General features: G+C 38.5%; 1 long non-coding RNA gene across 1 annotated transcript; it reads left to right on the forward strand.

Annotated features, from left to right (window-relative positions):
- Positions 1-33,771: 33,771 nt before the first annotated feature.
- LOC149179238 (uncharacterized) lies at positions 33,772-34,783 on the forward strand. Its single transcript, XR_016258251.1, has 2 exons — positions 33,772-34,341; positions 34,599-34,783. It is a non-coding gene; the product is annotated as an uncharacterized LOC149179238 (long non-coding RNA).
- Positions 34,784-72,089: the final 37,306 nt, after the last annotated feature.

The raw sequence follows: 72,089 nt of genomic DNA on the forward strand, positions 1-72,089 counted from the left end.
ATCGGCTTGAACAATCAACTACTGCAGCAACAAGAAGAATTGGGGCGTAAAATATCACAGTGGAGGCACTTCTGTGAGCTAAGCGACAAAATCACCAGTCAGGTGGTGGAGTTGCGGAGCGAATATGATCAGAACGACAAGAGAGTGACAGAGTATCTGACTTGGCAAGACGATGAGAAGGGAAAAAGAGTAGGAGCACCTAAAATTAATGAAAATCATAAAGAAATGCTTTTTAATAAATGGGACGAGCAGATCACGCAGGCGGAGCAAGCAGCAGAGGCAGCAACGACACAGGCAAGTATTCTTATCGACTGTGTAAATGAAAATTTACACAGGGCCAATTTGATTTCAGAAACCACCCCGGGCTACCTACCAAACAAGTTGCAACTGGAGACAGAATGGAGGCAAAAGGCACAGGCAAAAGGGAAAGCTATCCAAGCACTGGCTGGACTGAATTGGGAAAGTTACTGGATGTACCTGGTTAAACCACATAGCCAATGGATGACGGTAAAGTGTATCATGAACGCAGCCGAGAAGGTAGCGCCAGCTCTTATAGATGTCGTTTTCGCAGCCCAGCTCAGAACGGAAATTAGCCAGCCGACTCTTCTCAAGCCTATGTTAGAAACATGCAACTTCAAAGACCAAGTCCACAAGTAGTTTTATTTAGAATGTTGTTTCTTTTTGTTTTAGTTATATTAGAAAAAGGACGGTCGTTTGAAAACCGAATCCTTAATTTTGTAATAATACTATTATTAGGATTAGGACATAGTATTTTAACCCTTCTCATTGCATTGGAGAAGGGTCCAGAAATTTGTCAAAAAACTTGTCCTCAGAACATGCACTTCTGCACCTCAGAGGGGGTTTTGATGAATGGAAGGATCGGATTTATTGATATTTGCATTTTAATGTCTGCTACTGATGTTGCATTTCTGTACTCTTAGTAGGTGTTAGAAGTAAGTAGAAGTAAATCATTATTGCTTGAAGTTTGTGAGTAAAAATCAGTCATAAATGGTACTTCTATCTCTTGATGAATTTCTACTTATTTGCTTAGAGTGATATACAGCTGATGTTATTTATATGTTAATGTATAAATGTGTGGTTACCATTTGGCACTTTTGTACAATGGAGTCATTTGTTCATGCTTGACATATGAATGATTTATCATGCGATATGCAGTCCACAACTGTCCTGTTTAACTACTTATGCAGAATGGTTTATCTTAAATGGTTTATATTCTTATAGTAGCTGAATAATCTTCATTACCAGTTATTATATGAAATCTTTTTAGATCGCGTGATGGAAAAGACATACCCCGGGTTAGCGTAGATTGCATATGTTGTTTTTATTAGATTTCAGCAGCTTATAGTCAAATCATGAGTTAGATTTAAATTATTTCTCAAAAGTTCTCAAAGAAACAGCATAATCAAACCCTACACACACACACACACCCCTTAGATCGGGAAGCTGGTCCCGTTATCCCCAGTCGGACCCGCTACACCAAACGGGTAAGGAGCCGCCAACCAGGTTCCCGACCGGGTGGGTATCCCCCTTGTTGTTGACCCGATTTCAGGGCCCTCAACATATTTGGCGCTAGAAGGAGGGCCTGAGCATAATACCTGTTGGAATGTTTTGTTTTTGAATTATAAATCTTGAAACAGGATGACTACTCATGAAGTTCCTATTTGGAGTTGCATCTATGTTCATACCTCTTCCAACATTCCACCGAACGTGGTAAGGCTATTGTCTCAGGTAAAGTTCAATGGTAAGAAAAACTCTTCTGCATTCAATCACGCCCTTCAGTTCATACAAAAAGTTTCAACTTCTGATACTCAAAAGATTGATGAAGGCATTTTGTGCAGGATTTTTACTCTTACCTTCACAGCAGAAGCTACAAAATGGTGTAGAACCCTCCCAGTTGCATCAATTCACAGCTGGGACCAATTCGTTAAGATGTTCATCTTGGAATTTGATTGTTATGATTATGATCATGTATATGATGAAATTGATTATCTTAGAGAACAAGATGAACCCGTAAGAGATTTCAATATGCGGTTTCATCTTAAATGCCTACAATATAATCTCGAGAATGAGCTCACAGACAAAGAATCTTCAGATCATGATGAGTATTTCCTACCTCCTGTGTCTGACCAATCAGAAATTAATTCTACCTTTGTTAGCTTTTCTTCTAATATGAATGATCTTTCCAAGTTAAATACACAAAGCATCCATAATGAAGAAAACCTACAAAGCCTGGGAGTCATGCATGCTCTACTACCAGTAAAGAGGGATGAAGATGCTAAAAGCAAAATTACCTTGGAAACAGAAGATGACTCTGACAATATCATTGCAAGCCAACAAATGCAGATGCCAAGGTTAGATCAATCAAATGTTTCTCTTTCAAAAAGTATCAGTGCAAAAAGGTATGATCTAAAGCCCGACATTTGTGATAGATCTGATGAACAAAGTTTCTTTTATGATGTTTTTAAATGTATTGTTCCAGATTTACATTTTTCTCTTTATCCTGATGTTTTTAGTGATGACAACCTTTCCCCTCTTAATATTCAAGATATCTCAAAAACTACAGAGGGTTATTTAAATGACTCATCATTAGGTTTTCAAGTTAAAGAGATTGCATTAACACAGCTTTCGATCAAGGATAAAAAGGGATTGCCTGAACTCCCTTGTCAGAAAACATACAATGAAAAGGAGGAACCTAGGGAAATCTGTAGAGTCTTTTATGATAATTACTTTGACGATGATAATGTTGTTGAGTTTTCTCAGATAACTCAATTAGGGTCAGAGGACAGGGCACATCTTAAAACAGAAATCATGTCAGTCCACCCTCATCTCGAAGTAGAAGATCACTTAAATGATTTTACTATCCCAGGTAATACCCCGATCTATGATTCATATCATGAGGAAAGCTCCATCCCTGTTTGTAATCATGACCTAGTTCCCTATTCACAAAGCCTGGCCAGTTTTTGTGAAAAACAAGATGTTACAAGTAAAACCCAGTCGTGCTGTAACACTATTTGTATAAACTCCCAATCATCCCTTTCTCACTCAAACTCATTATGTACAAAATCGGATTTCTTTTCAAATCTTCAAACTTTGGATAGATTATGTTTTAGCGACTCACATATGAGAATTTTCTTCTCAAACAAAAACACAAAAAATTCGAAACTAACAGATAAAAGGTTACAAGTCATCAAAATCAAAAAATCTTGTCCACAATTTGACTTGCGATCTTTCCTATTGCGACATCATCAATTCACAACTGAGATTCATTCTGATTTTTATGATCCAATAGGTACCCAGTTGGAAACATCTTTGCATAAGAAAAGAAAATCAGCCAGAATTCCAATTGAAGTTCTGTGTTTTTATTTCTTAGCCAACAAGTACGATCCAAGAAAAATTCGATTCTTTTTACTAATGCTTGGAAGATTCATTCGGCTAGGGATAAAAATGAATAGATGGTTCCATTGGAAATATCATTTCACATAGTTATTTCCTGTATATGGTTAGAGTAGGAGTAGGAGTAGTTTAGTTAGGTTTTTGTTTTTAATAACTGATAGGCAAAGCTATACATATTTTTCATAACCTCAGAAAATAATTGCCTATCATTCCTTTTAAATTCCTCCATAATAAATGTTTGTTCTGGTTTAATGACATTTGACATTTACTGAAGATACCTTGTCTCTGTTTAAAATTTGGAACTTCTGCTACTATCAACAGCGAATCTTTTAAGAAAATTTGATCTTTATTATCATTAGAACTTCAACCCATATATGATGATAGTTTCAAACTCCAAAATTTTAAAGAAAGCTATCCCAGTGTAGGATTTGTTTTGGGTCAGCACAATGAAAGGTATCAATCTTAAGATAAGTATTCTCTGTCAAAACAGCCTTTATCGCCCTATCATTGTCGTCCAAAACTTTCTTAAGGAAAAACAATGACTTCCTCCCTGCTAAAAGGAAATTACAGCATTCAGAGAAACAACCCAAGAAAAACACTATATCTCAAAGAATAAGAGGTCTCATCACGAGCCGGCTTATCATGATCACAGATATTATAACTTGCTGACTTTGCCAATACTGTCTATCAAAACAGGGCAACGACTTAAGATTGTTGCAATCAAAAGACAAGAGGTCTCATCACGAGCCGGCTTGTTCAGCAAAAGTGTAAATCAAGTGAATGACTGTGTCATAAATTGGCCACCAAACCAAGACATTGTTCTTTAGAGAATTAAAAAAGGAAAAGTGTGTAAAAAGGATTTTTCTCTGGAATGTTGCGAGTAACCTCAAGCAGGATAAAGGATCATTGCTGGTTAAAAGGTAACCCTGTCGAGGCTATGGACGCCTGCTGGCAGCAGAGGCTCTACCTGCGACTAAGGAGCAGACTAAAGGACTGATAAACAGAGAAGACTTTATTTTATCTTTTACAAAGACCAAGTAACAGCTGATTTAGATGCAAAGACGAACTGGGTGTACAAGTAATTGAAACGGAAAGAGTTTGAAACGAAACATCATAGGCAGTTTGAAGTCTCATTTGTCTTATCTTTTTATAATAAAGTTCAAAATTTTTAAATTTTTCAGAAGTTTTTAAAAGCGTCAATAGAAATAACAGAGATAACTGGTTCTCCCAAGTGAATCGCCAATTGTTGTGGCCAGCAACAACCCCCCCCCTTTTTTCATTTAGTATCAGATCACGATACCAAATGAATGGGGACCCTTAGATAAATTTTTTAAGAAAAGCTAGACTTTCTTTGTTCGGAGTTACAAATCATAATCTAGAAAAGGCATCTTAGATATTTTTCTGTGGAAAACGATAGGTCTTTTAAAGTCACATATACAAAAAGATGGGAAACATCTCCGTTACTCTTCTAAAAATCAAAATACGCGCCACCCTCATGATCAATAACTACATCGCATCGCACCATACTGATGTCCATAACAAAAAGCCAAGAACTTCGTCGACCTGCGATATTGCGATCGCTAGATCGCATATCGCATAAACAAGCCAGACGAGATTTGGCAAGCACTAGGTTTTGCGATCTGCGATATTGCGACCGTGCGACATGCGAAGGTACGTCAGCAAATCATAAAATCACCTTAGTACGAATCCTCCGGGCGCGCCTTTCAAAGGAAAAGCCACTTACCATTACCTGACCTGAAATCATGCGCTTTTAATGTTAGTAAATAGATTGGTTGTCAGTCATTAAGAGGATTAAAGACGCGTGTCTTGTTGGATATTTGCTTCACGTAAGGTGGCGTAATTGATTTATCTCTTGCATTTAAAACTCTCCCATCACCTTTCTGATCGGACATTCCATTTCACTTGTAATCTGCAGGAACAAAGTGCAAAGACGACTCAGAAAGAAACACAAAGTAAAAATGGGAAAGAAGAACAAGGCTTAGAGCTCCGAAGCAAGAGAGAAGACCAAGGAGATGCCGCCCCTATACACAGATACAGCCTGCAACCGAGACGCAGGAATCTCCACATGGGAAGGCATGTACAGGCTATTAGAAGAGGAGAAACTGAGAATAATGAAAGTGACTGCCGTTGCAGGCACACCACGCTCCTCTGAAGCAACTCTAGAAGACCTAGCATGTTCATCCCTTCACAGAATAGTGGCAAGGCCTAAGATTCTACCATACACAGATATGGTCAAGTGGATTCTGGATGATGCAGAATTAAGTAACAGACAATTCAAGATTCAGGGACATGGGATCGTGGGATCTTTCGCCGCCCAAGATCTGAAGCTAATGTACCATCTGCCCGAACCGCAAGTGACCTATAATGCAGAATTTCTTAGGAAGTTCGCAATGGAGAACCCAGATCTATCAGACACCACTAAAGAATGGTCTAGAAGAGACGAGCCGTTAAAGAAAGATAAGAAAGGTATGTACAGCACTGGTTCCCTTACTTCTCCATATTGTTTTGCTGCAGCCATGCTGTGTAGATTGTTTGGTATGCCCGATATCAACAAGTTTTCATCTGAGTGGCTGCCATTAATCGACGCTGCAACAAATGCCGATTTAGTAGATTGGGCTAAAATTCTTTCCAATACTCTATATACGGCCGTGGTTAGTTACAGGTCCAAAAGATCCTTTTCTCAAAGGGTCTATCCTCCTTTCTATTTGGCTGCCTATGTTATGGATTCTGTTTGCCTTGTATCTAATTTCCCCATCATGGGATGGAAGTGGACTACCCAAGACCCGTTGCCTATTCACGTCTATCACAAAGTCTTGTGGGATTCCCAGTTTGCCCCTCATTTTTACCAGATTTGCCATGGGCTTATATTGCCCATGTATAGAATGATATATGGTAAAGACCCCCCAAGGTGCTCTCCCGAAGCCGTGACCGACATCATCTCCATCGCAAGATGGTTTGGGGAAGAATGGTTTACTTACATTCGAGTTTATGGAAGCACTGTTCCTCCACATGTCCTGCCCTTGTATGTCCCAGACAAGCTTTTGGCTCGAGAAATCGCTTATCAAACCTGTTCTGAAGGCGGCTTAACCAAGGAATTAAAAGATAAGAAAAAGGCCATTTGGCCTCAATTTCCCGTCAATTGTGGGGCCTTCTCTTTATTCGATGCAGGACACGCTTTTGATGAGGTGGAAAACGTGACGTGCCTTCAATTATATAAGTTCCCAATGAGGCCATTCGACCCAAATAAAGTTGCCCAAGAGTTTACTACGAACGTCAAGATAAGAGTGTTCGTCGGACACAAAGATTTGTTTGACGATCTCTTTCAAGGTAAGAACTCACTCAAAGAGATTTTGCGAGAAGCTCAGTCAAGGTTGTCTCCAGGTGAGCTCCAGAAATTCACAACATATAGAGATAGAAGGTTGGCCAGCATTCCACTAGAAAGGCTACGAATACCTACTAGAGAGTCAACTCCGAGCATCAGCCTCAGCGAGAACTCCAGCACTTTCAAATCCAAGTCCAACGCCACGCGAGAAGGTTCCAAGCATCTTGAAGAGTCTGTGCATGACAAAAGAATTAACGAAGAAGCAGTCAAAGATACAGCTCGGTCCAGTGTAATGTTTCAGCAACAAGTTATCACCTCGCCACCAAGAGATGTTCCCCCTCCGGTTATCGAAGCTCCTCTTGTCACAGTAGAGCTAGATAAAGAGTGGGAGTCCTTCAATGAATTAATCAACCTCGAAGGGCAAGTCCCAAAGACACCCGCAAACGACACACAAGAGGTGCAAGAGGTTGCTCCGACCGTAGTCAGCGTTACCACAGAAGCAGAAGATCTCTCCATCACTCCATCCTCGGAACTTCTACTTAACGTAGAAGAAATTCCCCCGCTAGATGTGTTCTATAGTCCCCAGCACAAGGCAGTCGTGAGAAGACAAAGAAAGAAAAGGAAGCTCGAAAATGCACTGTCTCAAGACGCTGAACATTTAGACGTCTTGTGGAAAGACCCAAGTAATAATCCTACAGAAAACCTTACGAAGCTGTCTCAAATTGCAGGAGCGTATGCTTCTGCAACTATTGACAAGGCCTCTGAAGTTCAGCAGCTCTTAAAGGAACGAGAAAATCACATACAGCTGCTACAACAACAGTTACAACAAGCCAACGCAAACAATGAAGCCTCCAGACAGCTCGAAAAACTCCAAGAAGACTTCCAACAGATGCAAATAGGCTACCAAAAGAGTCTTGAAGAAAAAGAAAAACAACTGCAAGCGGAGCAAGAAATGCACAGAGATGAACCTAAGCTTGCAGAGTTTATTTCAGAGTCCATCGGCTTGAACGATCAACTACTGCAGCAACAAGAAGAATTGGGGCGTAAAATATCACAGTGGAGGCACTTCTGTGAGCTAAGCGACAAAATCCCCAGTCAGGTGGCGGAGTTGCGGAGCGAATATGATCATAACGACAAGAGAGTGACAGAGTATCTGACTTGGCAAGACGATGAGAAGGGAAAAAGAGTAGGAGCACCTAGAATTAATGAAAATCATAAAGAAATGCTTTTTAATAAATGGGACGAGCAGATCACGCAGGCGGAGCAAGCAGCAGAGGCAGCAGCGACACAGGCAAGTATTCTTATCGACTGTGTAAATGAAAATTTACACAGGGCCAATTTGATTTCAGAAACCACCCCGGGCTACCTACCAAACAAGTTGCAACTGGAGACAGAATGGAGGCAAAAGGCACAGGCAAAAGGGAAAGCTATCCAAGCACTGGCTGGACTGAACTGGGAAAGTTACTGGATGTACCTGGTTAAACCACATAGCCAATGGATGACGGTAAAGTGTATCATGAACGCAGCCGAGAAGGTAGCGCCAGCTCTTATAGATGTCGTTTTCGCAGCCCAGCTCAGAACGGAAATTAGCCAGCCGACTCTTCTCAAGCCTATGTTAGAAACATGCAACTTCAAAGACCAAGTCCACAAGTAGTTTTATTTAGAATGTTGTTTCTTTTTGTTTTAGTTATATTAGAAAAAGGACGGTCGTTTGAAAACCGAATCCTTAATTTTGTAATAATACTATTATTAGGATTAGGACATAGTATTTTAACCCTTCTCATTGCATTGGAGAAGGGTCCAGAAATTTGTCAAAAAACTTGTCCTCAGAACATGCACTTCTGCACCTCAGAGGGGGTTTTGATGAATGGAAGGATCGGATTTATTGATATTTGCATTTTAATGTCTGCTACTGATGTTGCATTTCTGTACTCTTAGTAGGTGTTAGAAGTAAGTAGAAGTAAATCATTATTGCTTGAAGTTTGTGAGTAAAAATCAGTCATAAATGGTACTTCTATCTCTTGATGAATTTCTACTTATTTGCTTAGAGTGATATACAGTTGATGTTATTTATATGTTAATGTATAAATGTGTGGTTACCATTTGGCACTTTTGTACAATGGAGTCATTTGTTCATGCTTGACATATGAATGATTTATCATGCGATATGCAGTCCACAACTGTCCTGTTTAACTACTTATGCAAAATGGTTTATCTTAAATGGTTTATATTCTTATAGTAGCTGAATAATCTTCATTACCAGTTATTATATGAAATCTTTTTAGATCGCGTGATGGAAAAGACATACCCCGGGTTAGCGTAGATTGTATATGTTGTTTTCATTAGATTTCAGCAGCTTATAGTCAAATCATGAGTTAGATTTAAATTAGTTCTCAAAAGTTCTCAAAGAAACAGCATAATCAAACCCTACACACACACACACCCCTTAGATCGGGAAGCTGGTCCCGTTATCCCCAGTCGGACCCGCTACACCAAACGGGTAAGGAGTCGCCAACCAGGTTCCCGACCGGGTGGGTATACCCCTTGTTGTTGACCCGATTTCAGGGCCCTCAACATATTTGGCGCTAGAAGGAGGGCCCGAGCCTAATACCTATTGGAATGTTTTGTTTTTGAATTATAAATCTTGAAACAGGATGACTACTCATGAAGTTCCTATTTGGAGTTGCATCTATGTTCATACCTCTTCCAACATTCCACCGAACGTGGTAAGGCTATTGTCTCACGTAAAGTTCAATGGTAAGAAAAACTCTTCTGCATTCAATCACGCTCTTCAGTTCATACAAAAAGTTTCAACTTCTGATACTCAAAAGATTGATGAAGGCGTTTTGTGCAGGATTTTTACTCTTACCTTCACAGCAGAAGCTACAAAATGGTGCAGAACCCTCCCAGTTGCATCAATTCACAGCTGGGACCAATTCGTTAAGATGTTCATCTTGGAATTTGATTGTTATGATTACGATCAGGTATATGATGAAATTGATTATCTTAGAGAACAAGATGAACCCGTAAGAGATTTCAATATGCGGTTTCATCTTAAATGCCTACAATATAATCTCGAGAATGAGCTCACAGACGAAGAATCTTCAGATCATGATGAGTATTTCCTACCTCCTGTGTCTGACCAATCAGAAATTAATTCTACCTTTGTTAGCTTTTCTTCTAATATGAATGATCATTCCAAGTTAAATACACAAAGCATCCATAATGAAGAAAACCTACAAAGCCTGGGAGTCATGCATGCTCTACTACCAGTAAAGAGAGATGAAGATGCTAAAAGCAAAATTACCTTGGAAACAGAAGATGACTCTGACAATATCATTGCAAGCCAACAAATGCAGATGCCAAGGTTAGATCAATCAAATGTTTCTCTTTCAAAAAGTATCAGCGCAAAAAGGTATGATCTAAAGCCCGACATTTGTGATAGATCTGATGAACAAAGTTTCTTTTATGATGTTTTTAAATGTATTGTTCCAGATTTACATTTTTCTCTTTATCCTGATGTTTTTAGTGATGACAACCTTTCCCCTCTTAATATTCAAGATATCTCAAAAACTACAGAGGGTTATTTAAATGACTCATCATTAGGTTTTCAAGTTAAAGAGATTGCATTAACACAGCTTTCGATCAAGGATAAAAAGGGATTGCCTGAACTCCCTTGTCAGAAAACATACAATGAAAAGGAGGAACCTAGGGAAATCTGTAGAGTCTTTTATGATAATTACTTTGACGATGATAATGTTGTTGAGTTTTCTCAGATAACTCAATTAGGGTCAGAGGACAGGGCACATCTTAAAACAGAAATCATGTCAGTCCACCCTCATCTCGAAGTAGAAGATCACTTAAATGATTTTACTATCCCAGGTAATACCCCGATCTATGATTCATATCATGAGGAAAGATCCATCCCTGTTTGTAATCATGACCTAGTTCCCTATTCACAAAGCCTGGCCAGTTTTTGTGAAAAACAAGATGTTACAAGTAAAACCCAGTCGTGTTGTAACACTATTTGTATAAACTCCCAATCATCCCTTTCTCACTCAAACTCATTATGTACAAAATCGGATTTCTTTTCAAATCTTCAAACTTTGGATAGATTATGTTTTAGCGACTCACATATGAGAATTTTCTTCTCAAACAAAAACACAAAAAATTCGAAACTAACAGATAAAAGGTTACAAGTCATCAAAATCAAAAAATCTTGTCCACAATTTGACTTGCGATCTTTCCTATTGCGACATCATCAATTCACAACTGAGATTCATTCTGATTTTTATGATCCAATAGGTACCCAGTTGGAAACATCTTTGCATAAGAAAAGAAAATCAGCCAGAATTCCAATTGAAGTTCTGTGTTTTTATTTCTTAGCCAACAAGTACGATCCAAGAAAAATTCGATTCTTTTTACTAATGCTTGGAAGATTCATTCGGCTAGGGATAAAAATGAATAGATGGTTCCATTGGAAATATCATTTCACATAGTTATTTCCTGTATATGGTTAGAGTAGGAGTAGGAGTAGTTTAGTTAGGTTTTTGTTTTTAATAACTGATAGGAAAAGCTATACATATTTTTCATAACCTCAGAAAATAATTGCCTATCATTCCTTTTAAATTCCTCCATAATAAATGTTTGTTCTGGTTTAATGACATTTGACATTTACTGAAGATACCTTGTCTCTGTTTAAAATTTGGAACTTCTGCTACTATCAACAGCGAATCTTTTAAGAAAATTTGATCTTTATTATCATTAGAACTTCAACCCATATATGATGATAGTTTCAAACTCCAAAATTTTAAAGAAAGCTATCCCAGTGTAGGATTTGTTTTGGGTCAGCACAATGAAAGGTATCAATCTTAAGATAAGTATTCTCTGTCAAAACAGCCTTTATCGCCCTATCATTGTCGTCCAAAACTTTCTTAAGGAAAAACAATGACTTCCTCCCTGCTAAAAGGAAATTACAGCATTCGGAGAAACAACCCAAGAAAAACACTATATCTCAAAGAATAAGAGGTCTCATCACGAGCCGGCTTATCATGATCACAGATATTATAACTTGCTGACTTTGCCAATACTGTCTATCAAAACAGGGCAACGACTTAAGATTGTTGCAATCAAAAGACAAGAGGTCTCATCACGAGCCGGCTTGTTCAGCAAAAGTGTAAATCAAGTGAATGATTGTGTCATAAATTGGCCACCAAACCAAGACATTGTTCTTTAGAGAATTAAAAAAGGAAAAGTGTGTAAAAAGGATTTTTCTCTGGAATGTTGCGAGTAACCTCAAGCAGGATAAAGGATCATTGCTGGTTAAAAGGTAACCCTGTCGAGGCTATGGACACCTGCTGGCAGGAGAGGCTCTACCTGCGACTAAGGAGCAGACTAAAGGACTGATAAACAGAGAAGACATTATTTTATCTTTTACAAAGACCAAGTAACAGCTGATTTAGATGCAAAGACGAACTGGGTGTACAAGTAATTGAAACGGAAAGAGTTTGAAACGAAACATCATAGGTAGTTTGAAGTCTCATTTGTCTTATCTTTTTATAATAAAGTTCAAAATTTTTAAAATTTTCAGAAGTTTTTAAAAGCGTCAATAGAAATAACAGAGATAACTGGTTCTCCCATGTGAATCGCCAATTGTTGTGGCCAGCAACAACCCCCCCCCTTTTTTCATTTAGTATCAGATCACGATACCAAATGAATGGGGACCCTTAGATAAATTTTTTAAGAAAAGCTAGACTTTCTTTGTTCGGAGTTACAAATCATAATCTAGAAAAGGCATCTTAGATATTTTTCTGTGGAAAACGATAGGTCTTTTAAAGTCACATATACAAAAAGATGGGAAACATCTCCGTTACTCTTCTAAAAATCAAAATACGCGCCACCCTCATGATCAATAACTACATCGCATCGCACCATACTGATGTCCATAACGAAAAGCCAAGAACTTCGCCGACCTGCGATATTGCAATCGCTAGATCGCATATCGCATAAACAAGCCAGACGAGATTTGGCAAGCACTAGGTTTTGCGATCTGCGATATTGCGACCGTGCGACATGCGAAGGTACGTCAGCAAATCATAAAATCACCTTAGTACGAATCCTCTGGGCGCGCCTTTCAAAGGAAAAGCCACTTACCATTACCTGACCTGAAATCATGCGCTTTTAATGTTAGTAAATAGATTGGTTGTCAGTCATTAAGAGGATTAAAGACGCGTGCCTTGTTGGATATTTGCTTCACGTAAGGTGGCGTAATTGATTTATCTCTTGCATTTAAAACTCTCCCATCACCTTTCTGATCGGACATTCCATTTCACTTGTAATCTGCAGGAACAAAGTGCAAAGACGACTCAGAAAGAAACACAAAGTAAAAATGGGAAAGAAGAACAAGGCTCAGAGCTCCGAAGCAAGAGAGAAGACCAAGGAGATGTCGCCCCTATACACAGATACAACCTGCAACCGAGATGCAGGAATCTCCACATGGGAAGGCATGTACAGGCTATTAGAAGAGGAGAAACCGAGAATAATGAAAGTGACTGTCGTTGCAGGCACACCACGCTCCTCTGAAGCAACTCTAGAAGACCTAGCATGTTCATACCTTCACAGAATAGCGGCAAGGCCTAAGATTCTACCATACACAGATATGGTCAAGTGAATTCTGGATGATGCAGAATTAAGTAACAGACAATTCAAGATTCAGGGACATGGGATCGTGGGATCTTTCGCCGCCCAAGATCTGAAGCTAATGTACCATCTGCCCGAACCGCAAGTGACCTATAATGCAGAATTTCTTAGGAAGTTCGCAATGGAGAACCCAGATCTATCAGACACCACTAAAGAATGGTCTAGAAGAGACGAGCCGTTAAAGAAAGATAAGAAAGGTATGTACAGCACTGGTTCCCTTACTTCTCCATATTGTTTTGCTGCAGCCATGCTGTGTAGATTGTTTGGTATGCCTGATATCAACAAGTTTTCATCTGAGTGGCTGCCATTAATCGACGCTGCCACAAATGCCGATTTAGTAGATTGGGCTAAAATTATTTCTGATACTCTATATACGGCCGTGGTTAGTTACAGGTCCAAAAGATCCTTTTCTCAAAGGGTCTATCCTCCTTTCTATTTGGCTGCCTATGTTATGGATTCTGTTTGCCTTGTATCTAATTTCCCCATCATGGGATGGAAGTGGACTACCCAAGACCCGTTGCCTATTCACGTCTATCACAAAGTCTTGTTGGATTCCCAGTTTGCCCCTCATTTTTACCAGATTTGCCATGGGCTTATATTGCCCATGTATAGAATGATATATGGTAAAGACCCCCCAAGGTGCTCTCCCGAAGCCGTGACCGACATCATCTCCATCGCAATATGGTTTGGGGAAGAATGGTTTACTTACATTCGAGTTTATGGAAGCACTGTTCCTCCACATGTCCTGCCCTTGTATGTCCCAGACAAGCTTTTGGCTCGAGAAATCACTTATCAAACCTGTTCTGAAGGCGGCTTAACCAAGGAATTAAAAGATAAGAAAAAGGCCATTTGGCCTCAATTTCCCGTCAATTGTGGGGCCTTCTCTTTATTCGATGCAGGACACGCTTTTGATGAGGTGGAAAACGTGACGTGCCTTCAATTATATAAGTTCCCAATGAGGCCATTCGACCCAAATAAATTTACCCAAGAGTTTACTACGAACGTCAAGATAAGAGTGTTCGTCGGACACAAAGATTTGTTTGACGATCTCTTTCAAGGTAAGAACTCACTCAAAGAGATTTTGTGAGAAGCTCAGTCAAGGTTGTCTCCAGGTGAGCTCCAGAAATTCACAACATATAGAGATAGAAGGCTGGCCAGCATTCCACTAGAAAGGCTACGAATACCTACTAGAGAGCCAACTCCGAGCATCAGCCTCAGCGAGAACTCCAGCACTTCCAAATCCAAGTCCAATGCCGCGCGAGAAGGTTCCGAGCATCCTGAAGAGTCTGTGCATGACAAAAGAATTAACGAAGAAGCAGTCAAAGATACAGCTCGGTCCAGTGTAATGTTTCAGCAACAAGTTATCACCTCGCCACCAAGAGATGTTCCCCCTCCGGTTATCGAAGCTCCTCTTATCACAGTAGAGCTAGATAAAGAGTGGGAGTCCTTCAATGAATTAATCAACCTCGAAGGGCAAGTCCCAAAGACGCCCGCAAACGACACACAAGAGGTGCAAGAGGTTGCTCCGACCGTAGTCAGCGTTACCACAGAAGCAGAAGATCTCTCCATCACTCCATCCTCGGAACTTCTAGTTAACGTGGAAGAAATTCCCCCGCTAGATGTGTTCTACAGTCCCCAGCACAAGGCGGTTGTGAGAAGACAAAGAAAGAAAAGGAAGCTCGAAAATGCACTGTCTCAAGACGCTGAACATTTAGACGTCTTGTGGAAAGACCCAAGTAATAATCCTACAGAAAACCTTACGAAGTTGTCTCAAATTGCAGGAGCGTATGCTTCTGCAACTATTGACAAGGCCTCTGAAGTTCAGCAGCTCTTAAAGGAACGAGAAAATCACATACAACTGCTACAACAACAGTTACAGCAAGCCAACGCAAACAATGAAGCCTCCAGACAGCTCGAAAAACTCCAAGAAGACTTCCAACAGATGCAAATAGGCTACCAAAAGAGTCTTGAAGAAAAAGAAAAACAACTGCAAGCGGAGCAAGAAATGCACAGAGATGAACCTAAGCTTGCAGAGTTTATTTCAGAGTCCATCGGCTTGAATGATCAACTACTGCAGCAACAAGAAGAATTGGTGCGTAAAATATCACAATGGAGGCACTTCTGTGAGCTAAGCGACAAAATCACCAGTCAGGTGGTGGAGTTGCGGAGCGAATATGATCAGAACGACAAGAGAGTGACAGAGTATCTGACTTGGAAAGACGATGAGAAGGGAAAAAGAGTAGGAGCACCTAGAATTAATGAAAATAATAAAGAAATTCTTTTTAATAAATGGGACGAGCAGATCACGTAGGCGGAGCAAGCAGCAAAGGCAGCAGCGACACAGACAAGTATTCTTATCGACTCATTTACACAGGGCCAATTTGATTTCAGAAACCACCCCGGGCTACCTACCAAACAAGTTGCAACTGGAGACAGAATGGAGGCAAAAGGCACAGGCAAAAGGGAAAGCTATCCAAGCACTGGCTGGACTGAATTGGGAAAGTTACTGGATGTACCTGGTTAAACCACATAGCCAATGGATGACGGTAAAGTGTATCATGAACGCAGCCGAGAAGGTAGCGCCAGCTTTTATAGATGTCGTTTTCGCAGCCCAGCTCAGAACGGAAATTAGCTAGCCGACTCTTCTCAAGCCTGTGTTAGAAACATGCAACTTCAAAGACCAAGTCCACAAGTAGTTTTATTTAGAATGTTGTTTCTTTTTGTTTTAGTTATATTAGAAAAAGGACGGTCGTTTGAAAACCGAATTCTTAATTTTGTAATAATACTATTATTAGGATTAGGACATAGTATTTTAACCCTTCTCATTGCATTGGAGAAGGGTCCAGAAATTTGTCAAAAAACTTGTCCTCAGAACATGCACTTCTGCACATCAGAGGGGGTTTTGATGAATGGAAGGATCGGATTTATTGATATTTGCATTTTAATGTCTGCTACTGATGTTGCATTTCTGTACTCTTAGTAGGTGTTAGAAGTAAGTAGAAGTAAATCATTATTGCTTGAAGTTTGTGAGTAAAAATCAGTCATAAATGGTACTTCTATCTCTTGATGAATTTCTACTTATTTGCTTAGAGTGATATACAGCTGATGTTATTTATATGTTAATGTATAAATGTGTGGTTACCATTTGGCACTTTTGTACAATGGATTCATTTGTTCATGCTTGACATATGAATGATTTATCATGCGATATGCAGTCCACAACTGTCCTGTTTAACTACTTATGTAGAATGGTTTATCTTAAATGGTTTATATTCTTATAGTAGCTGAATAATCTTCATTACCAGTTATTATATGAAATCTTTTTAGATCGCGTGATGGAAAAGACATACCCCGGGTTAGCGTAGATTGCATATGTTGTTTTCATTAGATTTCAGCAGCTTATAGTCAAATCATGAGTTAGATTTAAATTAGTTCTCAAAAGTTCTCAAAGAAACAGCATAATCAAACCCTACACACACACACACCCCTTAGATCGGGAAGCTGGTCCCGTTATCCCCAGTCGGACCCGCTACACCAAATGGGTAAGGAGCCGCCAACCAGGTTCCCGACCGGGTGGGTATCCCCCTTGTTGTTGACCCGATTTCAGGGCCCTCAACACCTCCTTGAATTTGATGATGATATAAATAATAGAAAACTTCTCCTCCTTGATGAAGATAGTTCTCTTCAAGAATGATATTTGATTCCACAAAGAAGGAGATCAATTTAGATCCTTTGATGGTGATGTCCTATTGATAATGGTGACTTCTTGATGATGTCTTGATGCTTCTTGGATGATCTTCTTCAATGGTAAGTTCCTTTCTTCAACGAGAGGAAATTTCCTTAGAACTTCTGAAGATGATGACAGCTTCCCTGATCTTGCTTCTCTAGTGAGAAACTTGATTTATAAGTCCCTTTATCTTGAGTAGGGTCTTTGTGGTCCTTTTGATGACTTGAGGATCCCAAGACTTCTGTTGGTGTATACTTCTTCTTTAATCTAGGGTTTTGATACTTCTTTGTATATCTTGACTCTGAGATGATCTTCTTAGATTTTCTTTGATGTCTTTATCCTTGAGTGTCCCTTGATAAGATGGCATCAAGATTAGATGATTTCCCTTGTGGTGATAAATTATTGTCAATACTTTTTACTTCTTTAGATTTGGATCTTCTCTTTACTTAGATTATTATTGCGTTCTTCTTCATCAAACAACTACCAATGCATAAAAAATAAAGAGACAAGAGACACAAAATGTAGGTGATCAGCCAGGGCCAAAACCTCTCCAACTTGAGAGGAAAACCCAAACAAATTCTTCTTCTTTTAGAGACTTCAATTTACGAATACCAAAACCAAGACCCTTGACCTATTTGACCTCTCGAACACCAAGTCACCAAGCTTCTTATTTTGACTTCTTCTTCTTACTTCAGCCAACGATGGTCAACTGCTTACTTCTTCCTTCTTCCTAGGAAACCCTTCAAATCTCAGCTTCCTTTTCTTGCCTTCCTGAATCAAACCTTCCTCAACTTTTCGACCCTACTTTAAAAGCCCTAAATTCAGTCCTTGAGAAACTTTTATCTTCAACCTCCTTCGCTTGAGAGGGAGACTAACCTTCCTTAACTCGACTTGAGGATTTACTTCTCTTTCTCCTTGATTCGGCTTCTAGGATAGCAGTGATACCTTTGACCCTTTTTCTACAGCAGATGATCCTCCTTTCCTTTGCACGTGTGGAGATATTTTTCCCTAAACATACCCAAAGATGACTCATATTTCTTTCCTCCTTTATTTGTTAGATGAGATGGCTCTTCTCGTGATCTTCACACCTTTTTCTGCTTTAGATTGCTTGACCAAAAATATTGTCTTCTAAATGGAGGTGTTTGGATGGGGTCCCCAGGGGCAGAATGGAATTAATTAGTTATTTTGTGTAACAAATTTTGTAAAATGTAAAGTCAACGCAAAATGTGGATGCGGAGCGCATAGTTGGATAGAGTCAAAGGGGCCTTAGCCCCTTTTTATGGTCAGATTTTGGATTCTCCCATAGTCCGTGGACCATGGTATTGTATAAAGAAATAGTACAAATAGATGAGTCATAGCGAGTCTAAGAGAGAGAAAAGTAAGAAAAGATAGAGAATTGGGTTCATTAAGGAGTCTTGGGCAGGAGCTAAGGCGGGAAGGCTCTGCTTCCCGCACATAGGTAGAGAAGGGAAGGATCCACAGCTGAGTGTGTGGAGTCCTGGGTAGAGTCCGCCACTAAGTGCATGGACCCCTGTAGCTATGTGCACATGGAAGTTTGAGTCTGTAATCAATGAATGGAAGATCAACAAAGACAATTTTCTGAAGAATTACTGAGTATTTTTGTTTATGTTTGTTTATGTTATATGTTATTGATGAATGATATGTTTATGAAATAATGATTGAATGGTACACGAATTTATTGAATCTGTCTTAATGATGTATGAAATGAAGGCCTAGCCACTTCCATGAAGTTTTAGGTCATTTCCCTTATGTTTTCTGACGAATTAAGTAGATCTACATGAAGTCCAATATAGGGTTACTTTTTGTTTCACAAAATAGGTAAATCAACTGTTAAGGGTCCACAAGGACTGATTGTGGACCTTCATGAAGGTCTGAAGACCGCTTTAACAAAGTTGCAATGACAGGCCTTAGGAGTTTATCGATCTTCGCTAAGGCAAATTCAGGGCACGGGAAGACATCACACTAGTCTTTGGATGCAGAAACTTGGTTCTTGCATTCCCCCCATATTGTTTCGGGTGAGACTATAGCCTGCGCTACGCAAGTTGTTGTCGAAAGCGCCAGTAGTGTAGGATTTTGTTGATTGGCACGACTAACTCCGAACCTGGGTCAGGACCCCCTAAGCCAACAAATGGTTCCATTGTCGGGACCAGAATTTGCTTAAAGAGATGTGTGATGTCACATCATTGGAACCCGACTAAGAAAGAAATTGAAAAGTGGTTGGATCAGAAGATTCACGAGTTCGCGGCGCAAGAAAATAGGAATCCGTATCTATCAAAGGAAGACTGGTTAAATGGATATCTGTATACGGAGATACACGAAATTGACATACAATCAAGGAAGGTGGACGCTCGATAGTCCCATAGTGTGGACTCCAGAATTAGTGCAACGACTAGAAGCCTCTGAAAACAAGATCACCTGGGCTTTCGATCATTGGCTCAATCAAATTCTGGGAGGATTTGTTATAGAATTTGTAGTTGATGCCTCAGTCAACTATAGTCAAGCAGAGAGAAGATTCTTCAAAGGACCGCGAGGTAAGTATTCAAGATCATTGAATACTTGGATTAAAATGCTATTATGTGAAAAATGGGTGATGCCACTACCTTGATGTTGTAGAAAATTTTGAATAATATGACACATATTCAATGGAGATTATCCTGATCATGTACTATTGCAGAATACATACACAATACATAAACTCCTCTACGTTGATCATCAATTTACAGAAGCGGAAACATTCACAGGCGTACATAGAAGCATCAATCACACATATCAACACAGTATTTTCCCGGGGAAAGCATCTCGCTAAAAACCCCAACTATCTGTATATTATATTGATTGAATCATGTAACAATACATAGTACAATACTCATCCCAAGTACTCAGTACTATCTCCTCATGCTACACACAATACAGCTCAGATTTGATCTCCAAATCTCCCCCGCTGCTTGCCTGCCTCTCCAGCTCAATACCTGCTCAAGAACTGATGAGAATGACTTCCCAAACTCGTATTTCACCTCAAAATAATCACTCACACTTTGTTGGACGTGAGCAAAGGCTACAATACTGGGCAAATACGTGAGCAAACTCATTGGCATACTCAATCCCTTGATTGTGCAAGATCTGGTGCACAACTATAGTCACAACTGATAGCAATCTGATTCTCTACCACCTGTCCCTGCTGAACTGAACATGCACTGACATGCAATTGAGTTAACTGATGTATTCTATAGTTGTATTATGAGTTAATAACTTGTGAATTAATTAATAACTAATTCACCCAACTCATCTCTAGTCTATTGATCAGTTAGACTAAATACAACCAGTTTAACAAAGCTAAACTGAACACAACTCCATCAACTGCACCTCCAGTCCACTAAACTCAACTCACTTGAGTTCTAACTGAAGTCCTGCATGCAAATATTAGTCATCCCATAGGTAACCACGTATTTCCCTTTGGGATCTGCATGTACCACATCCGTAGCTCATCCTAAAGTGCTCCAAGAGAATAAGATCAAGTTTATAGTCCAAATATTATTATGAGATAATAATATTTGACTTTTCTATTTTTGACAGCCAGTCTAAAAATAGACTTTGATCACTCACACTTTGATCAAAAGTAGAAGTCCATCTATTTTTCCCAACTTGACCAATCATCCATAAACAGCAACCTGCAATCCATAGACATGATCCATATGTCTAAAAATAGACTTGCGCCAAAAATAGCCTGCGAGCCCACTTAGTGAAGGCGACTCTTTTCACTAAGCTCCATCATCTTGTTGCACTCTCAACAAGCATTTCTTGTTGCACACTTTTCAACACTCCCTCTCAACAAGAAAGGATTCCTCTCAAACCCGATCCTGTAACTCTGGAATGTTCTCCATGCAACACATCTGGCCGGTCCACTTGCTCTATCATCAAAGTCTCTGACTGCTATTGCCTCTGTCGACTAAAACTCTGCATCTCTGTGCTCTTCAGTATCTGACTGCTCTAGCCTCTGTCACTTTGATCTCTGACTGCATCCGTGCTGCTGCTGGTTCTATCTCCCAGCATTGCATCCGCACTGCACCTCCCAACTGACCTCCCTGTTGGGATAGAAACACCCTCTGATGCTGAAGCTCTACCTGCTGCTGACAAGTGCTCCCTCTCTGACATCTGCGCTACTGCAACATCTCCATGCATCTCGCACCATTGCACACCTCTCTGTGCCACCTAGCACTGTGCAAAACACTTGTGACTCTCGCATTGCTACAGCCTGCTAGCTATGCACTGTCCTGGGATTCCCTGCACTGTTGCTCTCTCTGCCGCTCCATCCACATCTGTCTCTACCCAATCAGTCAGTTCCTGCTACTACACATCGGGGCTCCCGTAGCAAGGTCTCATCCAAGAGGTTGAGTACCTCAAGGATCCTGCCTCTCCTCCTTAGGATGATCAATCCACATCACCCCACCTCCTACCTGGAGGTATGGCTGCATGCGATCCCTCAGCCCATCTGGCTCGAAGTTTCCCCCTACTGGAGGTCTCTGGATGAGTAGATGTCTCTACTCTATCTCCTCTCAGCTTCCCCTGTTGTGGCTCCTCCACAACCTCCTGAAGCTGCTGCACCAATCGTGGCTCCTCCACAATCATCTGAGACTTCTTCTGGCTCTACATGTTGAGAGGTAATATACGCTCCCTCTCAACCACCAAGTCTCCATCAGTTGCCTCGCTGCTCAAGGCTTTGCATGCATCTTGAACCTCAAGAGCATACAGGTTCTTGACCCGTGAACCAATCTGCTTCACCTGTCTAGTGATGATGTGTCTAAGGAAAACCTTTCCCTTACTAAAGACCACATCATAGCCTCTGTCTTCCAACATCGCGATCGACACCAAGTTTCTCTTCAGTCCTGATACATACTTGACATCGGTCAAGGTAAGGCGAGCTCCATGCTCCCTCTGAAAAATAACCGTGCCTACACCTGAGACACTATACTTCTCATCATTACCCATCCCTATGAGTATCTGGAGATCTTTCTCCTCCAAAGTACTGAACAAACTTTTGTCACCGGTCATGTGGAAAGAAGCTCCACTGTCAAGAAACCAACCACTTCCCACCATGGATGAAACCATGCATGCGAAGAGTGTGAAGTCCAACTCAAACTGTGAAGCAAGTGAGGCTGCCTCACCTTCAGATCCTTCCCCGGATCCCTTCTTGGACTTCTTCTTTGGGCAATTAGTAGCATAATGACCCAACTCATGACAATGAAAGCATCTCACCTTCGCCTTGTCAACCTTCTTCCCATCATTGGAAGAACAAGATTCGGAAAGAGAACCCTTCTCCTTCCCCTTCTTCACCTTACTCGCTAAGGCACAGTTCTCCTCATCCTGCATGGATGAAGAACTGTCTTTGGTGCTCCGTCTAATCTCCTCCTGCACAAGATCCGACCAAAGTCTCTCCCATCCTGGCAGTTTCTCCCTTCCATTCACCGAGTCCTGGTAGCTATGCCAACTCTTAGGAAGGTCAAGGAGTGCTAGACTCACCATCCTCATCCGACAGTTACCCCCACACTTCCCAGCTCATCCCGACATTGGGTGAACTTTGTGAGATACTGGGGCATACTGTCTCCATTTTCACACTGAATGTTTCTGAGTTTATCTCTTGCTTTGGAATAAACGAATTCCACCTGCTCAAAACTCAACCGCTTCCGATCTAGAATTCGTGAGAACAAAGTATTTCTTGTACAGAGATCGACTGTATGGGCATTCACCAGATATCTCACCTTCCAAAAGAAGGATGAATCCAGAGGCTACCTGGCCCGATTACAGACTCTGCCTAAAGAAATAAAATGTAAACACTTCCTGAATAATAGATCTGATGATCAATCCTCGCTTGATATCCTGTAAAAATCTCTTCTACAAATCAAGTAGCTCTGATACCATGTAGAAACTTTTTCTACAATTATCTAGCTCTGATACCATGTAGAAAAGTTTGAATAATATGACACATATTCAATGGGGATTATCCTGATCATGTACTATTGCGGAATACATACACAATACATAAACTCCTCTACGTTGATCATCAATTTACAGAAGCAGAAACATTCACAGGTGTACATAGAAGCATCAATCACACATATCAACACAGTATTTTCCCGGGGAAAGCATCTCGCTAAAAACCCCAACTATCTGTATATTATATTGATTGAATCATGTAACAATACATAGTACAATACTCATCCCAAGTACTCAGTACTATATCCTCATGCTACACACAATACAACTCAGATTTGATCTCCAAATCTCCCCCGCTGCTTGCCTGCCTCTCCAGCTCAATACCTGCTCAAGAACTGATGAGAATGACTTCCCAAACTCGTATTTCACCTCAAAATAATCACTCACACTTTGTTGGACGTGAGCAAATGCTACAATACTGGGCAAATACGTGAGCAAACTCATTGGCATACTCAATCCCTTGATTGTGCAAGATCTGGTGCACAACTATAGTCACAACTGATAGCAATCTGATTCTCTACCACCTGTCCCTGCTGAACTGCACATGCACTGACATGCAACTGAGTTAACTGATGTATTCTCTAGTTGTATTATGAGTTAATAACTTGTGAATTAATTAATAACTAATTCACCCAGCTCATCTCTAGTCTATTGATCAGTTAGACTAAATACAACCAGTTTAACAAAGCTAAACTGAACACAACTCCATCATCTGCACCTCCAGTCCACTAAACTCAACTCACTTGAGTTCTAACTGAAGTCCTTCATGCAAATATTAGTCATCCCATAGGTAACCACATATTTCCCTCTGGGATCTGCATGTACCACATCCGTAGCTCATCCTGAAGTGCTCCAAGAGAATAAGATCAAGTTTATAGTCCAAATATTATTATGAGATAATAATATTTGACTTTTCTATTTTTGACAGCTAGTCTAAAAATAGACTTTGATCACTCACACTGTGATCACTCACATTTTGATCAAAAATAGAAGTCCATCTATTTTTCCCAACTTGACCAATCATCCATAAATAGTAACCTGCAATCCATAGACATGATCCATATGTCTAAAAATAGACTTGCGCCAAAAATAGCCTGCGAGCCCACTTAGTGAAGGCGACTCTTTTCACTAAGCTCCATCATCTTGTTGCACTCTCAACAAGCATTTCTTGTTGCACACTTTTCAATAGATGTTCGGAGCTACGCAAAGTGGAAGATTCTTTAGAAATCATGAAGGATCAAGACCAGAGTATAGTCTATTGATTGGACCTCCTTCAAGTGACGACGAAGGGCTGGGCAGACTACACCGCAAAGCGTTGTTCAACTAATCACTCGAGGGATTCCTAGAACAAATCACCCATCCACTCCACCTTCACCCACACCTCCACCTCCACCACCACCATTCAACATGGCGAACGCAATGAAGATGTCGATTTTCAAAGGAATAGGAAGCGAAGACCCAGAGAAATTCTGGTTTGTTGCGAACGTTGTATGGATAGTGCAACAAATCATCGATGATAATATAAAGAAGGCACAGTTGGTTACTACTTTACAGGATCGTTCACTAACCTAGTACATTAAGTATTGTGTTGATAATCCTCTTGCAACGCTAGCAAAGACTAAGATGACTTTGAACAAAGAGTTTAGTAAGCCTAAATTTGATTCATAGTTAGTGATTGAGTTTAAAGAGATCATGATGAAGGTCAAGGGGACACCTTGGGAATTTGATCAGAGGTTGAAGTGCCAGATTAGACAGCCTAACATGCAGATCACGAATAGCCAGCATGGCGACTGGTTTATTACGTTGCTTTTTCCCCATTTGAGAATCACTCTATCACAACAAAATATAGCAACACAGGCAAAAGACCTGCAAATCGTGATGAGGTTGCACACATCTCCTATTTAGGATACGAACCTAGGAGTACAACAAATCCACCCATAGTTAGCAAGACTTCACCTAGAATTACAGAGTTTGAAAAAAGACAAGGAGATTAAGCCAAAGATGCGCACAGAAGTATGGTGTTTGAAGTGCAAGGGCCATGGGCACGATAAAGATCATTGTCCTGTGTACGCGAATTATATTACAGGAGGGCAGCCAATTCCCCTCAAGCTAGAAGCCCCAGCATGGCCAAGCATGGGGGTTGTGCTATGGTGTGCCATTTGTCAGGTTACCGGACAACATGCAATGGATAACTGCCATTTACTTCAGAAGTTCGTTCAGACAGCCCAGCAGTTGTTATGTAATTTCTGTAAATCGGTGGGCCACAATGAGTGCCATTGCCGACGCTATGAGCTAATGATGGAAAGAACCCTTACTTATCGTATGCAAGCATAAGATTGGCCTCCAGATCAAGGCACAGGAGGAGCGTGCAGAGGTTTTCAGGGCTGAGGACGGGGCCAAGGGGGAGGACCTGGTAGAGGTTGCGATTATATTATCTGCTATAACTGAGGACAATCGGGGTAATATGTGCGAGAGTGCTAGAATCCTACACACCCGTCATGTCAATACTGCAGACAGTTTGACCATACCATAGAAGAATGCCCAGTGTTAATAGCTAAGATGCAAGAGAAGAAAACACAGCCTCAGCAGCCTACAAAAAATTTACAAATGATGAGGGCTGAGCCCTGCGAGGAAGATCAAAGCGTTAATATTGTGTTGAGAAGTGGAATGATGATTGACACTAATAAAGGTAAATAGCCTGAAGAAGATGGATGGGTTCACAAAGCTCCGAAGAAAGACGTTGCCTTTGACCTTGATCCCGTGAAGGAAACATTCATGGAAGCTAAAAAAAGCTTCGTTGAGGCCTCCACCCTAGGAAGCCAGGATAAGGCACAGGAAATCAGTGCGACTCAAGAAGTTGATCCTTCTGTACTTACTACATTTTTGGAGACCTGCATAAAACTACTGCACGAACGGAAGGTTGTGGAAGGATTGCATGACTTAATAGACAAGTGCACCAATAACGAAAAGAATCCCTCTGAGCAGTGCATAGTTAGGAAGATTGGTAAGCATAAGGCATGAACAGGGTGTGAAATGTGGCTAACAGTGGAGATAGGCTATTATGAAATGGACCAGGTCATCTTGGTTTTGGGGTTTGATGTGAATGTTCTACCGAAACAGACATGGGGAAGGATGAGGAGACCTGCGCTGCAGTGGTCTCCAATTCAGCTCAGGATGGCGAATCAACAAAAAATCATCCTAATGGGACGGTTATATGGAGTAACAATTGATATTGAAGGTGTGAGTGCAGTAGCAGACTTTGAAGTTATAGAAACTGTTGATGACAGTAATCCTTACCACGTGCTCCTGGGAATAAATTTGGCTATTGATATGAATGGGGACATTAATTTGAAGAAGAGGACAATGTTGTTTGAAATAAAATCACTTCGAGCTATAGCGCTGATGGATCCTGTAGAAGGAGCATGTTATACTGAACAAGTCTACGACTATGAAGATAGTGACAAAATTCCATCAACAAGTATAGAAGGAACGCGAAAAAGCATGGCAGGATCGCCATATCAAGCTTCACACATTCAAGGTAAACGATCTTGTACTATTATATGATAGTAAGTTCACTAAATTTCCGAGTAAATTCCAGATGCATTAGTTAGGGCCATATATTATCAAGGATATTACAGATGGTGGCGCATTTAAGCTCGCAAAGCTGAATGGGGAACCCTTCTCGGGAAAAGTGAATGGGAGCAGGTTGAAATTGTATATGGGGGATCCTGCATAATGACTATATGGCAGCAAGATAGTCCTAGTGCTCCAGGAAGTTGCAAAGGAGCGCGTGACTATAAACTACACTTCCTGGTTTGAAGGACAAAGCAGGGAGCTGATTGTGGGAAAGCTCACGAGGATGCAACAAATGAAGCTGTGCTCAGGATACTACACGAGAGGGAAAGGTACCACGCAGCCCAGCCAGAAAATGACCGTTGGAGTTACTATTCATGATTTGACGGCCAGAAAGCAGTTAAGTGGAGCAAGGTGGCGAAAATTAAGGTGAAAATATTTGAATATCTGCCAACCAAACATCATTTATTATCAGAAATAGGGGGGAATGGTCAGATTTGAATTCAAATCCCCCTATAAATTGTGCATACCTGTCCAACTGAGAACACTTTCCGCTCTTAGACTTGCTAGTGCGTTTTGCTGTTTGTCGCATATGAGCCGAGTGTTCTGGGAAGAATTTTTGTCGCTAGCAAACTGTTCTCCCGTAACTCGAGAGTTATTTATGGAAAGAATGATTGCCACTAACCTTGCCGAAGCCATGAGTTTGGAAGCAGTTGTGTCTAACGCGCCAGGACAGAAAGTGTCTAGTATGGAGGCTACCCCTGTTGTGCCCATGACGCCTAGGTTGCCTAGGCCGAAACAGACTGTGGCTAAAGAAAAGCAACCAGCCGCAAAGGAAAAACAAAAGAAGCTAGTGCCAGTGCACACGTCACCGAGGAAGCATACCGAGACACAAGCGAAGTAGAAAAAGGATAAGCATCCAACAAAAGTAGTGGACCCAGAGGAGAAGGAATTCTAGGGTATCGAGGATATTGATGTCGAAGGGGTGGAGCCTATGACGAGGTTGCTTGAGTATATCCCTCCGTGGAAGGGAAAGGCTAAAGTCGCAAAGGATCTTGATTCAGGGAAATTATTAGTTTCGACATTTTTGCTACCTGAGCAAGTGGTGTTCGAGGGTCCTAGGCTGGCGCGCATTCTGTTGCTTAAAATGGAATATTGGGACCTCACGGACCATACAAAGTTTCTGCACTTGGTGACTCACAAGTATATGTAGAAAACCTACTATGATGACACAGGCGTTACAATTTTGGAGCCCATGAAGTGGGTCCGCGGTGTTGAGCAGTCAAGGTTGCTCAATCTGCTATTGGTGTCGCATTATCATCATTCCCCCATTAATATATTCTGTGTGCGCTTGCTTATCGCATTGGTGTATGATGGGTGCCTATGGCTAGGTGATCCTATCCCCATCACCGACATGTTGATCCACAGGATCACAAGGCTACCTTACAAAGGGGCGAACCTTGCCAAAGAATTTGGAGGAAAAACCGGAGAGAAAGAGTTGGCAGATAAGATGAAGAAGGAGTTTGGTCTGATAAAAAAGTCACGAGGGTACTCTATCACATCCATATCAGACCCGACAGTATAGTTGGCTGCCCAGATTCTAGCAGGAAAAGTAATGAGAAAATGCTGCGCGGATGAAGTTTCGGCACCAGTCATATCGCTCGCATCTCAGTGCGCGAAGGGGGTTCAGTACAACTAGGCCAAGTATCTATGTCAGGAGTTCCTCGCGAACTACCGAGAGGCCCAGGAGGAGAGCAAGCCATTTCACTATGCCTAGATGTTATTGTCGATTGTTTTGGTTGCTTGGAGGTTACCAGAGGATAGCTAGTTTCCTCTGCACAAAGAAGAATTGCCCGAGGCAGTGTGATTTGCCTCGTTATGGGCCTCAAAAGATCCAAAGCATGTTAAGGAGACAAATATCTTTTGGGTTTTGATGGATATGGACATGCACATGGTGGTTAACCAGTGGCCAAGGTTGTGTTACACCTTGTACGCACAACTATCGGCCTATGCAGAATTTAAAGCCGATTTTCATAGGGTCTCGATTAAAGCGCGCAAAGACCCTAAGCAGAAATGGCACCCATTGCCTTATATGGTGACGGATATAGATATCTAGGAAGTTGTGGGGCTTTGGCCACAGGAATGGTGCACTCATATGGAGTTAGATGCAAGAACAAGCACTGATGTAGAGAGATCTGTTGCGCAGAAGCAGAAGGAAACCACTCAGAAAGTTGCACGCACCTTGACAAAACAAAAGAAGAAGGAAGCTGCTAAGGCAACTATAGAGAAGGCCCATATAGAGGAGAAGTGTGTTGCCAAAGCACATGCAGAGCGAGAACAAAAGGGTGCAGAGGAAAGCGACAATTCTACTTTCCACCACATTGATGAGCAAGAGTTGTCAGAGCAAGGAGGAGGTGGCAGTGAGGAGAAAACCACTCCTTTCATCTTGAAGAAGCGCGCGTAGGAGAAGCAATGTGGGTAGTGGAAGAAACATGAGTCTAATAAGCAAACGCATGTTGATCCCATGGTGCTAACAGAGGGCGATCTTGATGAGATTGACGACAAAATTTGGGACACAACGATAGAGGTGTTGCAACAATTCAAGCAACAATACATGTAAATGCTCGGGAGTGTCCAGAAGGATCTGTGCGAGCTGCAGATCTAAGCGAACAGAATTCAGGCAAATGTCAGGAAGGTGAGCGGCATGCAAGCAAGCCTAACACAAGGAAGGAGTGTAGTATCAAAGAATGACTGGCCTCAGGACATTAGAGTCTTTCCTTTACTTGAAGGGTCAGTCTGCATGAAGTTGGGTGAGCACCACGCGATGCTTCATGCAGTATAATACAAGGGGCTGAACCTTGTCACACTACCCCTTGAGTCCCTTCATGTGCTACATTAGGGGGTCGTTGATGAGCTAAAGATCCGGGAACAACGTGCACTCACTGCCGTTACTGAGTTCAAAGTCAACAACCAGGAGATTTTCGTCGAAAAGACTCAGACCCTAAAGGAGTAAGAGGAGTTGCGCACACAATGTCAGAGCCTAGTCACAACGATCGAACATGCGTTCAAATCCATACTTGATTTGGGTATACCTGATGATGCAGAGGCCTCAGGTAAGGTAAGGAAATTGGCTGCTGCAGTGTGTGCTTTAAAGGAAAAGGTCGACAAACTAACTTTCGACCTAAGGATACAGATAGCTAAGCTGCAGTTGAAGTTGCAACCGACCACACCACCAGAGGTCTGGGAACAAAGGGGCACAACAATTAAAGAATCCATGGCTCAGCTAGATGTCGCCGTTCAAGGGTGTGACAAGCTCTTCACTCAAGCACTGGGCCTCTGGGATACACTGCAGGAGGATCCTACGCTGCAACAGTTGAGCACATAACTCAAGGAAGTGAAATAACAATACGATGAGATCAACACGAAAGCATGGACGCTAGCACCATTCCAACGTTTCGCCCGCTTACAGGAAGGAAAAGCAAAATTGTTGCAAATACAAGAATTGTAGAAGAAGAAGTCTGTGCTCAGCGCATGACTTGAGCCTTGGATAGAGGAAGCCAACCAGTTTTCACAGACCATTCTTGAGAAGCTGAAGGCCATGCAACAGACACATAGGACTACACAACTGGCAGTAGAGGGGCCAACTACAGAGAAACTGGTCCAGGAGGTGCAGCAAGTAGTAGAGCAGAGTACCATGGAGCTACAAGCATTAACCAAGGTATTCAACGAACTCCGCTAGAAAGTAGAACAACCAGCTGAGTGACTCGAGGGCAAGTCACGATATTTGTGTTGGGGGCCTATTGGGATGGGGTCCCCAGGGGCAGAATGGAATTAATTAGTTATTTTTTGTAACAAATTTTGTAAAAGATGTAAAGTCTCCACAAAATGTGGATATGGAGCGTGAAATTGGATAGAGTCAAAGGGGCCTTATCCCCTTATTTTTGGTCGGCTTTTGGATTCTCCCATGGTCTGCGAACCATGGTATTGTATAAAGAAATAGTATAAATATATAAGTCATAACGAGTCTAAGAGAGAGAAAAGTAAGAAAAGATAGAGAATTGGGTTCATTAAGGAGTCTTGGGCAGGAGGTAAGGCAGGAAGGCTCTGCTTCCTGCGCTTAGGTAGAGAAGGGAAGGCTCCGCAACTGAGTGCGTAGAGGCTTGGGTAGAGTCTGCAGCTGAGTGCACGGACCCCTACAGCTGTGTGCACAGGGAATTTTGAGTCTGTAATCAGTGAATTGAAGATTAATAAAGACAAATTTCCACAGAATTACTGAGTATTTATGTTTATGTTATATGATGCTGATGAATGATATGTTTATAAAATAATGATTGAATGCTACGCGAATTTATTGAATCTGTCGTAGTGATGTATGAAATGAAGGCCTAGCCATTTCCGCGAAGTTTCAAATCATTTCCCTTATGTTTTCTGACGAATTAAGTAGATCTATGTGAACTCCAATGTAGGGTTACTTTTTGTTGCGTGAAGTAGGTAAATCAACTGTTAAGGGTCCACAAGGACAAATCATGGACCTTTACAAAGGTCTGAAGGCCACTTTAACTAAGTTGCAGTGACAAGCCTTAGGAGTTTATCGATCTGCGCGGAGGCAGATCCAGGGCATGGGAAGACATCACACTAGTCTCTGAATGCAGAAACTTGGTTCTTACATCCCCCCATATTGCATCAGGTGAGACTGTAGCGTGCGCTATGCAGGTTGTTACCGAAAGGGCCAGTAGTGTAGGGTTTTTTTGGTTGGAACGACTAAATCCAAACCTGGGACAGAACCTCCTAAACCAACATGAGGCCAAGCTACCTATTTATATTGGTTTTCCCATGAGAAATAAGCTGACTTGACTGAGTTATAGGCTGACATGTCCTTTCTAGAATCCTCCTTAGGCCAACTTGAAGATGAGCTTGTGACAAGTTCTTGGAGGGTAATTTACATAATCAAGATAACTTTTTACAATGTGTAACATGTCTTCAATACATGACAATGACTCCCTAGACTCTATGACTTGATGACCAACCCTAAAGGCTCACAATGGGAGCCTTAACTAAAATAAAATTCCTTTCTCATGAAACCCATGAGACAAGCATTACATAAATAATTTTATTTTTCTTCTTTGCATCAATTACATAAAATCACAATTACATATGTCATTATGAAGACCGAACCTAGTTACACTTTTCAACACTTCTTTCCGACTGGAAAAAATATGTAACTGATTCTTTATACTTTTCAACTCCTGATCATTTTCTAATTTCTTTTTTTGGCCCATTCCTCCAACTTTTGTTTTATGAGCTTTAGGTCGGCTTCAAATTGATCGCTTACAGAGGGACCTTCTAGGGGATTAAAAAATTTCCAATGGGATTCGACAAGGTTCATGAATTCTTTTTCTTTTAACCAATTAGAGTTCATTTTGAAGGGGTTGACTGCCTTTAGAAAAGATCCATTTAACAAAGAAAAAAAATCATATAAAGTGGGTTATGATTTTTTGGACATATGGTATTGGTAAGTCATAACATTGTGATAGGCAATGTTGGCTGATAAAAATCAAAGGGGAGTGGGGCGACTGGAACCCTAGCAACCCTGGCTCCCTGGTTCATGACTCATTTTCCATGAAGTTGGTGGCTTTCTTCCTATTCCTTGATGGGCGTAGCTGTTTATTGTAGATTCTCTCTGTGCGGTGATTTTGTGAGGTGTTTTGAGCTTGTGTGGGGTTGGGGTTCTGAACGCCTTTGTTTCTCTCGCGTCATTGTCTGGCCTAGTTTGCCGCTGGGTTTCATTGGGGTTGAGGGTTGTTGCCGACTTCTCACCAGGCCTCGTGGCCTATTCTCTGTCTGGGGATTCACTAGTAGCAGCCATGTTCATGGTTCTGGTTATTGGTGCCTTTGTTGGTCTTGTTCGAGCTTTGTGGTTTGTTTTTCAAGCTGTTGTCTTTCAACTTGCAGTTGTGGCATTTGGATCAACCTCTGGCCTGTCTTGAGGTTTTATCTTTGGATCGTTCGAAACCCTTGATGGGTTTTGCATGCAAGCTTTGCACCTTTCATTTTCAAGTTGTATGCTAGGGTTGTAAGACCCATATTGTAATGTGTTGTGACCCATTATACTGGGCTTATTCTTTGCTCCCTTTGGGATTCATTGGCAAGCTTGCTTTCCCTGTTAGAGAGTTATCATGCTCCCCGTTTTTGGTCTATTTTTTTTGGGGGGTTTCGGCCCTAGTGGACTTATTTTTGTGCGTATGCGTGTGATGGGCTTGTCGGAGCATCTCCAGGTGTGTCCAAGCCAGTTAAAGCATCTTTTGGCTATATTTTTTTGACGCTTTTGCGTGTGTGCGTGTGATGAGGTCTTTCGAAGCATCTCCAGGTGCGTCGAAGCCAGTAAGAGAATCTTTCGATTGTTTTCTAGTTTGCAAGTTTTGGGACCTTTTTTCTTCAGTTTTATGCTGGGGTCTGGTAACCCACATTGTAATGAATGACTACCTATTTGTTGGACCATATCTCGTGCTCCCTACGAAGATTACTCTATTGACCTGCATGCCTTGCTATCTTATTTCTCATATTCAATAATTTAGACTACATGCTATATGGAATATATCTTGACAACTATACATATATAAAAACTTTTATATTAATAAAAATTTGTTGCTTTCTTATTTCTCCTACTCAATAATTTAGACTACATGATATATATTTGAACAACTATACATATATAAACCACTTTTATATTAATAGACCACTTTTATATTAATAAAAATTTGTTAGTTTTTTAGTCACAACATTACAACAAAAAAAACTTATGCGTTTAATTTATTTTTATGATGGATTCACTATTGGCCAACCATCTAATTTTTATAACTATAGTAATTTACACCCTATTATATTTTCCATTTACTCAATATTTCAAACTCTAATCAATACCTTCGAAAATAAACATCAACCGTCAAGGATAACTCCTTGTTGCGTTTATTCACATGGCTTATGATACCCATCACAGATCCAAGGAACATTTTAAAGTTGATCTGCGATAAAGAATATTCGCTAGGTTTTAGGGTTGTAAGGAAGAGCAATAATGAACATCGCTTTAGCTTCTAGGGTTGCGGAGATAAGCTTTATATGAGGGGTGGAGGCGAGGCAGAGTATGATATGTTAGGCAGAGGTGGTTGAAGGATGGCAAGAGGAGAAAGGCCTTGGGCTTGCAAGGATGGGAAAAACTCGTGATCACTGATTTACAGTTTTTCCTACTCCTCCCAAGCCCATGGCCTTGCCTTCACTGAATACGTCTATGCTGTTCTGCTTAATGAAAATTATCTAAATCGCGGCTCAGGTTTGACATCGAACTAAATGATTCAGCTTCTTATTCTCGGTTGTTTTACTGTACCGGGTTCCACGGATCTACGCACCATTCAACTGGTAGAAAGGCCTTCGGCTTGCGAGGATGGGAAAAACTAATACAGTGCTAATACGCGCTGATTTACGGTCTTCCCTACTCCTCCTAAGCCCGTGGCCTTGCCTTCCCTGAATATGTCCAATCTGTTCTGCTCTTATGAAAATTCTGTAAATCGTGGCTCAGGTATGACATCAAACTAAATGATTCAGCTTCTTATTCCCTGTCGTTGTGTTGTAGTGGATTCCATGAATATCTGTACCACTTAGCTAGCTCTTAGGGATTGTGTTTCGGGTCTAGGGTTTTTCGTTTTTACAAGTTACTGTGTTTATGCAAGAAGATTCTTCTGAATCTCCTCAGATCTGAAATTTGTATCGTGTCATTTTTATATCATTTTGTCTCCACTGTCCAGAGCTTTGATTTTGTCTGTCTGTTCTGTTTAGGGAGGAATTGATGTGAGACAGAATGAGATATTTATCTAAAAGATTGGATTCAAGAACCGATTCTAGCTTTCATGAAGTTTCTGACTAGGTTTCAGTTTAAAATTGCGAAACGGAGACTGAAAGATGATTTTTATTCTGTTAATTAGCTGTGATACATAGATATATATTAAATAGTTTAGAAATGCGGAACCTTGAGTATTGATCTACATTTTCTGGATGGTATCAAAGGTGGTTCGAAGGTTTTTGGGTTGGTTAACATGTTCACAGATTTGATCTGTGCTATGAAGTTCAAAGCACTCTCCAAGTTATTCCATTTAGTGAAACGTTAGGGAGTTTTTTTCAACATATGTTCTTGAGGATAGAGAGGTCGAGCAGGATGGGGAGTTTATTGAGTGGTTCCTTTGATTTATGGAACCTGTTGTTCATTTGTGTTTAGTTCATGTTTCAGTAGTTTAAGATTGCTGAACAGGAACTGAAAGATGACATTTTGCCTGTTAAGTAGTTCCCCTCCTTATATATGTATATGGGTGTCATATAACTACTATGTAGAAAAAACCAGATAAAATAGAGACCAAGTTTTTAAGGCATACGCAGCCCTGAATAAAAAAATGAAGATTTTCCTGTTGCCCTGAACCGCAGTCATTTGGCCTGTTAAGTATTTCCCCTCTTAGTTTATATATATATTTCTGTAGAAAAGATAGGGGTGTCTTAGTTGGTTTGTAAATAGATATCAACTATGTAGAAAAAACCAGATGAAACAGAGGCCAAGCTAGTTAGACATACGCAGCCCTGAATTCAAAAAGATGAGGATTTTCTTGTTGTCCTGAACCCCAGTCATTCATATATATATATATATATATCTATATATATATATAGATATATTGGTAGGTGAAGGTGTACGTTGAATTATGAATTAGTGTATTTATTTATTTGTTAATGGAGATAATGTGAGGGATTCATAACCTTGAGATTTCATCGATTAAGCTGTTATTTACGTTTCATAACCAATCTGTTATTTATATTTCACAATCTTTAACTACCAGAATCTTAAAAACATGCATTAAAATGTTATTTATACAATCTATGTTATTTATTTTATACTAATCTAATAAGATATATACGTATTTTGAAAAAGCAGTTTTTTAAAAGCACATATTTTATTTATCCTGAGCATCTTATTCTGCAGGTGGGGCGTTTTTCTTGTGTGACTAGACTTTTCCTCTTGAAAAGTCCCATGAGGAGGTGTATGCTTGAGAATAAATATATATATATATGTTAAGTCCCGGGCCTGCAAGTAAGAGTGAAATTGTTTTAAAACTCGCGTGTTTACTCCCCATCATTTTGCTTGGCAAGTGGGCTATCATTTTATTTATTTTCTTTTTAATTTTTTTTTTTTTTTTTTTTGGAAAAGTTATGTTTGGTACAAATTTGGGTGATTTTAAAATTGAGTGATTTGAATGATATTTTTAATTAGTCTAGATTTATTTTATCTTTCGATTTATCAAGCTAAGAGGGGATCAAATCTCTTTTTCGAGAAGGTTGCACCTCGAGATTTAATCTCTATGGCACTTGATATATTAGGGGTTCAGATGGATCTAGGATGGTAATATAATGCTATATACTATCTATATTTGTATCAATGTTCTTTTTATTCTCTCTCTCTCTCCACCATTCTCTTTGTATGCCTTTCTTCTCCCCTCCCTCTCTCTCCTCCTCCAACCCTCTCTCTCTCTCCTCCTCCAACCCTCTCTCTTTCCTTCTCTTTGAGTCATTCTCTCTCTTCCTTCTTCTTTGTCATTCTCTCCCACTTACCTTTGTCTCCCCCCATCACTCTCTTTCTCTCTCTCTTCCCCAACTTTGTCACTATGTCCCTCCCTCCCTTTCTCTCTCTCCATATCTACCTCTATCTCCCCCCATCACTCTCTTTCTCTCTCTCTCTCTCTCTCTCCTCCTTAACTTTGTCGCTATCTACCCCCCTTTTTCTCTCTCCCCTCCATCTTTGAGTCTCCTTCGCTATTCCTATTTCTCTCTCTTTCTCTTCTCTCCCTATCTCTCTCCTTTCTTCTTCTCTCCTCTCTCCCGCAATTTCCCTTGTCACTCCCCCTCTCTCTTCACCTTTATCTCTTTATGTCTTTGTTCTTTCCTCCCTCTTGCCCCCTCCAAGTCCATTTCTTTCTCTTCCTCTTTCTCCTTCTCTCTCCCCTCCTCTCTTTCCCACTTCCCTCTCTCTCCCCCTCCACATCCCATTGTTATGTCTTTCTCCCTCTCTGTTTCTCTCTCCCCTACTCTCTCCCACCTCCCCCTCTCTCCCCCCATCCCTTTCTCTCCCTCCTTCTCTTGGCCCTCCAACTTTGTCACTATCTTCCTCCTTTTCTCTCTCTTAAATTTAATTTCATAATATTGTGTTTCAGAAAATATCTAAATTAAAAAAACTCAATTGGTTGTAAAACATTAAATCTATATTTTGGATCAATCACTCCAAAGAAAATACAATAATGAAAAAATTAAAATAATCATGCACTATCTTTCTTCTATTATTGTTAGTCAATTTACTTATTCTCATGGTTTGGATCCTTAGTTAACATGGATCTATGTTGGTCAGTCAATTTCTTTGTTGTCATGGTTTGGATCCTTATTAAGATGGATCTATGTTGGTTCTTAATAATATTATTTATATTATATAAATTTATTATATTTAAAGGTGTTCTCATTTTTAATTTTATTAAAGCCTTTGTTTAATTTCTATTGGAATATTTTTAGTTGTAGTGAGGATAAAGGGTTAAAACTTTGATTTAATTTCCATGGGAATAATTTTAGTAATTGTAAGGATAAAGGGTTTAGATATATCTCAAAAGTAATTATAGTTTTTTTATATGCATAAAGCTTTTATATTACTTTTAAATTTTTATTTATTACTTTTAACTTTTTGTTTATTATTATTAATGTTTTATTTTATTTTTAATTTAGCTAAATATATAAATGCCAAATGTTAAACATTTATATACATTTATACTTACACACTGAACTTGTCATTAAATTTGTTAAATGTTAAAGATTTATGTTTGACAGTATTTATGCTTGACATATCCCATGACATAAATATTTTATATAAAAAAATTTAAAATTAAAACTATTTTTTTGCATTTTATAAATGGTAATGATAACATAATTATTTTATATAAAAAAGTTTAGATTTAAAACTCTTAACTTTTTTGGATATTTCGTTGCATTTTGTGAATGGTAATAGTGAACATAATTATTTTATGCTCTAAATCTCTTCAGCTTTTTTGGATATCTTTTTTGCATTTCGTGAATGGTAATAGTGAACATGATGATTGATCTCAAAGGTTTTTACATGAGGTTTAAAGTACTTTATATTAAATTATTTTGTGTTCTAAACTTCTGAACTTTTTTGGATATTTTTTTATATAAAAAAATTTAAAATTAAAACTATTTTTTGCATTTTATAAATGGTAATGATAACATAATTATTTTATATAAAAAAGTTTAGATTTAAAACTCTTGACTTTTTTGGATATTTCGTTGCATTTTGTGAATGGTAATAGTGAACATAATTATTTTATGCTCTAAATCTCTTCAGCTTTTTTGGATATCTTTTTTGCATTTCGTGAATGGTAATAGTGAACATGATCATTGATCTCAAAGGTTTTTACATGAGGTTTAAAGTACTTTATATTAAATTATTTTGTGTTCTAAACTTCTGAACTTTTTTGGATATTTTTTTGCATTTCGTGAATGGCAATAGTAAATATGATGGAGTGTTCTGAAAGGTTTTTACCTGAGGTTTAAAGTACTTTATAATTCAATGAGTGTTGATACTGATAATTAATTTAAAATTCACAACAATTAATAGTAACAACTTGCAACACTGTTAAGTATTAATTTTGATTTTTGCCCTTAATGGTTACATTACAAATATTAAAATCACAAATTACAATATTGTAATATTAACAATTATTTTTGGTGTTCATTAGCACTTATGTGTTTTTTTCACAACTTCAAACTCATTTAAGATACATTTGCTTTTGACATCATTGACATACTTGTAGAATTGAGTGTATTGACATACTCAGCTTGTCGGTACTTTTGCAAGAAAAATAATGAATTAATTGAATCAATCTATGGCTTCATTTGTTGAATACATGGTATTTTGTTAAATTCATCAATTATTTAGGAAGACAATTTAAATACTAAATGTATTCAAAAGTCCATCATATATTGTGACTTTAAAACATATAAGAAAGATAATCTATAAGCTATGTTTATGGATCCCATGATGCAACCAACTTATAATAGCACGATAAGCATAATCAAATAAATGATGTTTTTGTGTAACTATATACATAAAGAACCACCAATTTGAATTATACTACCATGTTATATAATTGTGTTATATAATTGTGGTTCATAGTGAAATTCAAAGCACTCTCCAAGTTATTCCATTTAGTGAAACGTTAGGGAGTTTTTTTCAACATATGTTCTTAAGCATAGAGAGGTCGAGCAGGATGGGGAGTTTATTGAGTGGTTCCCTCGATTTATGGAACCTGTTGTTCATTTGTGTTTAGTTCATGTTTCAGTAGTTTAATATTGCTGAACAGGAACTGAAAGATGACATTTTGCCTGTTAAGTAGTTCCCCTCATATATGTATGGGTGTCATATAACTATGTAGAAAAAACCATATTAAATAGAGACCAAAGTTTGTAAGGCATACGCAGCCCTGAATAAAAAAAAATAAGATTTTCCTGTTGCCCTGAACCGTAGTCATTTGGCCTGTTAATTAGTTCCCCTCTTAGTTTATATATATATTTATGTATAAAAGATAGGGGTGTCTTAGTTGGTTTGTAAATAGATATCAACTATGTAGAAAAAACCAAAAGAAACAGAGGCCAAGCTAGTTAGACATACGCAGCCCTGAATTCAAAAAGATGAGGATTTTCTTGTTGTCCTGAACCCGTCATTCATATATATACATATATATATAGATATATTGGTAGGGGAAGGTATACGTTGAATTATGAATTAGTGTATTTATTTATTTGTTAATGGAGATAATGTGAGGGATTCATAACCTTGAGATTTCATCGATTAAGCTGTTATTTACGTTTCATAACCAAACTGTTATTTATATTTCACAATCTTTAACTACCAGAATCTTAAAAACATGCATTAAAATGTTATTTATATTTCACAATCTTCAACCACTAGATTTATACAATCTATGTTATTTATTTTATACTATAATAAGATATATACGTATTTTGAAAAAGCAGTTTTTTAAAAGCACATATTTTATTTATCCTGAGCATTTTATTCTGCAGGTGGGTCGTTTTTCTTGTGCGACTAGACCCACGAGGAGGCGTAAGCTTGAGAATATATATATGTGTGTGTTAAGTCCCGGGCCTACAAGTGGGTCGTTTTGCGTGTGCCCTTCCCAACACGAGTTTTAGTAAGAGTGAAATTGTTTTTAGACTCACGTGTTTTACTCCCCATCATTTTGTTTGGCAAGTGGGCTATTTTTATTTTAATTTTTTTTCGGGAAAAGTTAGGTTTGGTACAAATTTGGGTGATTTTAAAATTGAGTGATTTGAATGATATTTTTAACTATTTTAGATTTATTTTATTTTTCAATTTATCAAGTTAAGAGGGGATCAAATCTCTTTTTTGAGTACTAAATTTGAGAAAAGGTTGCATCTCTCGAGATTTAATCTCTATGACACTTGATATATTAGGGGTTCAGATGGATCTAGGATGGTAATATAATGCTATATACTATCTATATTTGTATCAATGTTCTTTTTATTCCCTTTATCTCACTCCCCAAACATGCACACACTCTATCCATATCTATCTCTCTATGTTACCCTTCTCTTTCTCCCCCTTTTCTCCCTCTCTTCCCTCTTGTTCTTCTCACTCTCTTTGCCATCTCTCCCTTGTGACTCTCTCTCTCTCTCTCTCTCTCTCTCACCTTTCTCCTTGTATGCCTTTCTTCTCCCCTCCCTCTCTCTCCTCCAACCCTCTCTCTCCTCCTCCAACCCTCTCTCTTTCCTTCTCTTTGAGTCATTCTCTCTCTTTCTTCCTCTTTGTCATTCTCTCCCACTGACCTTTGTCTCCCTCCATCACTCTCTTTCTCTCTCTCTCTTCCCTAACTTTGTCACTATTTCCCTTCCTATCTTTCTCTCTCCCCACCTACCTCTATCTTCCCCCATCACTCTCTCTCTCTCTTCCTTAACTTTGTCACTATCTACCCCTTCTTTTTCTCTCTCCCCTTCATCTTTGAGTCTCCTTCTATCTTCCTTTATCTCTCTCTTTCCCTTCTCTCCCTATCTCTCTCCTTTCTTCTTCTCTCCTCTCTCCCTCACTTTCCCTTGCCACTCCCCCTCTCTTCACCTTTATCTTTTTGTCTTCGTTCTTTCCTCCCTCTCTCCCCCTCCAAGTCCATTTCTTTGTCTCCTTCGTCCTCCTTCTCTTTCCCACTTCCTTCTCTCTCCCACCTCCCCCTCTCGCCCCATTCCTTTCTCTCCCTCTTTCTCTTGGCCCTCCAACTTTGTCACTATCTCCCTCCTCATTTTCTCTCTCTAAATTCTGATTTCATAATATTGTGTTTTAGAAAATATCTAGATTAAAAAACTCAATTGGTTGTAAAACAATAAATCTATATTTTGGATCAATCACTCCAAAGAAAATACAATAATTAAAAACTTCACTATCTTTCCTCTATTATTTTTAGTCAATTTACTTATTCTCATGGTTTGGATCCTTAGTTAACATGGATCTATTTTGGTTAGTCAATTTCCTTGCTGTCATGGTTTGGATCCTTGTTAAGATGGATCTATGTTGGTTCTTAATAATATTATTTATATTATATAAATTTATTATATTTAAAAGTATTCTTATTTTTAATTCTATTAAAACGTTTATTTAATTTCTATTGGAATATTTTTAGTTGTAGTGAGGATAAGGGGTTAAAACTTTGATTTAATTTCCATGGGAATAATTTTAGTAATTGTGAGGATAAAGGTTTAGATATATTTCAAAAGTAATTATAATTTTTTTTAGATTTAATTAAAAAATTAAAAAATAAAATTAAAATAAAATATTTATATCGTTAAATAAGTTATGTTTTATGTTTTTTTGGGCATGTGTTATTTTGATAAGCTTTAGTATTATCCCATGATACTATAGCAAAACCTATTTACGTATTAATAATAGCTACACCTATTTACGAATTAATAATAGCCATGGTAAAGTGAGGGTGAATATCCATAGTTTTAATTGTGTCATTGTTTTAAAATATTTTGATTGTGAAATAAGTTATGGTTTTTTGGGCATGTGGTATTGAGTCATGCATGCCCAAACCCTAGCCTTTCATTTTGTTTCGAAGAGTTTATACCCTAAGTTAACACTTAATTTCATCCATATTACTTACAATGGCCATATCCAATAACTTGAATCATGTCCATTGAATGAAATCTCGTAATTCAATTGTATTCTCTCATTAATGGCTAGAATTCTATGAGGCTGTGATTTGAAACTATTTAGATTCATGTGATTAATGGCTAGAATTCTATCAGTTTGTGACTTGAAACTATTTAGATTCATGTGAAGGTGATTGCACTTGGTTTTGGGGTTTAAATCAATATGATATATTGATCAGTGACATCATAGGATTTATGTTTTGAAATCATATGAATTCATTTAAAAGGAATAATTTTTATTTTTTCTGGCATAGATCATATGATTTACCAATAGAACCATCATGTAGTTACACCACTCCTTTCAGCAATGCATTTCAAACTCTTACACCTTATTTGTGCTTTATCAATAGAAATCCCTTTTCCACTCATCGCAAATTGTGACTTATACCCACTAGGGTTTGGGGATGTGATTGATGATTACACTGAGAAATGTATTGTGAAAGTCACAATTCACATCATTAGAATGCAAGGGTATTGAAACTCAAATTTTTGAACTAGTATAGGTGACCTCTACCTTAGGTTTTAATTTGCATTATTAACTTCCAGTGAAGCTAAGCTCGAATTCTGTGATTAATTTGGTCTCTCTCTCTCTCTCTTGACTGTTGGTCGTATTTCTAGTCCACATTGATACTACAGTCTCAAAATGCAATATGTGTTGGAATTGTAATTGTGATTAGGTATAAGTCACAAATTGCATTTATAGCCCCCATCAACACTATAGTCTAGAAATGCAACTTGCACTGGTGATGTAAACTTTGATTGCATTGTAAGTCATAATTAGACTAAGCCTGCGCTCCCTTAGGTCACAAATCGTAGTTACAATCCTTAGTGGCACTGTAACTCTAAAATGTGACTTGGCCTACTTTTTTAAATTGTGACTTGCAGAAAACCCTCTTCTCTAACAAGCACATGTAACCTAACCCTATCATCCCAAAGCATGATCTAGACCTTGATATTTTCTTATGCAATTAGTGATTAACATCGAAATAAACTAACATTTATTCCCCTAATGAATATCTTCAAGATGTCAAGTACCATTGACTTAGATTTCCTTAACATACCATCTTCTTCCAGAGAGATGGTTTCGCCTATCATAAGATGACATAGTATAATCTTTGGAAGGGTAGAAAGCAACATATATGGAGTTTTGAATATCCCTCCTAAAATCCCTATCTATGGTGATACTGCTTGTTATATTGATAAGGAAACTGAGCTCACATGGGGTGATATATCTACAATGTTTTCTAGAGAATACATCCCACCAGATGAGGAGAACATTCGAGTGTACATCAATGTGAAAAAGTCTTGGCTACACAAGGTTGTCACACACCCACAAATATTCCCATGTGTAGAGACAATAGAGTGGTTCTTTAGGATAGAGATGAAGAACAATGTGAAGTCAAAAGTTATATTGGGGAACTTGTGACCTTATTCACAACAACAAAATTGCAAATTATTATAAGATGCCTAGACATCAAGAAAAATTTAGTAGAATGTGGTTTGCTAGCTTTGATGGCATGACCAAGGATGTGTTGAAGTCTTGGTGGAAAGAGCCAAATAATTTTAGGCACAAATGCTAGCTACTATGATATACAAACTATATGGAAAACCAAAAGTAGAAATCATTCAATAAACTTGGTTTCCCTTAATGCATAGATGTGACACTAAAGGGACACTCTTTAATTGGGAAAACATGCTAATATCCTCCCTTAATTCCAATGTCCATGTAGCTAAGAATCCTTTAGAGGGAGAACAAACATAATTTTATATGGCATCTTAATTTTTGGATACAATATGCGCAAAGTGTGATTTTGAAGGGTTAGGTATAAAGGGGACTCCTGAAATGGAATTACATGTGCATGTTTATTTCAAAGGCTTGTGGAACACAAGATAAAGAGGGATGTATGATAAGATTTTTGAGTATTTCATATCCCTTCTATAAAATGTAATTTTCGGCACAAAACCTTCAAGCATGTCTGACAGAGCCAAGGCTTCTCTTCATGATATTGTTGATTGGTTTCCTAATGGTGATACTACTTACCAACTCACCACAAGTTTGTCAAAGACCTTGGTCAAAGCCAAGAAATCTCTATGGCCCATCTTCCTACTAAACATCAAAGATTACTCTATTAAAAGTGTAACATCTTCGGGTTAAAGTTCATGTAATAAAGGATAATAAAGCCAAAATAACACCAAGGTCATGGGACACATATTCCAATCTTAATGTTAGGAAAAACACTTTAGTAGGCATCACTTTTAGTTTATTTATGGCTAGGGAATTTGGCAAAGGAAAAGAGGAAATAATTGGCACAATTTATTAAAATAAAGGAAAATAGGATAAAAGGGATGTGAAGAGACACAAATTTGCATGCTAAGTAAATTAGAGGAAAAATGAAGAAAAATGGGACATCAATAATAAAAAAGCATTAGAGAAACAATTCACAGTTTCTGTTGGTTTAGCTTTTGTCAATCTTTGGATTGAGAATAGTGTTAGAGAGAGAAGGAGCTCCAAGAAGAGAAAGCAAGCAAGAAAGCAAGCAAAGGAAGGAAAATGACAAGGAAAGGAGAGAAACGAGAAGGTTGGATCAATAACTTCAGTAGGAGGATTTTGCAGGTAACAAGTTGCATGTGTTATTTCTTAGCTGAGGTGTGCATGCATTTGTTTATTTTGTTTATTTACTATCATTAGCATGGTTTTTTCATAGTTTGACAATGGTTTTAACCTTTCCTTTCCATTTCTTGGATAACCATGGTGTGATGGGATTTATTATCTGTTGAGATTTGGATTGCTAGAAGGTTTTGGATCTGGGTGATGTGTTCTCAAGAAAATTCCCAAGGTTTGGGATGCATATGGTTTTCTACGTGAAGCCCTTGATAGGTGGGTGGAGGCAAAAAAATTCCTCAAGGTATGGTGAATAAATTATGAGGAATCCAAGCTTGGGTTTGTTTTATAATATCGGGACCAGTTTAGGTGATATCACGATAGTTTGAGGGTGGAGGTGGTTTAACCTTTGGATTCCCTGGTTGATTATGTCTTGGTTTATCCCATGAAATCCCACATTCATGCTTGGAATATAGAATGGGTGTGATTGGCTAAAAGAAATATTTGGTTTATCCCAATCTATGGTTGGGTGTTACATGGAAGTCCCTTGGTTGGATTTTGCATATGTTAATAAGACTTATTTTTCCATTGTTATCTATGAGCACTTGTAGTTGTTATTATGTTGATTTGATGGTTGTTTTGTCATGGTTAATATTTTGGTTATATGTTAGCTATAAATATGGTTCTATGATGTGCTCTAGCTATGGCTCGTGTTCATTATTTAATAAGTAATTGAATGGTTGATGAATGCATGGGATAAAAAGTGTTGTTGTAGCTAATTGAGAGGGAATTAGACCTCCTCGGTGATTTTCAGATGAAGTTCAAAGATTTGTGATCAGACATGCAATCATTACTTGTAAATCACATGTTTACCATATGTTTGACGAAACATCTATCATGTTCTAAGAAGTCTAGGTCAAGTTTTTTATTCAAGTTCGAAGGTTTAGCATTTTTTCTATGACAAATATGATTCTAGAAAGTTAGAGGAAGTTTTGGGTAGTGGTCTGGAGGCTAGCCTAGAAAAGTGGATCAAATCTCAGGATCATTGGCACAGAAGAAGGGAAATTAGGTCTTAACCGCATGGAAGCAAGCCTATGTGTTTGTTTGGAGGCCTATAACCGCACTCTTGCCTTGTTGTGCATGTGGTTGGGGTGTTAAATCAGAGAAAGGGTTCTAGCTCAGGGATTGACCACTTGGGGTGGTTTGCATCCTTCTAAATGGTTTTTGGTCTTTGAGGGATTTTAGTATTTTTTTTGGTTTGTCAGCCTCACTTCCATAATTAGAACATTGGAGATTGAGTCATGTAATAGTAGCACTCAACTTCACATTTACCCGAAGGTCTTGTAAAAGTGGGTAAATGTGGGGTGGGGCATGTTAGAAATTGGTATCAAATATTCCAGGTTTAAACACTTGGACTATATGGGCTAGATGTGATTGTTGTGCATGCATGTCAATCATATGCATACATTGTAGTAGCTATGGTTGTCATGTATATCGTCGGTGCTACAATTTGATTTATCATGCATGATGTCGATTGGTTGATATGTTGGTGTCATTATAAGTATATACATGTATATAATGCTAATATGGATTGATTTTTTCAAACGAGATAGCCTCCCTTGAACTTCATTGAGTTATGAATTTATTAGTTTCTATTTATTTTATCTAACATGGCATGTTTACATGAAGAAGAAGATCATAGATGACAAGAAGAATGGTGGATTACATTTCACGTGACTCTTCTTATAGATCAGCTGAGCAAGAAGGAGATGTGTACTCTCTTGATATAGAAGATACATTGAGAAGTCTAAAGGTAGAAATTAGAATTGGAAAGAAGATAATGACAAGAGAATTGAGTCATTGGAAAGACTATCCAGAGCTCATGAAAATCAAGGCGAGGTCAATGCAATTATCCTTCAAATATTATCGGATTTGCAAAGACAGTGACAACCAAGGATCGGTTATGGACAGGAGGAAAGGTTTAATGGGGCATATGGTCATATGTATCAATCAGGGCACAATTTTGACAGGGATGACACGGTCATAGGTGGCAGATGGTTGTATACACCTGACAGGAGTGGTAGTGGTTATGGGTTCTATTCTAGTTTTGGTTCAGAGAGATATCATGGTCATCATCACCATCATCCTATAGGAAGAGTGAGAGGGGGTACTCACCATATCAATTCACGAAATCCAAGACTCCTACCTTGACAGAGAGCTGAAGAAATTGGAAGATGCCGAAGCATGGCTTCTTGGGATGAAGAAGTTCTTTGAGTTTCATGATTATATAAAGAACATGAAGACAAGGATAAATATTTTTAGTCTCAAGGGAAAGGCAGATATTTGGTGGGAATATGTGAAGCAAGTTATAGGAATCAAGATATAGGATTTGAGTTGGCATGAATTTAAGAGACTCTTTGGAAAAAATTACTTGTTTGAGAGATATTACAATGGAAAGGCTAAGGATTTCTATGAGCTAAAGATGGGCTCTATGACAGATGAAGAGTACATGACTAAGTTTCTGGAGTTATTGAGTTATGTGCTTTACCTCAAGGATGAGAAGACGAAGGTACACAGATTCATCAATGGATTTCCATTAGCATTCAAATATTGGATTGAGTATGATGAGCCTTGATTAGTGGAAGAAGTCATCGGAAAATTGAAGCATTAATATGAGCAGTCGAAGCATAAGTCTAAACCTAAGTGTGATTGGAAAGGGAATGAGAAGGATGAAGGAAAATGTCCTCATAAGAAAGAAAGACCTCAGAATGTAGGTGAAATAAAATGTGGCTCCTTACAAGAAGTTTAATGCAGCTGATAAAGGATATAGACCTCATCCTGGAGAGCAACAAAATAAAGGTAGTGGCAGGGAACCATTGTAGTGTTGGATTTGTGGTAAGGATCATCACAAGAAGGATTTTTATGAGAAGGCTATTGAGTTCTTGGATGATGATGGAGAGAAGAGAATCATGCAGGGGAAGAAGAAGCCTACATCAATGAGGATGGTCACAACTATGCAGGCTAAGTACAATTGTGGGAAAGGGGGTGTATTATTTACAGTGCATGTCTCCAGTGACATGGGGAAGGATGTTGAGGATGATGAAGCTTTGAAGAGCTATCATGTTTTGCAGCAGTTCAAGATGTGTTCCCAACAGATATTTCATAGCTACTGCCTCATAGGGAAGTGGATTTAGTTGGTACTAGGAGCAACACCAGCATCAAAGGCACCTTACAGGATGAACACTATAGAGTTTGTGGAATTAAAGTTGGAGCTTATGGAAATGCTTGATAAGAGATACGTAAGGCCAAATGTGTCACCTTGGGGTGCACTAGTGTTGTTTGTAAAGAAGAAGGATGGTACTCGTAGGTTGTGTATTGATTACAAACAATTGAACAAGGTGACTATTGAAAACCGATATCCCTTGTTGCGGAAAGAAGAAGATATTTACAAGACTACATTATGTACTAGGTATGGGCATTATGAGTTTGTGGTCAATCCTTTTGGTCTTACTAATTCGCCAACTACTTTCATGTGTTTGATGAATAGTGTGTTGCATCCTTATTTGGACAAGTGTGTGATAGTGTTTATTGATGACATATGGATATATTCTAAGAATGAGGCAGAGCATGTAGAGCATCTGGTAATAGTGTTAATATTTTTGAGAGAGCATAAGTTGTATGCCAATCTTAGAAAGGGTGTTTTATTTTAGACCGAATTTCATTACTTGGGGCATGTTGTTTCCAAGTAAGGTATGGAAATGGACGCGGAAAAGAATAAAGCTATCATGGAGTGGGAAACTGCTAAGAATGTGGATGAGGTCAGATCATTCATGGGATTATCAAGTTATTACATGAGGTTCATCAGGAACTTCTAACATATTTTCTATCCTATTACATCTTTGCAACGAAAAGGAAATAAGTTTGAATGGATGAGGAGTGTGCAACTAGTTTTGAGCAGTTGAAGCACTTGCTTCAAAATGCTCTAGTCTTGAAGATTGTAGATCTAGATAAAGAGTTTGTGGTATGTACAGATGCTTGCAATAGAGGACTTAGTGGAGTCCTGATGCAGGAAGGATAGGTGGTATGCTATGATTCAAGGAAGTTGAATGAGCATGAGAATAACTATGTGACTCATGATCTTGAGTTAGCAGCTAGCATTCATGCCTTGAAGATGTGGAAGCATTATCTTCTTAGCAAGAGGTTTATTCTAATGAGCGATCACATTGGACTGAGGTACTTGTTTGACCAACCTAATTTGAATGTCAGGAAAGTTAGATGGTTGGATACCCTCAATGATTTTGACTTCGAGATCAGGTACATCAAGGGCAAGGAGAACATGGTTGTAGGTGCTCTCAATAGGAGAGTGCAGGTGAATCACAATACAAAAGTGAGTTCTTATGGGATATATTGGGAGCAATAGATCTTGCGAGCAGGACATCATGATGACAGGTATCAATAGTTGAGGCATAGGTCACAATAGTAGGGTGAAGGTGAGAGGGATGAGGAGTATCATGTCATAGCGGATGGTTTGGTAAGATTCAGGAACAGGCTTTATGTGTTGGAAAATAGTGAGCTCAAGAAGCTTATCTTAAAGGAGTTTCATGTCAAGTCATATTTAGGTCACCTAGGGTATCATAATACTTTGACACTAGTTAAGTATTTCTATCATTGGACAAACTTGAAGAAAAAGGTGGTTGATTTTGTTGCTAGATGTTTGGATTGTCAGTGGGTAAAAGTAGAGCGTGAACATCCAGCTAGTCTACTACAACCAATTCCAATTCTAGAGTGAAAAATGGAGGTAATTTCCATGGAATTCATTATAGGTTTGTCGAAGACTTCGAAGCAACATGATTTCATCATGGTTGTGGTTGACAGGTTAAGTAAGGTATCTCACTTCATTGTAGTGAAGTCTACTTATTTAGCTAGTGAGGTAGCTCAGATCTTAATCAGAGAGATAGTGAGGTTGCATGGTGTTCCCATGAAGATCATATGAGACAAAGACACCAAGTTCACTTCCAAGTTTTGGAAGGACTTGTTTGCAGGTTTAGGGACATATTTTGATTTCAGTACAACTTATCATCCACAGAAAAATGGATAGACGGAGAGGGTAAACAAGATTCTTGAGGATATGTCGATGATGTATGTTATGCATCAATAGAGGAAGTGGGAGGGGTACCTTCCAATGGTGGATTTTTCATATAATAATGGGTATCAAGAATCCTTGAGGATGATTCCATTTTAGGCTCTCTACGGGCGGAGTTGTAATACTCCTATTAGCTAGAGTGATCAAGTGAACAAGGTGTTGATTGGCCCAGACATGTTGGCAGAGATGGAACATGAAATGTGGGTGATTAAAATGGATTTCAAGGCAACATAGGACATGAAGAAGAGTTATGCAGATCAACACAGGACATTTAAGGAGTTTTGGGTTGGGAACACTGTGTACTTTTGCATCAAGCCCAATAGGAGCTCCTTGAGGATTGGGTCATGTGCCAAGTTAGCACCTTGGTATTGCAGGCCTTTTTAAGATACTTGAGAGGATTGGACCAGTGACCTGCAGAGTTGCACTACTGCCAACAATTAAATTCCATGATGTTTTCCATGTTTCATTGCTTAAGAGATATGTACAGGATGTTGATCATGTGATGGGTCTGTATTGTAGGTGGAACCAGAGGGATAATTCTAGAAAAAACCTCGATGCATATTGCATCAGAAACAACTCATGCTCTAAAACATAACAATCGAGAGTTAAAGTGCAGTGGAATCACTTTGGGCCCAATGAAGCTACATGGGAGATGGCTAATTAGATGTAGGATTTGTATCTTTCATTATTTGTTAGTTCAAGCAAAATGACTTTTTGGTGTGTGTGTACATATATATATATATATATATATATATATATATATATATAGAGAGAGAGAGAGAGAGAGAGAGAGAGAGAATATATATATATATATATATATATAGAGAGAGAGAGAGAGAGAGAGAGAGAGTTGTAAATATCACAATGAGCTGTGTCATAAAGGTCCAATAAGCGGTATGTTTGTTTTGCTTTCAACAGAATGTCATTGTAAATATTGTATCAAGTTATGTTATAAAGCTCCATAGGTAGTATGTTTTGTTTTCAATGGTTTTTTGGTCATAGGTGTCATAGAACACTGAGGATGGTGTTCCCCTAAGGGAGAGGGGTTTGTAATAGCCCCGGGTTAAGGTTGATGTAATAAAGGATAATAAAGGAAAAATAAGACCAAGTTCATGGGACATGTAATACAAGATGAATGTTGGGAAAAACACTTTAGTGGGCATCACTTTTCGTTTATTTATGGCTAAGGAAATTGGCAAAGGCAAAGAGGCAATAATTATAATTTGTTTATAAAAATAAAGTAAAATAGGAGAAAGGTAGGTGAAGAGACACAAATTTGCATGTTAAGGAAGTTAGAGGAAAAATGAAGGAAGATGAAGAAAAATGAGACATCAATAATAAAAAGGCATAAGAGAAACAATTCACAGTTTTTGTTGGTTTAGCTTTTGTCAGTTTTGGCTTGAGAATAGTGTTAGAGAGAGAAAGAGCTCCAAGAAGAGAAAGTGAGCAAGCAAGCAAGCAAAGGAAGGAAAAGGACAAGCAAAGGAGAGTAAGGAGAAGGTTGGATCAACAACTTCAATAGGAGGATTTTGTGAGTAACATGTTGCATGTGTGATTTCGTAGTTGAGGTTTGAGTGCATGGTACATGCATTTTTTTATTTGGTTCATGTTCTTTTATTGGTATGGGTTTTGCTTGGTTTGACAGTGGTTTCAACCTTGCTTTGCCATATCGTGGATAGCCATGGTGTGATGGGATTTATTCTCAGTTGATTTTTGGATTTCTGAAAGGTTTTTGAACCCAGTGAGGTAGTTTTAGGAAAATTCCTAGGGGTTGGGGGTGGAGATGGCTTTCTCCAGGAAGCCCTTGATAGGTGGGTGTAGAAAGGGAAATTCCTCAAGGTATGGCGAAGAAATTCAGAGGCATCCAAGCTTGGTTTGGTTTTATGATCTCGTGACCGACTTAGGTGAGATCATGTTAGTTTGAGAGTGGAGGTGGTTTAACCTCTAGATTCACTGGTTTTTTATGTCTTATTTTATCCCATCAGATCCAACATACATGCTTGGAATATGGCACGAGGGTGATTGGATGAAAGAAATATTTGGTTCAGCGCAATCTATGGTCGGGTGGTATGTGGAAGTCTTCGACTTGGTTGGATTTTGTATATGTTGATAAGAGTTATTTTCCTATTGTTATCTATGAGCACTTGTACTTGTTATTATGTTGATTTGATGGTTTTTTTTTCATGGTTAAAATTCTGGTTATAAGTTGGTTATAAGCACAGTGCTATGATGTGCTCTAACTATGGCTTTTGTTCATTATTTAATAATTAATTGAATGGTTGATTAATGCATGCGCTAAGAATGGGCTAACCAATGTTGTTGCAACTAATTGAGAGGTAATTGGACCTTCTCGGTGATTTTCAAATGAATTTTAGAGATTTATGATCAAATATGCATTCATGACCTGTAACTCACATGTTTACCATATGTTTTACAAAATGTCTATCATGTTCTAGGTAGTCTAGGTCAAGTTTATTATTAAAGTTCGAAGGTTTAACATTGTTGCTATGTCGAATATGATTCTAGAAAGTTACAAGAAGTTTTGGGCAGTGGTATGGAGGTTAGCTTGGAAAAGTGGCTCAGATCTCGACACTGTTGGTTCAGAATAGGGGAAATTAGGTCATAACTTCATGGAAGCAAGCCTATGCATGTAGTTGGAGGCCTATAACTACACTCTTGCCTCCTTGTGTGTGCGGTTGGGTTGCTAGGTCATTGAAAAAGGTTCTAGCTTAGGGATTGACCACCTAGGGTGGTTTGCCGCCTTCTGAGTGGTTTGTGGTCTTTGAGGGTTGATGCCAGTAAATTTGTCTATTTGCTGGACCTAGTTCCATAATTGGAACATTGGAGGTTGGGTCATTTCTTAGTAGCACTTAGTTTCACATTTACCTAGAAGGCTTGTAAAAGCTGGTAATGTGGGGAGGGGTGTGTTACAAAAAGTTTCAAGGAAGTAGAAACAAAAGCTGAAGAGTTACAATGTTTTTTATTTGGTGAGTTAAATTTCCACATATATGACCTGAGGGGTATTTCCATGGTACACTATAAAGAATTTTGATTTTATTGGGCATATGACTCAGTTACTGAAGCTGAATAGGACAAAGTTAAAAACTTTTATAATTCTTCTGAAGCATTGCAATCAATTTTGCAAATTGAAGAGGAAGAGAAATCAGAGCATAACACACAAGAAAGCATGAACTTGGAAGAAAGACTAGACTTTTTGCAGAGGAAGGAACCAATAAAAAAGGAAAAGAAGAAAAAAAACTGATAAGAAAGAAGCCCAAAAGAAGAAAGAAGAAGAAGAAGCTCAACGAAGGCAAGATGAGGAAGAGATGAGAAAGAGGCAAGAGGAGGAAGAAATGAGAAAGAAGAAAGAAGAAGAGGAGGAGAACATGAAAAGGTAGGAAGAATAGAGGAAAATAAAAGAAGTTATAAAGAGAAAGAATTCAGAGGCAACAAAAAAGAGGAAAGAGGAGGCAGTGAAGAAAAAGAGAGAAGAGGAAGAGAAAAAGAAGAAAATTGAAGAAGAACAAAAGAGAAAAGAAGAGGAAGAAATGTAGAGAAAGGAGGAAGAAGGAACCAAGAAGCAAGAAGAGGCCTTAGCTCAGTAGCTTGGATAGGATCTACTTGAAAAGGAAGAAATGTAGAGAAAGGAGGAAGAAGGAACCAAGAAGCAAGAAGAGGCCTTAGCTTAGTAGCTTGGATAGGATCTACTTGAAAAGGAATAGTAAGATAAGTTAGTAGAAGATAAGCTTTGAAGATAACCCATCAAAGGGCTCATACATGCAGTTTCAGCTGCCCATCTTGAATGTCTTACCACCTACTCCTATCATTGGTGAAAACTTCCAATCACAGGAATTAGGCATCACAACAAAAGAAGAGGAGGAAGTATTGGATCTCTCTAGACACACTTTTGACTAAGTCCAATGCAAGATAATGTAAGAAAGGTGCATATGCTTGGTCAAGAATCTAGTGAAGGCCATATTGGTTGTACAAAAAGGGTGATATTAATGGACACCACAATGAAACCTGGAATGATAGCTTCTATCAGAACCACTTTTGAAATTGCTATAGAAAGAAATATAGACCGATAAAAAAATGGGTTTAAGAATTGAAGGAAAATTTGCCTATTTCTAAGCAGAGTATTCTATAGCTAAATAATGAGAACCAAACTTTTTTGATCTCACATTCCCGAGCTGAGGGTTTTCTTACATCCATTCTTGAAGAAGTTAAGGTAATGAAGAAAAAAAAACTATGGATTTGGTTTATAATGAGATGTTGATGCTACATCAAATTATGGTTCCATTTCGCAAGATGTAGAGTGAGTTAAAGGAAAGAGGAGTATTAATTAAATTGGCATCATTGGTAGTTGATCTCATGCATGAATGGAGCACAAAGTATGCAAATGTGCCTGAATAAATTCCAAGGATGAATTGGATAACAACGGAAATGGATAAAAGTGGATGCTGGGATCAAGATGAAATCACATGAAAAGTTGATCAGGGACTTGGACAAAGTAATGGCTTCTTCTAGGACCATGTATAATGGGTTGGAATATATCTTCGAGGTACATTAAATACCTTCCATTGGTACACTATGTGAAATGATATCAAGAGGAAGTCAAGCAACACATTCAAGGAATTTTGGATCCAATCAAGCACGTTGTTACGAAAGAAGATTTGGAGGCTACATAAGAAGTCAGAGTGCCATATGTGATTGAGCTCTTGAAGCTTCACACAAATCTCACGATGCTACTGAAGCAAGTGCAAGCCAAAAAGCCAAACTTTGTACTAGATGCATTAGAATGCCTCACCATGCATGGAAATGAACTATAACACAAGTTCTTGACAATTGCCAGTGAATAGAAATTTTGGCAAGCATGTTTGGTCAGGGATCTACAAATAAATGCTTTGGATCTTTCCATCGCTAGACTTGGTGAATGGGGATATTTTATCTCTTTAATTTTGATGTAATTTTTATTTTATTAAAAGTAAATTAGTTTTATAGTAGAGAGTCATATGGAATGCAAAAAATCATGTGGAAGTTGGAGATTAATGAGGATAGGTGAAAGGTAATGGTAGGTGAATAGTCATTCTACCTTCTATAAATAAACCCTCATGGCTATATGCAGGGGAACCTTCAGTTTTGGACTTGACTTATGCATATTGTTTGAGAGTTATAGATCTTCTTGAGAATTCAAGTGGTAGCTTTGCATCCCCACTAACGGATTTCATGGGCATTTCATGTGATGGTGTTGTGAATATTTCAACTTAATATTTTAAGCTCTTTGAGCCCATACATGTATTGTTGACAATTATGAGACTCTTATTGCAGTGATTTGATGGTATATGCTTTGTTTCCATGTGTTTATATTAATTAATTTCTTTGTTGATTTAAGCACATATCATATGTGGGATTGTAGGCCTCTGAATGCTTTCATGTTCGTTATCAATTAAGAACTAATTCAAAGTCAATAAACACATATTTATTTTACACATGTTTTAATTGAAGTCTTTCTACCAATGCTTATTTTAAGATTCATGTTATGTCATTTAGTTGTTGTCATGTTCACAACATCTCATATGTTAAGTTTCCATAAATTTTCTTAACTTATGTTTTTCAAAAGCTATATTTATTCTCTAATGTTGGTTGTTCATCTTGTCCAAAGCGAATCTCTAAGAAACATGGTGGAATTAATTCCCACATACCAAATGGATGAGACTCCTATCTCAAATTGAGTAGAGTTTAATCAGGATTTTGCACTAGAGAGATCCCCTAACTATTGGCAGAAAAATCTAGCCCGTTAACAGATTTGGCACTAGAAGGAAGTTCATTTTTTATGGATGGCATAATCCATGTTCTTTCCTTGAGGATTCTGAAAAAGCTAGTAACCAACCCTGTTCCGATTCACCATATCCTCTTACCTGGGAAACACCTAAAATTAAGTTCCCTCTGCACAGTCCCAAACTAGCATACGAAGTAACCTACGACTAGTTGAGAGCCATGTGCCCTATCGCCTGTCAATACACCAAAAGTAATGTCCTTCTTCCTGTTGCATCTGTCCTGCCCCATAAATTTGTCACCAAACCACACATAACTCACCAATTCAAGAGCTAGCTAACATTTCTTTAGATTATTTAGCAGATTTTATAGATAGACACTCGATAGAAGGCATAAAAAAAAATATGGTTCTAAGAATGTTGAAAGGGAGAATATCAAGGGAGAAAATTTAGAAGGTGAAAACTAGGGTCCTATTGAGAACATTGAACATGTTGGAAGACCTGTGGATCAAGATAATTTAAGGAATGAAGGTAATTTACTAAATGATAACGAAGAATCAGGCTCTGATTATGAAAGTGACGAAGACAACAACAACATGGCCGGAAATCAACCACAATATTTGGCGTGGAAGGCATAGTCCACTTTGGATATTCAAGGCATTCTTCATGACTTACCTCACCATCTTACTAAGTATCCTAAATAAAGGAATTTACACAAAATATCGTATTAATAATTTTTATATCTCTCTAAGGATGATGAGTGTGTAACATGAGGACATCACATGAAAATTGTTCCCATACACCTTCAAAAATAAAGTCGTTGCATGGTATCAATCTCTTCCTGTAGCATCTATTATAACTTTGGATGATTTTAGAAAATCTTTGCTAAAAAAGTTTGCGGAAGAGAAGACACATGTTATGCTACTTATAGAGCTGAGCTCACTAAATATGGAGAAAAAGGAAAGAGTTAAATATTTCAATAAGAGATTTATGACTATTATGACCAAGTTTATAAATGGTGTACCTCCCCATGATTCCATCACCCTTGACTACTACACCTCAGTGTTGTTGTATAATATTGCTATGTTCGTGAAGAGGGCAACAAAGACTACACTGGTTGAGAATTTTGTCAAAGCCATTGTTGTTGAAAAGGACATGATCACTATAGAATCGCATGAGGTCCAAGATGATTCAAAGGCTACTAGTAAGAAATTTCAATCTTCCTCAGTATGTCTAGTGAAAAAGATGCCTTTGATTTTCAAATTCTAGCAAAATCTATCAAGTCGTTAACTGATGAGGTTTCTAATTTGAAGAGAAATATAAGAGAAAGATCTTTTGGTAGAAAATATTTCAAGCCCTTTTTCAAGAAGAGTAGTAATCAGTCGGCTAAATCAGCACAAAGCTCAAACGTGAATCTTAATGTTGAAGAACTAGGCATGGAAAATTATTGCACTTTCCACCAAGTTTTTCACTCTAAGAAGATATGTCCACAGTGGCTCCAAAATATGATTGCAATGGTGAATAAATTTCTTGATGATCATACGATTCAAGACCAAAATGATCAATCAAAAGAGTAAGAAGAGTCATCCCCTCCTAAATATAACGTTGGCTCATTTGTAATAGAATTTGAAGTTGTCAGAGACGGTGAGGTTCAATCAATTAGGGAAGCTTCGGTTAGAGAGAATCCTCCAACTAATCCTCCTAATACTTACAATATAAGGAGTAAAGGTCCAGTAGCTGATCCTACTCTAGAAGATAAAAGAAGAAAGCATTGTTGAGAAGGATATTGCTTCCAAAAGACCCTTCTCATGCTTCAACTCCAAAATCTTCGATTAGGCAGGTTTCAAAGAATATGTCAGTGAATGCTAAAAGTAATTCTAATACTCCTAAAGCAACTGCCAAACCTTCTTCGCCAACAACTTTGGCCCAACCTTCCAAGGACAAGAGTGTACCCTGCAACATGGACTATAACATCATTGAAGACCCAAAGAAAGCATGAGTAAATATATCACTCTTTGAGCTAGCCAAGCTAACTGGGAAGAAGGGTCTGATTATTAAAAATTTTGAATCCTTACCTTTTGCTTGTCAAGCTTCTTCTTCTTCCAACACTTCTTTCTCTAGTTAGTCTAAAGCTATAGTAAATCTCAAATCCATTGTTAATGTGATAAATGTTAATTCTAAATCTACAGTACCTCCCTTTTTATTGACATTTGATATCTTCAATTATAATGTGCATAATTGTCTAGTTGAATCAGATGCATATATAAATGTTATGCCTTGGTATGTTTGTAAGAAGATTAACGCTAATCGGAGAAAAATATGCATAGATCATCCAACTTGATAGATTTCAAGTTCAATTTGTGGGAGAACTTAACGACATGTTGATTATATTGTCTTCTCATTCAAGGGTTCATTAGTTCATTGTCATTGTGGTTATTGATATTCCAGATTAAATTGGGCTTCTACTAAGTAGAGACTAGTCGAGTAAAATTCAATGATACTTTACCTCAGACTGGTCTCATCTTTGGCTCCCCTACAAAGGAAAGAAAAATCAGATTAGAGTAAAAGGTGAGTCACACATGAAGTATATAGTTACTAAGATAGGGGCACCTAATGAACCAATTAGTATAAGTCATGAATAATTAGGAAACTGCTTTTTAGAAATTGACATTGGTTTCTACCAAATCATGTTGTCACATGTCTCATCAAATACACAGTTGTAACTCCTTCCTTACCCCCCAATCGGTGATATTAAAACTTGTATTATAGATGTAAATACTTTTATTTTATATTCTAACCATGTAAATACTAACGTTTGGGTTTTGTATTATGACGAATCAAAAACATAGGATGCAGCTGGTACAGGTTGTATCCTGATGGATCCCCAAAAGAATAAATTTTTTATTTCTTGTCATTTAGAATTTCAATGTACTAACAATACTATAGAATATGAGGCATTCATTCTTAGACTAAAGAAAGCCATAGACATGAAGGTAGAGTGTCTAAAGGTAATTGGTGACTCTGAGATTATCACTAGATAGGTGTGGGATATTATTCATTGTCTTTCACTTCATCTGAAAAACTACCAATAGGAGGTATGGCGATTGATTTATGCATTCAAAGATTTTGGTATTAAATTTGTCCCAAGAATCAATAATTTTGAAGCTAACACAATAGCCAATGCGACTCCTAGTTTTACACGGCTTAGGGATGGTTTTTCTATTGAAACAATTTATAAACATGTTGCACCAGATAATATAACTAACTGGCATATTTTTAATGATGATCAACAGATATTTGATTTCCTTGCCAATGCAGAATTTTTTAAAGAAGTGACCATAGACTAATAGAACTGGTCTAAAGGACCTCCCAATACAAAGAATCGAAGTTATACATAAATTCATGAAAAAATCAATCTCAAAAAAGAGGCAGACCCCAAGTTCGCCAAACTCTATACTTGTTACTCCTCGAAGGGGAGACAAGCTTTCATTCAGTGATTAAAACAATATCGAGATGTCTTTGTTTGGACATATGAAGACATAAAGACATATGATACCCATATCATCCAACATGTCATTTCGATAAAATACGGGTTCAAGCCTTTTCAATAGAAATTGAGAAGGTACATTTGGCACTTGAGCCTCTCATATAGAAGGAATTAAAGAAGTTTTTGGAGTGAACCTTGTTCTTGTAAGAAATAAATCTCAAGAGATCCATTTGTGTGTTGATTTCTGAAACCTCAATCAGGGTTCGAATAAAGATAACTACCCAATCCTTCTGAACCAAATGGGGGACCTTCACATTTAGACATATGTCCTTTGGTCTTATTAACACCGAAGCTATATTTCAAAGAGAAATGGGCATTGCGTTTAAATGGTTGATTGGTCAGAATGTGGTGGTGTATCTCGATGACGTGACAATATTTTCAAAAAAAAAATTAGACCATTTACATCATCTAACACAAATTTTCGAGCCATGCAGAAAATATGGTATATCGCTCAATTTTAAGAAAAAAATTATTTTCCGTGTTCGAAGGGAATCTCTTAGGGCACATCACATCGAAGGGTGGTATTACAGTTGAACCTGAGTGAATCAAAGCCATCACACAAATTATGTATCTGAATAGCAAGAAATCTATGCAATCAATTTTGGGTAAAATTAATTTCCTTAAGAAGTTCATTCTAGATTGTGCTAAAATCATAAGCCACTACAAGATATGATAAAAAGGGATGTGGTGTACAAACATAACCAAAGGGAGAAGGAGGTGTTCATGCAAATCAAACACGACATAGTTGAGGCTCCCACTCTCTATAGTCCCAATTTCAACAAATATTTCATGCTCAATACTTTTGCTTTAGATTCTTCATTAAAAATCATTTAGACTCATAAAGATGACCAAGGAAATGAATGACCTATATCCTTTATGAGTATAGACATGCAAGGATCATAGTTGAATTATCCTAATATGGACAAACAATCTTACATTGTGTATAAGGTTTTCAAACACTTTAGGCCTTATATTCTTAAAAATCATTTCATAGTGTTTGTGCATCACCCTGTAGTTAGATCATTGTTTGTGCAGCAGGAGCTAGGGGAATGCAAAGCCAATTGGATGACTTGTTTATAAGAATATGATATGGATTTCAAGCTAGCTCACACAATTAAATGCCATGGTTTATTCAAGCTTTTTGTTGAAGCATTTGATCCACATGAAGAAGAAATATTAGGATGCGAATAAGAGATTGATACATATAACAATGATTCTACACCCACAACTTGTACACCATCATCTTTTTATGGTGAACTGACACAATATCTAGAACAAGGTACTTTGCCTTCTCATATATTAGAAAAAAATAGAAGGGACATCGGAATACAAGTCTCTTCTTATCAATTGGTCCATGGATATCTATTTTAGAAATACCATAATGGTGTTTTGCTGAAATGTTTGGAATCTTTTGATGTTGAGAAGGTTTTAAAGGAAATGCACAACGAACTAGCAAGAGCACATTATGTCGGTAATACAATAACACACAAGATCATGAGGGTGGGTTATTATTGGCATACATTATTCAAATATTCTCATGCATACACACGCAAATGTTCCATCTATCAAAGGTGTGCTGGAAGAGAGACATGACCAACTGTTCCACTCTAACCCATTGCAATGGAAGAGCCTTTTCAATAGTGAGTTCTAGAAATTATTGGGGAGATCACTTAGCACTCCTCAAATCAACATAAATACATCCTCATAGCCACAAACTAATTTACAAGGTGGGTTAAAGCTATGCCACTTAGACAAGTAAATGATTAGGAGGTAATTCAATTTATCAATTGAAACATTATTACCAGGTTTGGTGCCCCAACTTGACTTGTTTTTTATAATGCAACTTATTTTTTTCTATTGAGGTTGTATGATTTTTCTTTGGAGAATGGAATTGTGTTGAATTTTTTTACTAATTACTACCCCCAAGGCAATGGATTATCTAAATCAACCAATAAAAACATGACCTGTATCATCAAGAAAAATATGGATACTCAATCGAGAAATTGGCATAATGCTCTAACTAATGCTATCTGGGCTTATTGGGTTACTCCTATGCCTTCTCTTGGTACTTCTCCTTACATCTTTGTATACAAAAAAGAATAAATCTTACAACCCAACATGTACCTCCTTATCGTACGGTTTTCCAAAGATTCTTGTGTTAGGTCATGTCCAATTATGAAAAGTAGGATTGACACCTTGATAAAACTTGAGGAAGAAAGGAAAAAATCCCCGGAAAAAATTTCCTCACACCAAAACTAGATCAAAAGATGGTTTGACAAGAAATATGTAGGAAAGAAGGAATTTAGTGTGGGAGATATTGTCTTGAAATAGGATAAATCCCATGAAGACAAGGGAAAGCACACCAAGTTTCAATCGTTGTTGATTGGTCCATATCAAGTCAAAGAAAAACTTGGCCAACATACTTATCATCTCCAAACCCTAGACAGGAAGATCGGGTCCCTTCCCGTAAATGGCCAAGACTTGAAATTTTATTTCAATTAGAAACTCTCACAACTACTCTCTTCTTTGTACATATCACTTTCAAGTCATTTTCATTCCATGCCTTTATTTTCCTGACATAATTTTTGTTTCGTGTCATTTCCTTATTAATTGATTTTCAGTCTTGCCCAAAGGCCCCTGTACATAAATAAGGACCTTATATATAAATAAGTTTCTTTGAGGCATTGTTAATAAGTCAGAGGTTTGTGGATACTATGGTAATTTTTCAATCATTGGCTTACTTTAGATCTCTTTCCAGTGTTTAGTCTTGAACATCTTTATAGGTCAATGATATCCACAAAGAAAATACAGATTATATGCCATGGAGAACTCTAATTAATTGGGACACCCTATATTCTCAATAAGAATTTTGTTACTTGAATTGGATTGGGAGATTCAAATTATGTTCCAATTGATTTGACCTAGTGGTTAGAGAAGGGAAAGGGACAAAACACATCGTGGGAAAACTCATTTCATAAAAAACCTTAAAATATCTAAAACTAAGGAACAACCTCTCTTTCTCATTAAATAAGTCAGGATCCCTCATCTACCCCGACACGTTGAATGCCTAATAAATTATGCCAATATGCATGCAAAATAAAATCAATCAAATAAAGGGTAAGGAATGAGAAAGGGTTCCTATGCAAAGAGGTGATGCAAGCAATTTCACCTAGGCACTGAACAGGTCTGCTGACAACGAAACAATGCTTGTGATTTCTTGAGTGACTTCATTGAGGTATTGAACAAACTTGTTGCAAAAAAGCAACACCAGAGGCTCACTTTTATTTTGAACATATTCATCTCAATAATCACTATCCTCATCCCCTATCAAAGTTATTAAGTGTCGACTCCTAACTATGAAGTGTGTTCAAAGCAAGCCAATCAAAGTAATAGAGAAACTTCATCCACTATTAGGGTTACATAGTGAAATTCGTGGGATCCATAATTCCAAGGAAACATTAGTGAGGATTAGACTTCATCTTAGAGTAAAGGACTAACAAATATTTTGAGTTTCAACCAGTCAATCCCCAATTGTTGTAGATGCTACAACAACACCAAATTTTTGACCATTTCAAAATTTGGAGACCCCCTTTACTTGACTTATTTTCAAAATTTTCATAGTGTTTCTTAAGATTTGAATCCTCCTTTAATCTAGCTATGGTTCTATTTCATTCTAGCATGCCTAGCCTTGGAGCTTTAAAAATTGTGTTTTTCTTCCTTTGTTTCAAGTCGCAATTGCAACTTGTAGTGCTAGTCTCCTTAAGCTTTGAAAGTGTGATTTGCAGCTTACTCTGAGTAGCTCATCATTTCTACTCACAAATAGAATTCCTAGTCCACAGTGATTTGAAACCGTCATCTGGAAGTGTGATTTGCGACTAGGTCATCCTCTATCACATGTGACGAAGGCAAGTCGTACTTCCAAGTTGTGACTTCCCCCTCATGTGCCATCTCCTATATATTATAGTTTCTCCCTTATTTGATTTCATTCTATCTTCAGCGTTGGATGAGTGGGCCTCTCGTCTAAATACAATCTACGACAACGACCTCTTAGTAAGTAACGCATCTGATTTTTAATCATTGCTTTGTTTATACTTGCTTAGTCTAAAATTAATTCATTTCTCCAAAACCTTGCATACTTATAACCTTCAGTGCATCTTCCTTTCTAACATCTCTACACCCAACCATCAAAATTTGTCCTTTGAACTATCCTTAGACTAGCTAAACTATGCTCTCAAAGATGCATTGACTTTTCCCTCAATCCACAAACCCGACACTTGTGGCCTTACACATCCAAACCATAGCTTATCATTTTGATGCCTATCACATCGAATTTCATTTAGATTGCTTACAATGGCTATATAAATTAACCCAAATCGTGTCCATTGAATGAAATCTTGTCATTCAATTGTATGCACTCATTAATGGCTAGAACCATATGAGTTTGTGGCTTGAAACTATGTAGATTCGTTTGAAATTGATTGCACTTGTTTTTGGGGTTTAAATCGTATGATACATTGATTGGTGCCATCATAGGATTTATTTTTTGAAATAGTATGAATTCATTAATATTTTTCTTGTGGCATAGATAATATGATGTACCAATAGAACCATCATGAAGTTACACCACTTCTTTCATCAATGCATTTCAAACTCTTATGCCTTACTTGTGATTTATCAATAGAAATTCCTTTGCCACTCATCGCAAATTGTGACTTAGAGCCACTATGTTTTGGGGATACAATTGACAATTACATTGAGCAGTTTATTTTTTAAGTCGTAATTCACATTATTAGAGTGCAGGGATATTGAAAATCAAATTTGAAAACTATTATAGGTGACCTCTACCTTAGGTCCCAATTCACATTTATAACTTCTAGTGAAGCTAAGTTTGAAGTCTACAATTAACTTGGTCTCTCTCTCTCTTTTGATCGTTGGTCGCATTTCTAGTCCACATTGAGACTACAGTCTCAAAGTATGACTTGCATTGGAATCGTAAATGGTGACTAGGTTTAATTCACAGATTTCATCTAGCCCCATCAACACTATGGTCTAGAACTGTTACTTTCACTGGATATGTAAATTTTGAGTGCATTGTAAGCATACTTGTGACTAGACTAAGCATGCCCTTCCCTTAGGTCGCAAATTGTAGTTATAGTCCTCAGTGGCACTGTGACTCTAAAATGTGACTTGCAGAAAATCCTTTTCTATAATAAGCACATGTAACCTAACCCTCACATCCAAAGCATGACCTAGACCTTGATATTATATTGTGAAATTAGTGATTAACGTTGAAATAAGCTAACACTTATTTCACTGGTGAATATCTTCGACATGTCAGGTACCATTGACCTAGATTTCCTTAGCATATCAACTTCTTATGGAGAGATAGTTATGTTTATCATAAGAGGATCTATTAGAAGCTCTGATAGGGTAGAAAGTAGCCATAATTTCAATTAATGGCTATATTTGAATAATAATATTTAAATTATGATATCAATTTATTAATATATTAAAAACAAATATTATTAAGTGACGGTTATATTAAACGACTAGTTTTTGAAAAATAATATTTAAATAATGATATTAGTTTAGTAATTTATTAAAAACATTAATAGGTAACGACTATATTAAATGGCTAGTTTTTGAAAAATAATATTTATATAATGATGTTATTTTATTAATTTATTAAAAAATATTAATAAGTAATGGCTATATTAAACGGCGAGTTTTTGAAAAATAATATTTAAATTAATTTATTAAAACCAAATATTACTAGTTTTTTAAAAATAATATTTAAATTATGATATTAATTTATTATTTATTAAAAACAATTTTTTTTTGGTAGGTAAGCACCCACGGGGAATTTGAACCAATGACCTATCGCAAGGAGTGCCTTAACAACGCACCCAATCATCGTCAATCCAAAACCCCGTGGGCTATTAAAAACAGATATTAATAAGTAACCACTATATTAAACAACTTGTTTTTGAAAAATAATATTTAAATTAATTTATTAAAAAAAAAAACTCTAAACAAGGAGGGAAGTGAAAAATTATAAAAAGGAGTCAAGACCATAATCGAAACAAGAACATCTAATAAATAAAATAAGTAATGGAAATAAAATAAACTAAATTAAAAATAATTAATGAAAAAAATAAATAAAATAAAACAAAAATATACACAAGTCAAAAGAAATATATATATATATCTGTGTGTGTGTGTGTATCAAAGAAAAGTAATCAATAAATAAAACAGGGTCAACAATAATTTACAGGTTGGGTGCAAGACTGCTGACTGGGCAGGGTGACTAGGCAGTCCGTACGTTGACTGGGCAGTTTGATTGTGTTTCTTGGGCCAATGGCAGACTGCCAAGTGGCCTCATCGCATTGGTCGAATTTGCTATGTTTTTTTGGTTGGTCGAATTTGCTATGCTTTTTTGATTGGTCAAATTTGTGGTTTGTTGGCCCAATGGATGGGAGCCACGTGGGCCAATGGTGGGCATCCACATGGCCTCTCAATGGACTGCCAAATTTTTGTTATGGCCGAACGAGCCTTTAGGTGAATCGAAAAAAATACCTATGAGCTAACAGCACAATGCTCTACTGCAACACCATGGGTGTGACTTAACATGTATAGTGGCGCATTTGTATTTAAGTTTTCTAAAGTTTGATGTTGGGAGACAAGGTCGGGGCTAAGCCTTGGCCCTCGGTCACCTTACCTCCCACAGGACCGCAGGCAATAGGAGCCGAGGGCTTGGGCTTAGCCCCAACCCAAGGTTCCGGAAACCCACAACTATAACCATTGGATTGGAGTGCCAATAGGATGGGGCGGAAAAATGGGGACCAACTGACAATCTCGGCACATCCATATGACCAGTGGAAATCATCGAAGAGCTCGGAAGAGTGTTTTGGTAGTTAAGTGAAAAAATTTGGGGAACAAACCCAGTTTTATGGTGCTCTGCAGAACCGTTGCAGAAAACCTGGGGGCTATGCCAATGAGGATGGGCGGTTAGCCCTAGCCCTTGAGCAAATGGTCTCATGTGGCCCAAATTTTCCGCTATAGGCCTTATTGGGCATTTAAACGAACCAAAAAAATGCACCTGAACCGGTGGGAATATTGTTGGCACGGGAAAAATTGGCACTCGGTGCGCCCTAGAAATGCAGAATTCATAGATCAGTTAGTAGTATAGTCCAGTTTGTAGAGCACTCAACATAAAAAAACTTCTAGAGAGCATAACTTCTTCATTTTTTGGCCAAATTGAGCCCAACAAGAGCCTAGTTGGGGGTCTTTTACCATTATGAAGCCATTGGAGACATAATTTTTACATTATGAGCACTTTAAATCATCAACATGAGAACAAGTATCATTTGTTTAAAAATATGATTGAGTATATTGTTAGAGCACATCGCAAGAAGTTGAATTTGTCAAGTAGATCCTGTATCTACTTCTTGATCCCTGCATTCTCTAACACTAGCATCTTGTTCATATCAATCTTCCAAAGTGATGCATCCTGCTGCAAGTGAACTTCATGTTGTTTTCCTCGTTTATAAGGCAACATGTTAGATTCCTTAAACATCTTATCACATGTGATAACAACTTCAACTAAATCAGATTTTAATCTTGCATCACGTCCTTGGAAGGCTTCAGATTCCTTAACATATTTTATGCTTAATCATTAACAATGCAAAAATTCTGACTAGCATTTACAAACCTCTTCATTTGTCCAACATTATGAATATCTTGAAGAATTGCAACAAGATCCTATCCTTGACAGAAAAATGATAACTTCAAAAAGAAGGAACGGGAAGCACCTTCGTATGAGGATCAAAGGTACAAAACCAAACAAATCCAAATGGATTGAGATTGGAAGGGTGAGGGAACTATACCCTCATTTGTTTTTTGACTGAAAATAGTCTTTTGGAGGTCCAAAAGCTTTTGGTGGGGAGGAGTGATCCAAGGGATCAATAAAGTGCTCAAATTTTAAAGTGTTTAAAATTTCTTGCAACTTGTACCAAAGTATAGATCTCGATGACTTGAATCCAGCACAACTTGAATCTCCCAAAATTGATATTGTATGCTCCTGATATCACGTTCTGATCGTTTTCCCAAACAGTTAAAAAACTTGCAGGTTGGATGCAGGACTGCTGACTGGGTAGTTCATACGCTGAATGGGCAAGGTGACTGGGAAGGTTGGATATGTTTCTTGGGCCAATGGTAGGCTGCTAAGTGGCCTCACCAAATTGGTTGAATTTTCTATGTTTTTCTTATTGGTCAAATTTGTGGTTTGTTGGCCCAATGGATGGGAGCCACGTGGGCTAATGTTTGGAAGCCACATGGCCTCCCAATGACCTCTGAACTAGCATCACAATTCTCTACCGCAGTGCCATGGGTGTGACTTAACATGTATAGTGGCGCCTTTTATTTAAGTTTTTCGAAGTTTGATGTTGGGAGACTGGGCTGGGGCTAATACCTAGCCCCCGATCACCTTACCACCCACTTGACCATAGGAAGCAAGATCTGAGGGCTCAGGCTTACGCCTAGCCTAAGGTTCCAGAAACCCACAACTGTAACCACCATATTAGAGTGCCAAAATGTGGGGGCGAAAGAATGGGGAAAAACACACAGTCTCAACACACACATGTGACCAGTGGGAACCAACGGAGAGCTCGACGAAGAGTTTTGGCAGTCGGGCGCAAAGTTTTGGGGAACAAACTTGGTTTTATGGTGCTCCATAGAAACGTTGCAGATATCCTGGGGGTTATGCCGATGGGGGTGGGCGGTTAGCCCCAACCCCTGGGCACATGGCCCCATGTGGACCAAATTTTCCGTTATAGGCCTTATTGGGCATTTAAATGGAGCAACAAAATGCACCCAAACTGGCAGGAATCTCACTAGTGTCGGGCGAAATTGACGCTCGAAGTGCCCTGGAAATGCAGAATTCATATATTAGTTAGAAGTACAGTCCAGTTTGTAGATCAGTTAGCATAAAAAACCTCTAGAGAGCATAACTTCTTCAGTTTTTGGCCAAATTGAGCCCAACTGGGTTTTTTTTACCGTTTTGAAGCCATTGGAGACATAATTTTTACACTATGAGCATTGTAAATCTATGTAAACATAAATTTGAGCACTTGATGAAAGAGGCCAAACATTGGAAGCTGGACCAAGAGATGTAGCCCAAGAGAGGGGTGAACTCCTTTATCATTTTTGTTGCTATGTGTTTCTTATATGGTATATTTGTCTCTATTTTATGTTGTTAACTAAGTTTTAAAACAATTATTTTATGTGTTTTTCAAAGTGATCCATTGATGATGGGATGGGGTGCACTGGGTAAGTTTTGGGGAAAAATCCCATGTTTTGATGTAAAAAGATGTAAAGTCTCTGCAAATTGTGGTCACGGAGCGCGTAGCTACTAAGAAGTCAAAAATGGTTTTTTACCCTTCTTTATTTAGATTGAGTCAACTTTGAAGATCTACCCATGGTCCGCAGACCATGGGATTGTATAAATAGGTGAGTCTTAGGAATGTTAAGGGATAGAAGAAGTAATGAAGTTGTCCATGGGTACAAGTAGAGAAGTCTAGCGTAGAAGTAGAAGTCTTAGAGGAGGGAAAGTATCTGTAGCTAAGTGCGCAGAGGCCTAGAGTAGTGTTCGCAGCTGAGTGTGCCTACAATTGAGTGCACAGGAGGGTTTGAGTATGTAAGCTTAACTGAATATCAATAAAGAAAATTATTGCAGAAATTCTTATGTTTTATCTATTATCTTCTATTATGTATACGCTTTATGCTGTGATGAATAATGGGTTTATGAAATAATGATGTATTGATGCGTGACTTTACTTGTTAGACATTATTATCTAAATGTAATTAATGTTAAGTGATTACGCAAAGATTATAACACTTTATGTTAAAATGATCAAACACTTAAGTGGATTTGAGCAAATAATAGTCTTAGGGTAATTTAAGGCCTGCGTAAGTAGCTAATTGACCTGTTCAGGGTCCGCAAAAGTTGATCGTAGACCTTCGGGGAGGTCTAGACGCTGATTGGAGGAAGTTACAACAATAGGCTACATGAGTATAGAGGTCCACATGAAGGCAGATCTAGGTCCCAAAAGGACATCACACTGATCTTTGGGTGCAATAACTTGGTTCTAGCACCCCCCCCATACTGCTTCGAGTGAGACTTCAATCCATGCACCGCGGATTGATGTCGAAAGGGCAAGTAGTGTAGGGATTTGTTTGGCGCAACTAACTCTGAACCTGGGTCAGGACCCCCTAAGCCAACAAATGATTATGTTGCCAGGACAAAGATTTACATAAAGAGATGTGTGATGTCGCATCACTAGAATCCGACCAAGAAGGAAATTGAGAAGTGGTTGGATGTAAAATCCACGAATTCGCAGCACAAGAAAATAGGAATCTGTGCCTAATGAAAGAACAGTGGTTGGACAGATATTTGTGCACAGAAATACATGAAATATTCTTCTGCACCTTCCCGATCGAACTATATGAATGGATTAGCTAAATTGACAAACGACCAAGGAAGGTGGAGGCTTGACGGTCCGATAGTGTGGACCCTAGAGCTCGTGCGGAGGTTGGAAGCTTCTAAAGATAAGATCATGCGCATAGTTGATCACTGGCTTGATCGAGTCATTGGAGGATTTGTTACAGAGTTCGCAGTTGATACCTCAGTCAGTTACAGTGAAGCAGAGCGATGCTTCTTCAAGGGGCTGCGAGGTAAGTATTTAAGATCTTTGAATACTTGGATTAAGATTCTCTTGTGTGAAAAGCAGGTTATGCCATTACCTTGATGTTTGGATCTACGTGAAGTGGACAAAACTTTAGAAATCAAGGAAGAACAGGTCCTGAATATAGTCCATTGATTGGACCTCTTTCAAGCGACAACAAAGGAGCAACGCATGCTTCATCGTAGAGCACTGTCCAGTTGATAGGGTAGGGTTTTCCATAGATACCTCATCTACCCACACCACCTCCACCTTCACCACGAATGGTTTGTAGCCTTGCTCCTGCCCCACCTAAGGGTTGCTTTATCACAACAAAAGATAGGAACTTAGGTGGAAGCCTTGAAAATTGCGATGAGATTGCATGAAACGCCTATTGAGGACGCTTCTTTGGGAGTTCAATATATCCATGCGGAGTTGCAGAACCTTTGCTTGGAGTTGCAGAGCTTGAAAAATGAAAAAGCGGCTCGGCTAGAGGTACGCGAAGAAGTTTGGTGTTTCAAGTGTAAAAATCAGGGGCATGATAAATATCACTGCCTTGTCTTTGTGAATTACATCGTAGGAGGGAGGCCTATGCCCCTAAGGCAGGAAGCTCCAGCAGGACCAAGTACGGGGTCCGCGCTATGATGCGCTATTTGTTAAGTAGCCAGAAAACATGTAACAAACAATTTTCATTTGTTGCAAAAGTTTGTACAGACACCACAACAATTGTTCTACGATTTATGTAAATCAGTAGGCCATGATGAGCACCACTGTTGGAGCTATGAATTAATGATGGAGAGGATGCATATGTATCGAATGCAAGCAAAAACTTAGCCTCCAGATCAGGGCGTTGGGGGAATGCACGGAGGATATCAGGGGTGCGTACAAGGCCGAGGAGGAGGAGGACCTGGTAGGGGTCAAGGGCAGGTCATTTGCTACAATTGCGGAATGCCAGGACATTACGTGTGGGAGTTTACGAATCAGACATGCCCGTCATGTCAAAGTTGCACTCAGTTTGACTACACAATTGAAGAATGTCCTATGTTGATGGCTAAGATGTAGGAGAAGAAGGCATAACCTCAACATCCTACCCAGAACTTACAGATGAGGAGGTCTGAGCCCTGCGAAGATGACCCAAATGTGAATATTGTACTGCGAAGTGGGATCGCGACTGGTGATGATAAGGGAAAGCAACGTCAAGAAGGCAGATGGGTCCGCAAGGATCTAGAAAAGGAGGTCGGGTTTGACCTAGAGCATGTGAAGGAAACGTTCATGGCAGTGAAGAAAAGCTTTGCTGAGGCATCTACCTTAGGAAGTCAAAACAAACTGCCAGATACCAGCGCATCTACAGAGGTTGACCCCTCTGTGATTACCACATTCTTGGAAACTTGGATGAAGTTACTGTGCAACATAAAGGCTGTGTAAGGACTACAAGAGTTGATAAACAAGTGTGTCGGTAAGGATAATGCTCCCGATGGACCGCGGGTAGTCAGAAATATTGGTAAGAATAAGGCAAGAATAGGACACAAGATCAGGCTTATCGCACAAATAGGAGACTATGAGATGGACGAGGTTATTCTGGATTTGGGGTCTGACATGAACGTATTGCCTAAACAAACCTGGGAGAGAATGGGGAGACTTGCACTGCAGTGGTTTTCGATTCAACTGAAGATGGCAGATCGATGGGGAAAAAGCCAGTCATCCTCAAAGATGGAGAATCCTTTCACCCAACCTACCCGCGTAGCAGCACAACCCCCTATGTGCGGGCGTGACCCCTGTGACATATTGACCCTGCATGCAACCCCCTTATCACGCAGCTCCCCTACACACTCTGCTTGGAGTGCTAAGATTGTGCTCCCTACGGATAATTAAGTGGTCGCACCACCTGTGCGAGCTTCAATTCAATTTTCAGCCTAGTCTGTGGGCACTCCCCAATTTCCCTCGCGACAGTCAGCACTGCGTGTTCTTCCTTATGTGGTGCTCTACCCTGGTTACTTTGTGTGGTAAGGTGTGGTCGCAACCATGGTAGCAGAGCTACAAATTCTCGGCGGACCTCTTTTAATGCAGTAGTATCGCCGCTCATATCTTGTCCTGTCATTCTTAGTTTATCTCACGTGATTTTGGCTTCCAATTTGTTTATTTATTCGTTCACTAACCTACTTTTCTTCCTTAGTCATACCCGATCTTTGAGTTCGTGAAACTTAAGATTC

This window comes from Pinus tabuliformis, chromosome 4_1 (assembly GCF_031772625.1).
Source record: "Pinus tabuliformis cultivar Carrire ecotype Pingquan chromosome 4_1, CPIR1, whole genome shotgun sequence".
NCBI classification, from domain to species: domain Eukaryota; kingdom Viridiplantae; phylum Streptophyta; class Pinopsida; order Pinales; family Pinaceae; genus Pinus; species Pinus tabuliformis.